Source organism: Scyliorhinus canicula, chromosome 2, assembly GCF_902713615.1.
Source record: "Scyliorhinus canicula chromosome 2, sScyCan1.1, whole genome shotgun sequence".
Classification (NCBI taxonomy): Eukaryota; Metazoa; Chordata; class Chondrichthyes; order Carcharhiniformes; family Scyliorhinidae; genus Scyliorhinus; species Scyliorhinus canicula.
The window spans coordinates 254,824,692-254,896,780 of NC_052147.1; positions in this window are offsets into that span (position 1 = coordinate 254,824,692).

The window sequence follows — 72,089 nt, forward strand, 5'->3', positions numbered from 1 at the left end:
ATCAATGAGAACATGTACCTGCTCACTCTGAGTGCCCCAGGCTGGATTTCTGCCCTCACTTAGGAGGGAGTCCTACCTGAGAAATCTGCTGGCCAGCAGTTCTCCAGTCCCCACAGCGACAACAACTGCGGTGTACTACAGGGAAATTGTATGGAGACGTCTGAGACTAACTCCGGGCACCAGAGGCAAAGGTCAGTTTAAGGGGTTCCGGTGGGGGGAAAGTAGGGAATGTCTGGGAGGCGGGGTGAAAAAGGTTATTCGAGGTCTTGGGGCAGAGGCTCGGGGGATGGGAGGGGGGGTGAGGAGAAGGATATCTGAAGGCCATGGACCACAAGGGGAGGAGGTGGCATCCGATTTCAGTAGAGGCCTTCTGATGGAGGCGCTCCCCCCACCCCCCCTACACACTTTCCCGCTGGATATCCATGTCTGTGAATTTTCAGGCTTCTCCCATACAAGGTCAATCATCCTGCCTAAAAATTAAGGCCGGACTGTAAACGGCCTTGCCACCTCAATCGGGGAAAGGGTGGGTTTCTCATCTGAGGCCTTGCCTGTCCCAGCGTGAGGTTGCTGTGTGGTCAGGGTGGGTTAGAAATCAAAGGGAATACTGTTTCTTTAATTTCATGCTGCCGTCCCCCCCCCCCCCCCCCCATCCAAAGATCCACCAATGGGGGAGCCGTAAATTCAGGCCCAAGTCTAATATATGCTGCTCTCTGGTTGGCTCCAGAACCTGCTTTTCTAAGAAACTATCCTGAAAACATTCTTCATCTATGCAACTTTACCCAACCTGATTTTTCTAATCCATATGTAAATGAAAATCCCTCATGATTTTCACTGCCTTTCTGACAAGCTCCCATTATCTATTCTTTTGTACTCTGTCCTACCGTGTAGCCACAGTTAGGGAGCCTGTACACCACTCCCACAAGTTATTTCTTGCCTTTTTCTTTTCCCTTCTCATTCCAAATCACCTCTACACTTGTGTTTCCTGAACTTATGTTGTCACTCGCCAACGTGCTCATACCATCACTAATTAACAGAGCCAACTCTCCACCTTTGACGAACATCCTGTCCCTCCTAATTGTCACACACCCTTCAATATTCAGGTTCCAACTCATGTCATCCTGTAGTTATGTCTCTGCAATAGGTATCAGATCATATTGATTTGTTACTTTTTGCACTGTCAGTTCATCTCCATTGTATCAAATGCTATGTGCATTCAGACACAGAGCGTTTAGTTTTGTGCATTTATTGTTTTTGTAACATCTAGCCTTATTTGCTGATTTGCTTTTAGATTTGTACTCTCTGTCTCTTCATGTCACAGTCTGTTTAACTTTTCCCATATTTCCCATCTTTCTCTCTTGTCTGGTCTCTATTCCTTGGTTTACAACATCTTCCTCAATGTGACCCCTTGCCTCCATTATTTAGTTTAAAACACTCTCTACTTCCCTGATTGTAAATAGGGAATTCCATCCAACATGTCAGTTTGGGGCATTCAAAACATCTTAAGATGGGTAAGGATCCTTCCCGTTTATTCCCTTATTTCACCTTTCTTTTATTTTGACGTTTTCATTGAATCCCTACAGTGTTGAAAGAGGCCATTTGGCCCATCAAGTCTGCACTGACCCTGTGAAAGAGCACTCCACCCAAGCACACTCACCCAAGCCCTCTCCCAATAATCCCTTAACCTAACCTACACATCTTTGGACGCCAAGGAGAATTTAACATGGCCAATCCACCTAACCTGCACATATTTGGACTGTGGAAGGAAACAGTAACAGTAGAGGAAACCCATGCAGACATGGGGAGAATGTGCAAACTCCACGCAAACAGTTACCCAAGGCTGGAATTCATAGATATCATAGAATTTACAGTGCAGAAGGAGGCCATTCGGCCCATCGAGTCTGCACCGGCTCTTGGAAAGAGCACCCTACCCAAGGTCAACACCTCCCCCTATCCCAATAACTCAGTAACCCCACCAAACACTAAGGGCGGGCAATTTTGGACACTAAGGGCAATTTATCATGGCCAATCCACCTAACCTGCACATCTTTGGACTGTGGGAGGAAACCGGAGCACCCGGAGGAAACCCACGCACACACGGGGAGGATGTGCAGACTCCGCACAGACAGTGACCCAAGCCGGAATCGAACCTGGGACCCATTGTGCTATCCACAATGCTACCATGCTGCCCTGGGGTCCCTCGCACTGTGAGGCAGCACTGTGCCACAATGCCGCCTGTGAGCTTGACTCATGGGTGATTAATGGACATGTATTTTTAGGTCAAGTAGCAAAGTGAATGAGGAATTCAGAAGTTACAGGAGAGAACACTCTACTAGTCTCACTAGTTTAAACAGGACCTTCAATCCTTTCAGCATCAGAGAGAGAGATGGGGTGGCACTTGGTTTGATTCATTGGTTGGTGGTCAATGAATTGGTCAAAAAGCCATACTCTGCCTGGTAACAGGTGGTGTTTGGATCCTATCCCAGTGTGATGGTTCTCAGAGACCTGAGGGAGCAGTTGAGCCCTCAGCACAGAAAGACAAAGGCCCGCTTTCTCTCCCTCTCCAGAAAGGCTGTGAGTGCTGTATTCCTGAAGCTGCAGAGAATCTGAATGAATGAATCTAGAGGGGAACTGTTACAGGCTACAAACAAAGACAAGAACCTGCTCTCTCTCTCTCTCTGTCTCTCGCCGGAAAGGCTTTGCGTGCTTTATGTCTGAAACTACAGAGACCTGAATGAATCTACAGGAAACCCTCAAACTGAAAGCAAAGTTTGAAGATAAGGAAGGTGCTGAAAACCACCATTTGAATTAAAGACTTGTTTTTTCTTTTTACTTATGCATTTTTTACCCAATTCTTCCTGTCTGTGATCGTCTGTCTTGTGTGTGTGTGTGTGTGTGTAGAGGGTTGGAGCAAGTTAAAGCAGGGATTAGGACTTAGATGATAGTTAACCAGTTGTATTTGCTGCATCTTTCATTATAGTTCTTGATATAATAAACAGTAAGTGTGTTTAAACTTACAGACCTAGTGACTGTAATTATTGGGCAACCAAGGGCCAAAGACTTTGGGTATTTTTTCAAAGAACTATTGGTTAATTCACTTGTGTTGTGATTCCAGTGGGTCTGCAATTGACCGCGTGCTGGCCAGGGTGCCTTAACATAATTTGGGGACTCAGATCTGGGATCTTTGGAAAGGTAGACAACAAGATTTGGGTTATAGTACCAACTTTTTAAACACGGCAACAGATTTGTTGCAAGATAACAGGATGGCTCTGGAAGATGCTAAAGGCGTTCTTCGTGTGGACAACTTGTCTCTGGTTTATTTAAAGAGCTTCAAAAATATAAGATAGTCGAATTGGCAGGGGAATTCAAAATAGAGGTAACAGTTATAGCTAGGAAAGTGGAGATAACAGATGGGATTGCTCAGTATTTACATTTGATAGAGATGCTCAGAACACTTGAGAACACATGAGCCGGGATTCTCCAATTCCGTGGCCAAGTTCTGTCGCCGGCTTGAAAAGTGGCGCGAGTCCCTCCGGCGCCAACGGGCCTCAAGTGGCAGGTATTCACCCCTTCCTTGGGGGCTATCACGGCATCGGAGTGGCGTCCGCAGCCCTGGTGCCCGAATGCCGGCGTGCCACGGCCTGCGCGAGTCCGCGCATGCGTGTGGCTTCCCATCTCTGCGCCGGCCCCCGAGCAATATGGTGGAGCCCTACAGGGAACAGCCCCCCATGGAACTAGCCCGCCCGCTGATCGGTATGCCCCGATCGCGGGTCAGGCCACCATAGAGGCCCCCCCCCCCCCCCCCGGGGTCAGATCCGCCCACCCCCCTTCCACCAGGACTGTCCTTGCAGCCAGAACTCCAAGGTTCCGCCGGGTGGGACCATACATTACCCACACCGGCGCGGCAGAGATCCCGCGGGCACCCGTGGATCAGCACCGGAGAATTGGCGGGCCAGCGACGGGTCGGCGTGGCGTGACTTTCGTGGCACACCAGCGATTCTCCGACTGGTCGCGGGGTCGGAGAATCCCGGCCAGGAAGTGGTGTAGCTGCAAGGACATTTTCTGGTGGGGAAATTGAGCTGGAGAGAATTCGGTTGCAGTTCGAGAATGAAAGGGAGTTAAAAAGGCTGGAAGAAGAAATGGAGGTGCAGCAAAAAGAAATGGAGATGAAGCAAAAATAAAAAGAAAAGAAATTGAGTTAAACAGAAAGAAATGCAGATGGAGGAGATTGGAATTAGAGAGGTGCTGTCAGAAATGAGAGGGGATCTTAATCGTAGGATGGAACCCAGTGGCAATGTGTTTACATTTATATGGGTCCTCCCAAAATCCGAAGAGAAGGAGGTAGAAAAGTTTTTTCAGGGCTTTTAAGAAAATAGCAACCCAAATGGAAAAGTAGACATTACCCATGCAGAGGAAATTGACAGGGTGGGCACAGGACATTTTTGCTTCCCTGTCAGATGGGTGTCTGATAATTATGATGAGGATTAAAAGGCTGCATGTGAATTATTTTCCGAAGCATATAAGCAAAAGTTTCAATATTTAAGGAGACAGCCAGGACAGATGCATACCAAATTCAAAAGGGTTAAGCAGAACAATTTTGATAGATGGGTAGGAGCATTGGAGTTGAAACTACCTGTGAGGCTCTGAGAGAGGTCATTCTCTTTGAGGAATTCAAGAATTCCCTACATTCTGTAATAAGAACCATGTTGTAGACCAGACGATGAAGACTGCTGGGCAGGCAGCAATTAGAGCTGATGATTATGATCTAATCCATAAGTTTAAAGCATGGTTCCGTCACCCACATAATTTTGTAAAGGATAGGAGGTGGGAGAGTGAAAGGAAGGCAAATAGTCAAGGTAAATAATGGATAACTGGGAATGCTGAGGTGTCTCCTCCTCAGACCAGGAAATAAGGTACTGAGAGTGGAGGTGAGACTCGGAAGTCTAGGTGTTACTATTGTAACAAGATGGGACACGTTTGTTCAGCATGTTCAAAGTTGCAAGGATAGCCAATGGGTCTGGTGGGAGTTCATGAGGAGGATTCTGAAAAGGGAACAAAAGTGGAGAATTCTCCAGGGCAGACTGAAGCTTTAGCATGACTTAAGAGACCTGAGGTAAACACTGCTGTGAGGAAGTGTGAGGAATGGGATAGGTGAGAGATATGCTGGGCTTGTGCCTAAGGGGAAGATCACCCCATTTTCATCAACTGATGTAGCAAAACCCATTACTATCTGAAGGGACACAAGTGCTACTCAAACTCTCTTACTGGAAGAAGTCTTACAACACCAGGTTAAAGTCCAACAGGTTTGTTTCAAACACGAGCTTTCGGAGCACTGCTCCTTCCTCGGGTGAATGAAGAGATATGTGTTTGAAACAAACCTGTTGGACTTTAACCTGGTGTTGTAAGACTTCTTACTGTGCTCACCCCAGTCCAACGCCGGCATCTCCACATCATCTCTTACTAGAGAAGGATTTAGTTTTCCCTCCAGAGAGCTCAATGAAAGGTATGGTATTAGTTAATGGGATAGGTGTAGATTATATCCTGGTTCTATTGTATAAAGTACAATTGAAGTGTGATTTAGTGTCAACTTCAGTACCAGTGGACGGAGTAGACAGAATTTTGGAGAATGATTTGGCAGGAGGGAAGGTTATAGCTTCACCCATGATTACATAGAGTCTGAGGGAAGTACTCCAGATCGCACATGATGTACAAACAGTGGGGCATATGGGAATTAGGAAACCTCATGGGACCTTATATGACTCAAAAAAAGGAATGTCGAAGACATTAATCACATAACAACTGGCAATGGTAGTCAATCCGATTCTGCTGATACCGATGAAAGTATCTGTACGATAATGATTCCACACAAAATCTAGTAGAGAACCAGGGGCTGGATTCTCCCCTACCCAGTGGGCGGGAGGGGGGTGTCCCGGGGGTACGGTGTGGCGTGAACCACTCCGGCGTCGGGCCACCCCAAAGTTGCGCCGGAGTGGTTGCCATCCCGCCGGCTGGCGTGGAAGGCCTTTGGCGCCATGCCAGCCAGGGCTGAAGGGACTTCGCCGGCCGGTAGAAGTCCGCGCATGCACGGGAGCGTCAGCGGCTGCTGACGTCATCCCCGCGCATGTGCAGGGGAGAGGGTCACTTCCGCGTCAGCCATCGCGGAGGCTATGGCCTACGCGGAAGGAAAAGAGTGCCACCCCGGCACAGGCCCGCCCGCGGATCGGTGGATCGGTGGGCCCCGATCGCGGGCCAGGCCACCGTGAGGGCACCCGCCGGGGCCAGACCGCCCCCCCCCCCCCCCCCCCAGGACCCCGGAGCCCGCCCGCACCGATAAGGGAGGTGATTTGATTCACACCGGCGGGACCGGAATTACAGCAGCGGGACTTTGGATTCCCGCCCCCACCGAATCTCCGGTGCCGGAGAATTTGGCGGCCCGCGGGGGCGAGATTCACGCCGCCCTCCATCAATTCTCCGACCTGGCGGGGGGTCGGAGAATCCAGCCCCAGATTCTGAGAAGTCCAAGACTGAAGGTGAAGGTTAAGGAAAGGAGCCCAAATCTAATAGTAATAAGTGATGAAGAGTCAAATGAGAGTTCTGAATCAGATTTTGGTTCTGATTATGAAGTAAGAATAAACAACTGCTGCCAAATAGACTTGTCACTAACTGATCTTGAACAGATGGCAAGTAATTCTTCCAAAGCTCGGAAATAAGTCAGTGAATTGGAAGAAGAAAGTGAATCGGATTTTTCCAGTAGCTTGTTACCGCTTCTTGCAGAAATTAGAGGGCCACTTGCAGCAAACTCATTGTCATTCACTTCAGGTGTAAATATTTCCCAGAGCATACCTGCTTTGAAGGAAAATATGCATGATAGCTTGGCATGAGTTATTCAGGACGAGCAGAGTAAAGACTGTGATGTGACACCAAGCAAATGGCTGATTAACCCATATCCTTGTAAAGGCTCACAGTGCCTCTGTTGCCCCTCGACAGGTATGGGCTAATAATGTTTTTTTTTAAATTTCCAATTAAGGGGCAATTTAGCGTGGCCAATCCATCTACCCTGCACATCTTTGGGCGGTGGGGGTGAGACGCACGCAGACACGGGGAGAACGTGCAGACGCCAGACAGACAGTGACCCGGGGCCGGGATCGAATACAGGTCCTTGGCGCTGTGAGGCAGCAATGCTAACCACTGTGCCACCGTGCCGACCAGGGCTAATGATGTTGACTATTATAATGACCCCATCTTTGGGATTTGGGAAGGGATTAGTTTTCAAACCAAGCAATGGTTTGAAATCTTATCCTAATATAGAAGCAAAATGCTGCAGATGCTGGAAATCTGAAATGAAAACAGGAAGTTCTGGAAAAACCCGGCCAGCCTGGCAGCATCTGTGGAGAGAGAAACAGAGTTAATGTTTCAAAGCCAATATGACCTATTCGGAAATTTTATCTGTGTCACAGGGAACAAAATCGGCAATTTTGGTTGTGACAAAAATTGCCGACTGTCATTCTGTGTGCACCCTACTCCTTCCACCCCAACCCAGTCACCCACATGATAAAAAAGTTTGCTAAACATTGAAAGAGTGACATTATCCTAAAGTCTAAAACTTATCTTGGAAAAAGCTTCACTGTCATTACAATAAAACGCCAACGCTGTTGAACCTCCACTACGATAATGCTCTGCCTGATTATCCTCCATTGTAATACCAGGCTTCTGAATGCACATTACAAAAGGAACAATTACCAGTTATTTTCAAATCAGAACAAAAATGTGGCACAAGTTGTCCTGAAACTCATGTGAAACCTCTTGAACCAGCACAGTTGCAAATACCAGAAAACAATAGAAGGTTAAGAGAATGCTAATGACATGTTAAACAATAGACAATTTTACAGCCTAGAAGTGACAAAGTGGGTTAGAAAATGATGGTTTGGTCTCTGACGCCTGTGCCTGAATCCAGCCCTGACAAATGAGTTGAGCATCTCCTTTGTTTGGCCCTTGTAAATTAATGGTGCTTAATTTCAATCCAGGACCTATAATTGGTTGTGTGTCTATGGCATGCAACTGTTCCTAATTTGACTGTACTTGTCAGGTAAAATATCGCCATTATTTGGCAGTGCTGAAAGCATAGCTGCTGAGAAATGTCACACCAATGCCATCGATCCAATATTGATTGGAGCGTGCGACTTGGTGGCAGTGAAGTCAAAGTCTTAGTCCACAGGCAATTTTTGCCTGGAGCCAGCCAGAGATAAATTGGGCATCAATGTGTACGTTTTTCAGGCGCAAAATAGGTGAAACAGGGCCCAAAGTTATTTCCTGCGCCTCACCCAAATTTGAATCAGGATGTCTGCCTGAAACAGCTGATTTGGTTATGCAAATCGGGGTCCTATAATGGTTGCCAGCAACCAGGTATTGCTTGGAATGCACGAACTCTGAATCATTCTCATGGATCTAGGTAGTGACATAACCTGTAATCCTAAACGGGATCATTGGAAGTTTCCTTGAAAAAAGACTCAAATTCGTTGTACATTTTTGTTCCTCTTCTCTCATTGACTGGACCTACTCGAGTTCTGCTGTTGGTGTCGCAACCCTGATGAAGCTGCTGTCATTGGTTCTGCTTCCAAATGCCTGATTGCAGCCTGTGGCTTATGGTTCCAACCGGAGATGGGGCCTCGTATACCAAATTTGGCTTGGGACTGAGCTTGAAACAGAGGCGTCTTATATCTATGATTTCTGCATTGGCTCACCGTACATTTTGGTTTTGTCCAATGTCCATTGAATCTGACACGAGGCAAAAACAATTAGTCCATTGCCCATTCCTTCACTTTGCGTGAAAACCAAAACAAAACTATGCTTGCTGCCGTCCCAGCATCCAACATGATTTTTTGCTTAGAATAATTTGACATAATTTGAATCCCCTCAAATATGTTACAACTTTGTAACACTTTCAGCTGTCTGTTATTCTGCGTATACCAGAGATCCCGATAATGAGGGTGGAGTTTTTAAATTAAATGCTGGTAATTTATGTCATTGATTTCACCAGTGCCTCATGTAGTGCCAGAATTGTGGTCATAATGATAGAACTCTTGCTATTTGCTGGATTACATAGAAGATAGGAGTTACTGACTTGAGCTACTGTGTTATTAATAAAATGGAAAGAACACAAGAGAGTGCTATTTGATAGGTATAACAGTTTTACAGTATGCTTAAGCTTTTAAAACTTTCAAACTTTCAGCTATAGGTAATAAAAGCTGCAATTAAATATCAAAACATATTTAAATAATAGAACATATTTGGCATAGTGGAAATTGGGTTCCATTTTTAAAAAATTAACTCACCGTGAGTACTTTTGACCGGTATACAATTCGCTTATTTTCTTGCAGAAAAGCCAAGACACTGGAGTTAATTTTTAAAAATCTTGCAAAAGTAAAAATTCTTTCTGAGCGTTGTTTTGATTTTCATTTTTGCCCAGTCATACATACGGGTGAGAGGAAAGAGGAGGCAGGATGGCAGCAGAAACATTTCGGGAGGGACTTAACGACCTTGACTTGATGTTACAACAAGGTTGATGAATGTCGTACACTCAGCGACACCAGTCTGGCGCCCTCTGTAGAGGCTACTGTGGCCGTGCACTTGGGCGGGCCGAATGATGCCCCGCCGGCGGGTGACGGCCGGTTGAGGTGGAGGGAGTATTGTGTTGGGTTGTTTGCGGGGTGGGGGGCTGGGTTGCAGGGGTGGTGGGGTGCAGGCTAGGGGCTGAGTTGCAGAGATGGTGTAGTGTAGGCACGCATATGGCTGGTGGCACTCTGCAGATTCAGGGGCCAAGGTGGGTGTTCAATGGGGTGCACAGCAAGATGGCCGCCTTGCAGGCCTCAGCAATGGCAGTTCATGTCTAGACACCATCAGTCCTGTGGGAGGTCACACTGGCTCCACAGCCCGTCCTCCCGTCACCCGCCCCCCAGCTCTGGAAGAAGCCCCCTCCCCTGCACCCAGCCCTGCCAGTGTCAAGACTGGCAGCCCACAGTCGTGTCTCTCCATAGAAGAACCACAGAATCATGACAGTGCAGTGGGAGGTCATTCATCCCATTGCGTCTGCACCGGCCCCCCGTAAAGAACACCCTACCCAGGCCCAAAACCCACGCTATCCCCATAACCCAATAACCCTACCTAACCTTTTGAACACTAAAGGGTAATTTATCAAGGCCAATCCACCTAACCTGCACATCTTTGGACTGTGGGAGGAAACTGGAGCACCCGGAGGAAACACACACAGACACGGGGAGAACGTACAAACGCCACATAGATAGTAACCCAAGGCGGGCATTGATCCCTGGTGCTGTGAGGCAGCAGTGCTAACCATTGTGCCACCGTGCCACCCCTGCCTCTCTCTCCCTTATCATCCACGGCACCTGTTTCTCAATTTTTAAAAGCACCAGTGAACCTCGCCGTTGGGAATTGCCCCCAGCTGAGGCGGTGAATTGCAGAGGCCCCAGAGAATACCAGGTCAGGCCCGCTGACGATATGTAAATGGCATTTACTGTATGTGCGGAGTCAAAAGCATTGATGCCACTGTCGAGGCACCAGGGAATTGCGATTTGGCGTGAAACCAGCACCTGTCACGATTTTGCCGTCAAAGCCGATTCTCCGCCCATTCACCTTTCCCGATTTCGGCGTCGGCCAACGGAGAATCCCACCCAGAATTTATTTTCATTGAATCCCACACGTTATTTTCTCAAAAAATGGAATCACATGCCTCTATATAATAATTTTTTATTGATCTACTAAAATTCAAAGTGTCAATTTTTACTTCTTTCGCTTGTTGAAAGTCAAGCTGGGACAAAACAGTTAAGACAGAACAGGAGCTTTACCCACTCATTCCTTGCTCCACTCTGGGCGACTGTGTTCCTAAATGGTGACTAGCAAGGAAACCTATCCAAGCCCGCAGTGTCCCCTTTAACTACACATCTGATATCATTAGGTTGCATGCTGCTATTTTAATCGGAGGCCTGAGTACGTGAGCATTGATGGTTTCCCCTCTAGGCTAAACCTTCCTGGAACAGAGTTAGTTTTCTAAATTTTGTTCCATTTCCCTTTGAGTTCGGAGGAACATGAGTTACATTTCAGACATCGCAAGGAAATGTTGGGTCCCCATGTTTCAGACGGCCACCTACCTTCCTCCAACAGGAATTCTGATCCTTATCATACTATATGCCGGGACCCCTAACACCCAACTTTAATGGCCAAGAAGCCTCCTCTTACTGAATACCCCAACATTGTGGTTGGCAAGTTAGCAATCCGAACGTTAATGAGGAGTGACTTGGCTGAACTTCCTTGTCACTTATCCTAGTCTGGACAGGAGGTTTCATGTTACTTGATTGAAGGCGTGTCCTTGGCCACCATCTCAGATATGTATGATTTAGTGCATCAGGTTTCAGAATTAGCAGAGTGTCTTAACACCATTGAATCCTTTTCTTCACTCTACATTCATGTTGTGTCACTGAGTCAGGCTGGAAAATCTCTGCAATAGACTGAAGGGAAAATTGGCACAATTCATGAGCACATTGTAGGGCAGAGAGGCTGGTGAATCTTGTGTTCATTCTCACTCCGAAACTAATCCAGTCTAACCATAGCTTCTCATTTCATTCTTCCAATTGCCCTTTGGGTTCTCTCTGATTTCGATCTGTGCCCTGAGGTAAATAACTCACATTTTCCATTGCTTCAAATTATCCTTCGTATTTTGAACAGAAGGACAGCATTGATCTTCCATTTCTGCCTGGGAGAAAGATGCCTGAAGCTTACGGGGTTAATTTCCTTAGGAATCAGGGTGGGAGGCAAAATAGTGCCAATCTTCTTCTAGTTCCCCATCTGGACATAATCTGTTCAGCATAGGTTAAGGGGGGGGGGGTTGTTGGGTTACGGGTATAGGGTGGATACGTGGGTTTGAGTAGGGTGATCATTGCTCGGCACAACATCGAGTGCCGAAGGGCCTGTTCTGTGCTGTACTGTTATATGTTCTATGTACAGGACGAGAGGTGACTGAGCCTCAAAAGCAGCAGTGATTTTGAAGGAACAGGTAAGTTTGAAGGATAATAATAATAATCTTTATTGTCACAAGTAGGCTTACATTAATACTGCAATGAAGTTACTGTGAAAAGCCCCAAGACGCCACACTCCATCGCCTGTTCTCAGACACAGAGGGAGAATTCAGAGTGTACAAATTACCTAACAGCATGTCTTTCGAGACTTGTGGGAGGAAACCGGAGCACCCGGAGGAAACCCAAGCAGACACGGGGCGAACGTGCAGACTCCACACAGACAGTAACCCAAGCCGGGAATCAAACCTGGGATCCTGGTGCTGTGAAGCAACAGTGTTAACCACTGTGCTACCCTGCCGGTAAATTTTAAAGTTATATGATGCCTGCCAAAAGTTAGAATCTGCACGTTGGTGATCATAAAGTATATTTAAAGGTTCCATTCTTGAAATGAAAATCGCTTATTGTCACAAGTAGGCTTCAAATGCAGTTACTGTGAAAAGCCCCTAGTCGCCACATTCCGGCGCCTGTTCGGGGAGGCTGATATGGGAATCGAACCGTGCTGCTGGCCTGCCTTGGTCTGCTTTCAAAGCCAGCAATTTAGCCCTGTGCGAAACAGCCCTTTTATGAATGAGATGGGGTGACAGCAACATCTTCAGTTGGACACTGGAGAACCCCCCCTGTCCATTTTCTTTATTTTTTCATGGGTGCAGCCATCACTGGCAAGGTCAGCATTAGTTGCCCATCCCAAATTGCCCATCAACTGTTATTTCAGAAAGCAGTTAAGAGTCAACCACATTGCTGTGGCTCTGAGTCACATGTAGGCCATCCCAGGTGAGAACGACAGATTTCCTTCCCTTAAAGAACATCAGTAAACCATATGTTTTTTTTCCCAATAATTGACTTTGGTTTCATGGTCACCATTACTGAGACTGGCTTTTAATTCCATTTTAGATTTATTGACCGAATTGAGCATCCACCAGCTGCCAATGATACATTTGAACCCATGTCCCCATATTATTAGCCTGAACCTCTGGATTACTAAGCCTGTGGCATTACTGCAACAACAGCCATGGCTCCTATAGTTTTATCAGAGGATGCTGGTAACAAGGCAGAACTGTGCTACCAAGCAGTAGATTAAGGAAAGCGGAAAACTAGAGTGGGTGTAAAGAATGTCGCTAGTTGGAGAGCACTGTTTTGACGGTGAGGCATTAAGTTTTCACCAAGGTGGGATGGTTCTGTTGATTGGTCAATGGGAAAGTTGGGATTCCTATTCTGCGATCGGAAAAGTGCTACCAGTGTCTCAGAAGTTGGCCCCAGTGACTGTCAAGGTCAAAGTGATTGATTCTGCACGGCAGTCTACAAATCAAAGAAGGATGGGTGGCATGGCGTTGAACAGCACCTCCCCAATACTATGAAAAACTAACTGCAATCCTCAACAAGCACTGACTCAGTAAAACAATTTTATTCAGAAAAATCATAAATAAAGGACTTCCTTGACAACACCATCTTGCTTCGTAAGACAGTGCCTAAATATTAGTTCAGGAAGCAGCAGTGCCAGGTTTCTGTGGGAGCAGCCTGCCCCTGATTTGCTCCCAATGTTATTCAAGATAGCTATGTTGCTAACACAAAAAGTATATTGGATTTGTTCTGTCAATCAATAGATGCATTTTGTTTTAAATGCCACATCTTTGCTAAATACCTCTTTAGTAAAGATGGCTGGGCTGTCATTGTTTTTATTCCACCAGAACTCCAGTTGGAGCTTAATCTTTTTTGAAACAAAGATTGCAATCAATTGCTGATGGCAGTGATACCATGGTTACACGTTATACGATAGAATATGTGTTAGTCAAAACTGATTGCAAGGCAAATGAAATTTTCTACTAAACCTGAGGTATCAATTCTACCAAATGATATCAGCTAATTTCATATGTATCAAAAATTAAATATACAAAACTAATCCAAGACCCGATTCACTAAATCAACGTTGTTCCATATGGTATTTGACATTCTAAAGTTCATCAGCTCGCTGTGCCTACACTAATGTCCTCATTATGACTCTAACCTATGATTCCTGTGGAGTTGTGCTTCAAATATTTATTATCTGGCAAACAAAACATTATCAGATGTATACTACGTGGAGAGAAATATACAATAGAAATGTTCGTGGAAGTAAACCATCAGGATTTACTTTCAGGAGAGCAAGCTGCTCAAAGTTAGGATGCCTGGATCACCCCAGCACAACCCTGCTATTATCTGATTGAGCACTTTTACATTTTCCTTCTGGAATGTCCAGAATAATACTTTTGTGATGGTATGATATTTGTCCATGCTAAAATATAAATACTCATGTTTGGGACTGATATGTGGCGGATCTATGGCTGAAGGAAAGGAGTCTGAAAAAACATAATGGGTGTCACACCCCAAGAATGACCCCAAACACTTTGCAATCAATATGCGCACAGCAAGGACTTACAAACAGAAAACAAACGAATGACAATCTGATCTTGGTGGTGGTGATCAGTGTGGTTGAATGTTGGCAAACACAACCTCTGGCGATATGGATGTATGGATGACAAATGCCAGATCATGAAAAAAAAAGATTAGGAAGGTGTCAAAATCTGGGTCAAAGGAGCATTTTCCAGGATGTTTTTAAAGATAAGGCAGTGAATCTGAAGTAGTCATCAGAGAGAGTGATTTGCAAAGGTGGAATGCAACTTTATGATGGAAAGAACTAGGAAATCTCAAATTCCACTCAGGGAAGCAGTGAATGACAACATCTCCGAAGGCACATAATTCAATGGATCGTGGCTGGAATTACAGACAATGGGCGGGATTCTCCGTTGCCCGACGCTGATATGGTTATCGGCAATCGGGCGGAGAATCCCTTCCGACCCCCAAATCGGTGGCGGGGGAGGGGGGGGGGGCGGGGGGCGGCGACAGTTGAGAACATACAGTGCAGAAAGAGGCCATTCTGCACCGACCCACTTAAACCCTCACTTCCACCCTATTCCCGTAACCCAATAACCCCACCTAAATTTTTTGGTCACTAAGGGCAATTTATCATGGCCAATCCACCTAACCTGCATGTCTTTGGAGTGTGGGAGGAAACCGGAGCACCCGGGGGAAACCCACTCAGACATAGGGAGAACGTGCAGACTTTGCACAGGCAGTGACCCAGCAAGGAATCGAACCTGGGACCCTGGTGCTATGAAGCCACAATGCTAGCCACTTGTGCTACCGTGCTGCCCACACGTGATGCCGGTTTTCGATTCTCCGCCCCCTTCGAAATGGCGTCATCGCGTCACACGTCACACGCTGTTGGAACGCCATTGGCACGTCATCGGAAGGCACTCCCCCAATGCTCTGCCCCCGATGGGCCGAGTTCCCAACCATGCAGGCGACGTGTAGTCTCAGCAGTCGGGACTGGCATGGCGGCTGCCCACTGTCCAGCGCAGCCACAGTTGGACGGGAGCCATACTGCTGGCCTGGGGGTGGTGGCTTCTGCGAGGGCTGGGGGGACTGATGGGGGTGGCCAGGGGGGCAGTATTTGACAGGTTGAGTCTGTGCATAGCAGGCGCCATGTTGTACGGCGTGATTGCAGCAAGTCGCTGCCGTGCGCATGTGCGGCCACGGACCCTGCCATTCTCTGGCCATTTGTGGCGCGGGAGCCGTGAGTTTTACCCGGTGTGGCTGCTAGCCCCTCACCGGTCCTGGAATCGGTGAGGGTTCAGCGCCAATTTTGGTACAGTAAAACATCACAGTTCCCATTCCGGCATCGGCACTTAACTGCAAAATCGGAGAATCTAGCCCAATGGCTTCAGTCTTTTCATAAAGAGCTGGAAGAAGAAAAAACTCGTCTGAGAAGCTATCAGGTGATTTTCCATTAATCCGTCTCAAAATGATAACATGAGTTGTTTCACATACACCTCGTTCATGACAAGTGCCTCAGCTTAGCATCTCATTCAAATTCTAGCACCTTTGATAATGCAGCATTCCCACAGCAACTCAATGAAGTGTCAGCTTAATCTATATGTTGACAAATTACCTTCTGGTTTTGAGGTGAGAATATTAGCAACTGAGCCAACCTAACCCACCATGAAGGTTTTTCTTAATTATAACAGAAGGAATAGGAGCTGACGTAGGCCATTTGACCCTTTGATTCTGTTCTGCCTGCCATTCAACAAGATCATGGCTTATCCTCTACTTCCCCCGCACTAATCCCTAATTTAAAAAAATTCCCATTGTGGCCAAAAACCGTTGACTTCTTTCTTGAATATACCCAATGACTGAGTGTCCACAACTCTTTGCAACTGAGGATTCCAAAGGCTCCAGCAACACATATATAGACAAAGTCAATGATGCAAGATGATACTTCGAATGCAAACCTGCCTTAGAGGTGCCCTAGAGAGGGGGACCCCCAGAGACCACCCATAAAAGAGACCCTGTTAGGAAGCCCCCCCCCCATAAAAGAGAAACCTGTCAGAAAGCCCCCCAGAGGACTATGAAGCGCTCGGACCACAATATTTACAAACATCAACCACTTCAAAGAGAGTTAAGTGCTGTCAATTTTCAGCTGATCAGTCAAGACTCGCATTCAAAGTATCGTCTTGCATCATTAACTTTGTCTTTACATGTGTTTCTGGAACCCACCTCTGCATTCACCTTAGGAAGGAGCTGCACTCCGAAAGCTAGTGATTCGAAACAAACCAGTTGGACTTTAACCTGGTGTTCTAAGATTCCTCAGGCAAGGAAAATATTTTCTCAGCCTCCATTCTGTTGAACTCCTTCAGCATTTTAGATTGTTTTGTTTGATCATCTTTTATTCTTCAAAAGTCTTGAGTGAACCTTCATTGCACACCCTCTGAAGAAATAATGAACGGAATTTAATGGCGCTGCCACGGCAAGGGGCTTGTCCAGAAAGTGTAGCAACTGTTCAAACCTCCATTGAATTTGATGAGTCTGGAAGGGAAGGGCCGCCAGCGGGAAGGACTGTAAAATTCCACCCCACCTCCTTGAGGAAAGGACCAAAACCACACATGCCTCTCCAAGTATTGCCTCACAAATGCCCCATATAATTACAATAAGGCATCTTTACTTTTATACTCCAATTGTTTTGTATCTAAAGCTAATTTCCATTTACCTTCCTAATTATTTGCAATAACTGCTTGTTTACTTCCTGTAATCATGTACAAGGACGCCCAAGTCTCTTTGCTGATGTTTCCCAGTCTCTCAACCTTAACTCAGTTTCCCCACTATACCAAATAAATTGATGAACTTGGATTGCGAACTATGCTCAGTCATAAATATTGGGTGAAATTCTCCGCCGCCGGTAGCGGGCTTCCTGATGCGGTGGAGAATCGGGCGTCCGGGATAAAAACGTTTGCGATGCTCTGCACACCCGCTGGATCGGGGTTCATGTCATACACCACTGGGAGGATGCAAATGGATGCAAGCGGGTCTTTATGACCCATTTTTATCCACATAGCGAGCCGGCACCATATTCTCTGGGCCCGCGTGATTCTCTGGTCCTCTGAGCCCTAAAAAGGGGAACCTGCAACAGAGACCCCCGAGATAGGGGGACCGCCACAGAGCCCCCAGAAAAGGGACCCCTGTTAGGAAGCCCCCTCAGAAAAGAGAACCTGTCAGAAAGCCCCCCACAGAACTATAATGTGCTCGGACCGCAATGTTTACAAACATCAACCACTTCAAAGAGAATTAAGTGCTGTCAATTTCCAGCCGATCAGTCAAGTGTGAAGGGGGAGGGGGTCATTGGAATGCATTTAACTCTCTTTGAAATGGTTGATGTTTGTAAACATTGTAAACAGAGTACTTCAGTGCTACTGAACTATGAAGGTAGATGAATGAAGCAAGGCTCACATCTGTGTACGTGTGCAGAAGCTGTCAATCACAGCTCACAAAGGGAAATGAATGAATGGCTTGCAGCTCAATGAGTGCTTCATCTGTCTGAGCCAGCAGGTGATTGATTGATTAATTGATTTTATTTATTGTCACGTGTGACGAGGTACAGTGAAAAGTACTGTTCTGCGTACAGCCCAGACAGATCGTTCCGCACATGGAAAAAACATAGGACATACATAAATACACAATGTAAATACATAGAAAGAGGCATCGGGAGAAGCATACAGAGTGTAATACTACTCAGTAGAGAAGATGCGTGAAGATATCAGCTCAGTCCATAAGAGGATCATTCAGGAGTCTGGTAACAGCGGGGAAGAAGCTGTTTTTGAACCTGATAGTACGAGTTTTCAGACTTTTGCATCTCTTGCCCGATGAAAGAGTTTGGAAGAGAGAATAGCCTGGATGAGAGGAGTTTTTGATTATGCAGCCTGCTTTCCCATGGCCCAGGTATTGCCCAGGTGAGTGTTATGACAGGGATTTTTTAATACTGCCTCTGTCTGGGCCTCTCTAGTTTCCTGACAGGGGTTTCTTTTCTGGGGAGTCTGTGGGGGTCCTACTATTTAAGGGGTCTCTGTGGGGAGGGGGTAGTGGTGGATCAGGTCACCCCTGTACTTGTGCGAAGTGGGGGACCCTGAACATCCAGGGGTGGGGGCCCTGTGGTGTGATGTGGGGGTGGGGGGGACCAGCCGCAGGACCTCGTTACTGGGCCGCCCACTCAAAAGGGTGGCCCGATAGCGGAATTCCCAAGGGAATCGCTCGAAATCTTCGCCAGACATAAATTTGCATGGCAAAGGGTAGTGAATTGCTTCCTGATTGGGCGCACATATCGGTTGCAATTCACCTTCGGTGGGAGAACATAGGCGGGGTTTTCTGTTCCCCGATGCCGATTTTGTCATCGGTGATCAGTCGGAGATTCCCCTTTGACACCGAAATCGGGGGCTGCGCTTGTTTGAGCCAGGTTTCGTATGCTCCGCTCCCTCCGAAATGGCATCATCGCGGTGCATGCCGCACGCCATTGGGATGAGCTCAACCCGTCACCTGAAGGCCCTCGCCCGATGCTTCGCCCTGAGAGGCCGAGTTCACAACTGTGCAGTTCCCTCATGGTCTAAGCCGTGTGGGAACCCGGCGTGGCGACTGCGGACGGTGTCCAGCGCCACCACAGTCGGGCGGGAGCCTTGCTGCTGGCCGTGGGGGCCTTCCGCGAGGGTTGGGGGCCTGGTGGGGGGTGGCCTGGGTGTGGCCAGGGGGTCCCTATCTGGCAGTTTGGGTCCGCGCACAGCTGGTGCCATGTTTTACGGTGCGGCCGCTGCAGGTCATCACTGTGCACATGAGCGGCCACGGACCCCGCCATTCTCCGACCGGTTGTTTCATGGAGTCCGGGAGTTTTACGTGGCGCGGCTGCTAGCCCCTCACCGGTTGGAGCATCGGTGAGAGGTGGCTGCCAATTATTTTCCATGTAAAACGCCACAGATCCTCTGCACTTCGCCACAGAATCGGACAACCTGGTCCTTAGTCTCTCATAGGGCGAATTTCACCCATTGCGTGAGGAACTATTGGACTCCAGGTGATATTTTCATATCCCGGTTATTCCAATTTGGATTTATTTGTGAAAATACAAGACAATATAGGCTTGCATGTGATGACTCCTTTAAGAATAGAAAATGGTCCATGGAGAAATCACTTTACCATTCCTTTTGTTATATGTTTCTCTAATTGTGCCTCTTATCTAGGCAAAATAAATTTTGATGCCTCCATCCTGTGAAGTAGCAGCTGCGAGGGAGCAACAAGCAGTTTTAGTTTCTTCAAGGTTTTAGTTTGAATTGCACTTTGTTGTTTGGTATCTGTCCAATTCATCTGATTTCTATGATGGTCGAGTGCTGATCTATCAGAGAAACTTGTTTTCATAATGCTGGAGGCAGGGGATATGTCCGAGACTTTCATTTATGTGGTGATCTGAGTGGCCTATCTTTATCCAGAATCTAATTCCCCAGTGTTCTGAGAGATAACCGGGACTGCTTTCCACTTCTCTGGTGGTCCAAGGAGCACCCCCCACACCCCCACTCCCCGTCTCGTTTCCCCCAGCAACGCTGCGCCCACCCCCCACCCTCCGCCTGAAAGTCTTGTGCACCAGTCATCACTTTGTCTTGCAGATTTGCAACAGATCCAAATCCAAATAAATCAAAGGATACTCCCCAGTGAAATTCGGTATTAACCATTAATATTATTCAATTACTCTGATGATCAATTATCAGCTTTGAGAATATCAATATTTGTTTTGCAAAAGTGAAATTAGTAGCAGCACAACCAAATGGATTTGGAAATGGTGCTCAATGAAAATGACACTGAAGTAGATGATGGTAAAACATGAGGAGCAGGCACTTGAATGTCATTGGCTTTCATGTATTTATTTCCTTGGTCACCGAGTGCTGCAGGTAACATTCATGTGTTACCGAGTTTCAAGTCTAAAACGGGTAAGCTTGAGAAACATAATGGATATTTAAAAAAAGACTTTGGCCGGGATTTCGGAGAAAGTGTTGACGCCGACGTAAACACCTGAGTGGTGTACACCAGTGTCAACGGGTCTCCTGGCCCAGCAATTCACCGCTCTTCAGGGGGCGAGCACGGCGCTGGGGTGCTGCCCGCTGCCCCGGCACCGGAAGGTGACCCTGCACGGCCGGAGTAGGTCCGCGCATGTACGTGACGGTTGTCTCCGCGCCGGCGCATGCACGTGGTGGCCGTCTGCGTGACGGTGCATGTGCGTGATTGCCGTCTGCGTGCCGACGCAGAGCGACATGTCGGAGACCTAACAGCAGGTCTACGCGGAAGGAGGTAGGCCCCCTCAAGATCTCGGCCGCCCGCCGATCGGAAGCCCCTGATCGCGGGCCTGGGCCCTGTGGAGGCCTCCCCCGGAGTCAGATCCTCCCGCCCCTCCACCAGGAAGTGCACCGCGACCGCGGGTCCGACCGCTCACCGGGTGATACCAGGTTGGAACGAAGGCGGCGGGACTCGGCGGGGGTTCATCCGGTTGCCCGCGGAGAATCGCCACGGGGGCCTCTTTCAGCGGCCCATGATCGACGCCGCGGCGTCGGAGCGGCATGGCGGGAAGTTCCCGCGTCCCTGCCAATTCTCCGACCCGGCACGGGCTCGGAGAATCCCGCCTTTTATTTGTTTTCATTTTTAACATGCTTCCGATATCAACTATAAATTCCTTTCTTTACTGTAGCCTTCTGTCAATTGTAAGTGTACATGATCATTGGGCAATGTGGCTCTTGCTAACGCTCTTATTCTAGATTGTGAACAAAAGTATATAAAATATACACTAAATACAGAGTATGTATACTGTGCTGTGCTGATGGGATACTTCATCATTGGTACACTACAGGCAAAGGCAACATGCAATCATTTTGGTGGTGCAATGTTTGAGAGCGTTCTATTTCTTGAATGATTTATGCAATTTGTGACTTCATGAGCCTGTATTCACCGGGAATTAATAATGCCTCCAGACCGACCACGAGGATCTGTGGCTGGATTCTCCATGCCCCAATGCCGAAAACGCGTTCAGCGACGTGGCGGAGAATCCGTTTTGGCGCCGAAATCGGGAGTGGCACGACATGGGCCGTCGCTGAAAGAGGCCCCCGCGGTGACCGGACGAACCCCCGCCGAGTCCCAGGCCATTGCCTGAGGCCCGCCCGTTGCCAACCAGCCGATTTCCCGACGGCGTAGCTTACGTGTGTTTACACTGTCCGGGATCCTCGCGTGGTGGTTGTGGACTCAGTCCAGGGCCGCCACAGTCGGGGGAGGACCGGTCAGTGTGCAGGGGCGGCTTCATTTGAGGCTGGTGGCAATGTGGGAGGGCGCTCCGGGGCGCACGAGTGGCCGATGCGGGGCACTACTTTGGCGGTCCAGGTCCGCGGGCTGAGTCCGCCATGGAGCACGGCACGGATGCTGCAGGCCACCGCCATGCGCATGCGTGGCCTCTGAACCGGAGGTGCGGGGGGCCATATCGGTAGCTCGGGCTGCGCGCTCTACGACGGCGCCCTGCTAGCCCCCAGCAAAATGGGGAATCGGTGGCCTTTTGATGCCCGTTTTCCTGGCATAAAAGAGCACAGTTTTCACGATGGCGTCAGCACTTAGTCTCAAAATCGGAGAATCCAGCCCCTGTTATGGTTGAGACTGGATCAGAAACAACTTCCTGCACCAGGAATGGCCCCAATTGCGGCTTCAGTACGGACAATCATTCAATAGTCACGTGCTATGGCATCACTAACTCTGTGTTAGTACAGTATGACATCATATTGCCGGCTGGCAGCATTTCCCGTGGAGATTATGGGCTGGTTTTGCTGGAATAGCAAAACCGAAGCTCATCGGCGGAATTCTCCCTTTCAGAAACTAATTGCTGACACCATGGGCCGGATTCTCCGACCCCCTGCCGGGTGGGAGAATCGCCCGGGGCCGGCGTCAATCCCGCCCCCGCCGTGTCCCGAATTCTCCGCTCCCTGAGATTCGGCGGGAGCGGGAATTGCGCCGCGCCGGTTGGCAGGTTCTCCGCGGCGGTCAGCGGGACCTCCGCGGCGGTTCTCCGGCCCACGATGGGCCGAAGTCCCGACGCTGACTAGCCTCTCCTGCCGGCGTGGATTAAACCATCTCTCTTACCGTCGGGATTGGCGGCGTGGGCGGGCGCCGGAGTCCTGGGGGCAATCTTTTTCTTCCGCCTTCGCCATGGTCTTCACCGTGACGGAGGTGGAAGAGACCCCCTCCCCTGCGCATGCGCCGCTATGATGTCAGACCACACCACTTCGATATGCCGGGCCCCCGCCCCGCCGGGTAGGGGAGAATCCCGGCCCGGGACTACATGGGCAGCGTTCTACAACTCCATAATTGACACTATTCCTACATCAATCCACCGAACGTTAAGGGGCTAGCACCGGCGCCACATGACCAATTCCAATGAAAAATGGTGTCTGATTCGCCGGATTCAGGATTGGCACTTGAAAGGCTGACAGTTTGCAGCTTCACATGCATTCCACTCCCCACACACACGCATCCCAGCCAACCAGATGACAGAAATACGAGCGGCACCACGATTCACTAAGGTGGAACTGGAGACCCTGTTAGACGCAGTGGAGGAGAGGCGGGCTACCCTATACCCTGGGGTGGGGAGGCGGTTGGCATTCGCCGCCGTGCACCAGGCCCGAGGGCAGGTGGCAGAGGTTGTGAGTGCCAGCAGTGCTTCAAAAACTTGCACAATCTCCTCAGGGCGGCCAGCGTGAGTAGGTAGCAGTGTGCCCTGGCACGAATCCCGGTCCTACCCACCCGTAACTCCACCCTCCCCCCACCCCCACCCCTCAAGCGGCGACCAAACCCCCACTCTGCACCATCTCCCAGCACCCATACTGGCCGCCATGGCTGGGCGTCCTGGCCATGAAGGCTACCAGCCACTCACTCCCTGTGCTGCCTGCGTCCAACTGTCTAACACTGTGTTTTCTGTATTCCACCACCCGCCCCAGGAGATGGCGGCGCACAACTGCGAGGAGGGGGAAAAAACAGGAGGGAGACCACCAGACCTGCGGCCCTTACCGCAGCAGAGCAGCGGACCCTGGACTTGATCAGCAGGCCTGGGGAGCGGGCAATCGCCGAGACGAAGGTTGGCATCGGGCCAGCAAGTGAGACCCCGTTGAGTAGCGGTTCCCCATGGTACATGTGACACCACCACCACACCACCTTTGCCCACATTGCTCCCTCCACCCCCACACCCCCCAAATTTCCCCTCCACCTCCCACTACCCCCACACCCCCAACCACACTGCCCCTCCACTCCCAACTCTCCCAAACACCCTGCCCCTCACCCACACTGCCCCCTCCACCCCACCATGCCGAAACCCCCACTACCCCCACACCCCCAACCACATTGCCCCTCCACCCCAACCCTCCCAAACACTCACACCCTCCTCCACACTGTCCTCCCCACCCCACCATGCCGAAACCCCCAAACACCCTGCCCCTCCACCCCACCCTCCCCACACTTCCCACACACCTCCACAACCCCCAACCCCACTGTCCTCTCCACCCCATCATCCCTAAACCCCCCAAAACACTGCCTCTCCCCCTCCCCTCACCACCCACACTGCCCCATCCACCTCCACCCGCCATCTTAACCCACGGTCCAATCACGCATTTTGTCTTGAGTCTTGCAGGATCACCTGGCAATGGGGAGGGCCCTTCTGGTGTCCCCCCGACCCCAACCACAATGTCAACCCCAGGAGGAGAGCAGCTAGGGGGAAAAGGACACGGACACAGACATGAACGGAAGCCCCGATGCGCAGCTGGAGGCACCCTGGAGCATCAGTACAGGGTCGACACTGACTTCCCATTACAGTTGTCTCCACCACTCTCCACCATCCCAGAGACGCCTCGGTTCGGCAATTTAGCGCAGAATCTCCTGGGACATTATCTGGTGCACACCACACTCGTGCTGCGGGACATCAGGTGGAGTTAGGGCCCCCAAGGGGTGAATGGTCGCAGGGTGCCCGGGCCCGAGATTAGGTGCCATCCAGACGGGTTTCAGACATTTGGCCTGGCTGATACACTTTCAATTATGTCGTTCATTCTTAAGTGCCTTTTGCAGACTATTCAGTTGTCTGAGAAATTAGGAATGAGAAAATATAGGATATGGCATCACACGCAGGCTGAACATGAAAACAAAATCATGTTGTAAGGGAACAATATTCATTTTAGTTGTGTTTTGTGAAAGGCTGAATGCAAATTGTGTCTTGTGCATTTGAAGACCACTCAGACTATTTTTTTGAAGGCACTGCGCAGGTAACATGATTCACAAAGTAACAAAGAATTTCAGAGACCAAAGGTCAGTTTTCAAGCTCAAAAAGTAGTTAAATGTATCCATTGTGTTGATAGTGCTTCTGCCAGGGTGTCACTCCAATGTTCTGCTGCACCCTCCGAGTGGACACCTCTGTTGAGTGTCTACAAACAGTGGTCTGATGATGAATTACCAAAATAAGGCTGGCATAATCGTTTATGATAGGGCCATGGCTGTCATCATGCAGTGGTCAACGTTGCCATTCCACTACACTCCTGGGTAGGACACTGGAGGTCCAAGTGTTAGTCTTACCGGCCACAGAATAAATACAAAGATGTTAAAACAGTGGGGCTATTTTGGAAAAATAATGATATGTGCACATATTAGAACCAGCTGCAAATATGACAAAAATGGTTTTCACACAGACATGTGACACAGGTAAGGTAACATTTTGATGTGTTATAACCGAGGTTGAAATAGCATTTTAATATGACAGTTGTCCACAAATTTGACAAACTGCAATATTGAGATTGATTCTATTGTGCAAGGAGTATCACACCTCCCAGGTAGCAGACAGGACTTTTGTTAAACAGGATCAATTGTTATTACATATGCTAGCAGTGCGTTGAAAGCCTGTTTGAGAAGCCACAATTAATTTTGAGTGGCGAAAGGGTTAATGGTCTCTGCAGTAACTCACAGATGATTACAACTAAGACTAAATTGTAAACAAGGAATACCTGGGAAAAGAACTGCCAAAATTGCTGGTCCTAATTTGCAAACAGATTAGTTGCTCTGTTTCTAGGCTGGCTCGTATTAGCAAGGCTTTGCATTCCACATCAGGGTTAGTTTAGCCAAGGAGCAGGACATGATTGGTCATGGGAGAATATAGGCAGAAAGTTACACATTTCCTATGATGTAAAAGTAAATTACACTGCAGTGTGAGTGATTACGCTGGAGAATGTGGGGCTACAGAGAATAATAAAAATCAGCCTGGACTAATTTCCTTTGAACAACTGTGCACATATAGGTCATTATTTCCTGTAATCCACAGGCTTTGGTGAACAGGTCTCTGTGCTGAGCCAAAAAAACACAGAAAAAAAAATAATGAAACAGCAGACTTCTGCGAGGCCAAAGGTCAACTTTCTATTTAAAGAACTTTGTGCACTTTTTTTCCCGCAATCAGGAGTACAGCAAAATAGCTCGGAATCAGAATTTAGATATGCCATTACAGAAAATGCGCGGCACTAAAAGACTGAAATGTCGTTGAAGTGTACAATGGGGTGACGTTCAATTCTTGCGGAGTGTAATTTGATAATTAGCCTTCGCATCTACTGTATGTATTACTACATGCAAATGGCTCCAGGGAAGTAGCTAATGAAAGAGTGCGGACAGGAGAGATCTTTATTCCAAAGCTACGCCTCCGCATAGGTCACTGGAATTCATTTGTCTACATCCTGGACAGCACGTAGGGAAAAAAAAAATAACTGCTGGGATCTTTGAATGGAATGCAAAGGGGCATGGGAATCACAGTGTCACGGTGGTCACCAGAACAATCTTGGCTGAGCTTACACTGAGACAGCACCGTCAGACCTCTTAAAGTACAGTAAATTGATGCCCATATCAGGCTACCTATCTGCTGCAATCGGCTGAGAAAAAGTGTGTGGGTTTGAGACAATGCCCGAGGCAGCGCAGGGCCACTCAGAGCAGCCGCATGCTTCTCTACTTCCACCGCTATTAAGTGACCTCAGCAACAATCAAGTGTACTGTTACAGTTCATTTCAATAATTAAACAGTTCAGGGATGTCAGTGCTTTACGCTGACTGTCAATAAGGCAACCCTAGGCCACAAATTATTCTCATACAAGATTTAGTAAGGTAGGTTAAATTCCTGAAAGCTAAATTACAGGCACATAAATGCACGGATTTGCTTGTTAAAGTGTTATTAAAGAAATTTTTATGTGCGTTTTTTCCCATTTAGCTGAGGCACTGTGAACTATAAGGATTATGGCTACTTCATGGAATCATAATTGACTGTACAACTTTGGTATTTTCCTACCCCCAAATATTAAAACAATGCCAGAGTTTACGATGTACCCAGGCCCCCCCCCCCCCCCCCCCCCCCCCTGCTCCCTATGCAAAACAATAGGGATTGAAGTAGACAGGGAAAATATGAATTCAGAAGCTCACTTGGCAAACTTGAAAACAAAATATAAATGATGATCCATTTGCATTCTGTGCGAATGATTAGCGATTCCACATGTGGGAACAGTGAGACTGACTCAAGCGATGGCGCTTAATTAGTGAAATCTAAGCCTCAATATTAATCTAACACCGTCAGCAAGAATGGGGAAGGTTTGATTCAGACTTCAGACTAATATCAGCCTATCTAAACGTGGCCTGTTCTTGCTGGCTGGTTTGGGGTTAAATTGGGGCTATGAACTCATGGTTTATTCTCCATGCAAAGAAGAATTTTTGCAGAGTTCTTCTCTCCTTGCCCCCCCCCCCCCCCCCCCCCCCCCCCCCCCACCCCCACCCCCTTCCCGGCCTCCTATATAATCAAAAGAAATTCTGGCGAAATGCTGTGAATTTTCATTTTTTTTATTTGGCTCGGCATCTTTCGAAACCCGTCTTTCTTCAGGTAAAGCTGCATCTGCAATTCAGAGAACCCCAATATAAATGCCAGCCTTTATGATGCTGTGACAACTGAAATCATCAAAAATGCTTTAATGGAATTTTTTGCCTCCATTTATTTTCTTGGCTGGAATTCTCCAGCGGTCACCATTCATTTTTACCGCTGGCAGCGGGAAATCCCATTGACAAGCGACAGGAGTATAGAATCCCACCACCAGCGAATGACATGCCCCCACTATGCACACGGCTGGGGGACAAAAGATTCCAGCCCTTTGTCTCTTCAGATCTTTAACATAGCATAATAATAAGATAGCATAATAAGACAGCTCATGCGCTTAAAGCTAAAAACATGGATCTTCCTGGCTTAACCCAGGCCAAGCCCCAACCAACCCAGGATCGAGTGTCTACTCAAAGCGGACCAAGCATTCTCCACTCTTTGAAATGCATCATTTGCACTGATTGGACTGGGTCAGGGAACATTGATTCTCTCCCGATGATTTTGGGACTAGGATTGCCTGCTGAGTTTGAACCAAGGTTCACGCTATTTAGCAGTTTAAATAAGCCCCAACAAGGCTGCACCGTAAAAGCTCAATTTGAGAATGTGCTGCATTGAGATGAGGAAAATCCCAGGTGGGATTCTCAGCCTGCCTGGGGTACCATTAAGCCTGATATACACACCCAGCCTCACGGCTTCTAGGTTAACAGAAAATAAACTATTCAATCAAGACTTTTGCATCTAATGATAGGTCAGTAATCCCCATTGTAAATAGTGCGAGAGGATCAGGCCACACTGTGATAAGTTCATGGTGGAGCTCCTGTGGGCACTCACTTTCTGCATCACATGCAAATAATGGTCATATAGATTGGGGGTAATGTGGGGGACATGGGGTTGGGATCTGGTAGCACAGTGGTTAGCTCTGCTGCCTCACAGCTCCGAGGACCTTGGTTCAATTCAGGTCTCGGGTAACTGTCTGTGTGGAGTTTGCACTTTCTCCCCGAGTCTGCCTGGCTTTCCTCTGGGTGCTCTGGTTTCCTCCCGCAGTCCAAAGATATGCAGGTTAGGTGGATTGACCATACTAAGTTGCCCCTTAGTGTCCAAGGATGTGTAGGTTAGGTGAGATTATGGGGATATGGCAGGAGATTGGGCCCAGGAAGGGTGTTCTTTCAGAGAGTCAGTGCATTGCTCCAAACACGCAGCTCACCAGATTGAAGAGCCTAGGGTTGGGCCTGGTGCTTGATGGGGATTGGGGGTGGGGTGTGCAGAGGTGGGGCAGGAGCAGAGAGTCTCCTCTCATGTTTAGAGAGTCTCTTCAGTTCCATCGCCCATGGAACTGGTCGTAATTTCCCCTATGATTCCAAGGCATAATTCTTTTTAGTACGTTGTAGGCTATTGAGTCCATTGAGTGCACACTCCTCATTTGGTCCCGCGACAAGTTTTTACAATTGCCTATCTGCCACCCATTGGCCTAATTGCCGAAAATACCTAAATCCTTCTGAATCTTGATTAATCGGTTAACAATTCCTTTGGGTACCAAGTGAAGTAATTTCATAAGTTTGTTGCTGGATATTTCCCCCATTCTGAATTTCAAGTGAACGTAAACGTATTCTTACCCCATTTATTGTCATTATGTGCCGTATCTCCTGTTTTGATAATGTTCACAAAATTGAACATCAACGTATACTATACTTTGAAAATAGCAGGAGACCTAACAATATCCCAGAAATTCTCTCTCCCTGATCTCTTTGGAAGCCAGGAATCTCCAATTTATGGCTAATCAGGCTAGATCTTGAGATTGTGCAAGACTATAAACAGGTGATGGATGTAAAATGGGCTGCCAATTTACTGACAGCATAAGAAATAAGAACAGGAGTACAACCTACGGCCCTTGGCACCCACTCTGGCTATCAATAAGATCGTGGCTGATCATTTGCATCAAATTCATATTCCTGTCCAAGCTCCCTGATTTTCCTCATGCTCCAAAATCTTCAATTTCAGTCGTGAACATACTCAGAAACTGAGCACCCGCTGCACTCTGGAGTAGGGACTCACATCATTTGATTTGAGAAATTTATCTTACTTTAGTCCTTGCCCTGAGATCATGACCCCTAATTCTGGACTCTCCAGACCCCAGGTACAGCCTCTCAGCATTTATTTACAATCAAGAGATTTAAAATGGGTCATTAACTCGCCAGCACCCATTTCACACTCACAGAAGGATGTACCCTCTTGTTTCCTGTTTTTAGCCAATTTTTGAGCTGTAATTCATTCTGTACGGCAATTTTATAGGATCATGGAATTTACAGTGCAGAAGGAGGCCATTCAGCCCATCGAGTCTGCACCGACCCTTGGAAAGAGCACCCCCCCCAAGCCCCGTCTCCACCTTCCCCGTAACCCAATAACCTCACCCAACCTGTTTTGAACACTTTATTAGGGCAATTTAGTGTGGCCAATCCACTTAACCTGCACATCTTTGGACTGTGGGAGGAAACCCACGCAGACACGGGGAGAATGTGCAGACTCCGCACAGTTAGTGACCCAACCCGGAAATCGAACCTGGGACCCTGGAGCTGTGAAGCAATTGTGCTAACCACTATGCTACCATGCTGTCCCATTTCAATGATTTTAGACAAACTATAAGTTTAAAATAACTTGAGTAATTATTTCACAATGATTAATGTAAAAGAATCTGGGGAAATGGCAGCAAAATGGGATTTAGCAGAGTTTCAGTTGAAAAGCCATTACTGGTAGAGACATGATAGGTTAAGGATCTCTGATCTGCTTGGTAAGTTCAATGACTCTTTTCTCCTACTCTATGGTTCCATGCCAAATGCTGGAAAGTGGGATTAGAACAGTTTGGTGGTTATTTTTGACTGGGACAGACATGATGGGCCGAAGATCCTTTGCTGTGCTGTAGACCTCAATGACTCTATGATCTCCAGCTTCAATCACTTATGCCCCAGTGTTCTGTACTACATTCTCAATTGTATTTTGTCTGTACACCATACGAGTCTTCAAACAGCTCCATCAGGTTTGTTAAATGCTACATTCATCAATTGTCCTGTAATAAATATAATGCTTATCAAAGCATTTACTCATAAGACAGCACTCCCCTTTTGGGAGAGAGATGAAGAAGAGTAGACCTGTGGGAGAAATGCAGGCTGCGAAGTGGATAAATAAAGCCTGAGGAGAAAAGCTAACAGCACTTATCAGCGAGAAGTCCAAGAGCGCTCTGAGTGCGAAAATTAAAGTGAAGATGTCAACACAAGAAAGTTGTAAGTAGTTTGGTTGATGGGTATTGCTGTTCTGGGACTGAATTTAAACAATTGGGAATTTAACAAACATGAAAAGTGCTAGTTAGATATAATAAGTAACAACTGAGTAGCTACGGAGTCTTATCTTCCATTTTTAAGTGATGTTTATCACCATTACGAAGGTGAATTAAGTGTTAGTAAGGTTTATCAGTATTATTAAGGATTATTAATGGCAGTAAGATTTATTAGTATTAGTAAAACTTAATTAGTATTGGTAAGGTTTATTACCAGTAGTACGGTTTATTATCAATGACAAGGCTATAAATTAATAAACAAATGAATGACATGGTTGCTCCAACCTCAGAAGTGCACATCCTGTGATATGTGGGAACTCCAGGATGCTTCTGGCGTCATGGATAGCCATCTACACAGGAAGTGTCATCAGTCACAGCAGCTTGAGTTCTGGGCGTCAAGCCTTGAGCAGCAGCTGGTGTCACCGCAGTGCATCGATGAGATTGAGAGCTTTGTAGATAGCACATTTGTTGATGTGGTTACCCCACAGCTCAAGAATAGGCAGGGAGAGAAGGGGTGGGTGACCACCAGACAGTCAAAAAGGAACACGCTGGTAATGTGGGAGTCTCCTGAGGGGATCCCACACTCCAACGAGTATTCAGTTCTGAATACTGATGAGAGTGATGGGTCATTTGGGGAGTTCAGCCAGAGCCAAGTCTACAGCACCATAGGTGGATCAGCTCTAAATTGGGGGGGAGCGGGGGATGGATTGTACATCAAAGACTGGAAGAACATTGGCAAAAGATGATTTGATAGGTATTTCTTTGGATGCAGATGTGAAAAGAGGATGGTGTGTTGCCAGGGTCAAGATAGTCACTGAGGAGTTTCATAGCACCCTGAGAAGGAAGGGTGAACAGCCAACAGTCATGGTCCACATTGGTACAAATGATAAGAAAGAGGGATGTCCTCCCACAGTCAGAATTTAGGGAGTTAGATCGAAGATTGGGAAAAAAGGTCCTCAAAAAAAAAAAGTAGTAATCACCAGATTACTTGGACATTGGGACTGGCTATGGAGAGATGGAATTTGTACAAGCCAGATTGGTTGCACCTAAATAGAGCCTGGACTGAATTCTGTGCGGGGCATTTTGCTTGTGCTATTAGAAAGGGTTCAAATTAACTTGGCAGCATGTTGTGAAAAGTTTTCTAAACACATTTCTCATTGCTCGGTGTCTGGAGTCCCATGGAGCCCACACCAGGTAAGAACAGCATATTTCCTTCCCTAAAGGATGTTAGTGAACCAGATGGGGTTTGTACAACAATTAATGATAGCTGCATGGTCACCATTACTGAGACTTGCTTTATATTCCAGATTTATTAATTGAATTCAAATTCCACCAGCTGATGTAGTGGGATTTGAAGCCATGTCCCCAGGGCATTAGCTTGGATCTCGGGGTCACTAGTTTAGTGACATTACCACTACGCTAGTGTCGCTTCCCATAAAGCACTTTGAAATATCTTTATCTACTTCCATTGTGCATTACATGGCCAAGTTTTTTTGTTATCTTTCTTCCACACTGTTGACTCCTTAAACCATGCAATGATTCAAATGGTTTGCACACATGTTGATGGACGTTATGAAGAAACAGAACAAAATTAAATACTCAGTTAAACTAATAATCAATAATTGTTCGCAATTAATCAGGTAGCACTCAATCACTAATTGTCAAAAGTCCTGGTATGATCATAGTACCCCTTACATACTTCAATAGCTCTCACCTATTAAGAGTTTCTCATTGCTAAGTCAATTTTTTTTATGATAATGAGCAATCATCTCAACAGAACCTAAGCTTTGATCCATATTAATTGTCTTGATCTTCAAAGACAAAGTCCCCACTTATTTTAGATGAATTTTACATTTTTTTAAAGAATAATATGGAAATTAGTGCGAGTAATTAATTTTTTATTATGCGTCTCAAGTTTTGATAAGTGCAAGTTGATAACTGCATCTAGAATTCATTTCCAAATTTAATTAGGGAAAGCAGTACAAGACAAAAATGTTCAGAGGCTATAGATTAAAGGCTATGACTTAAACCAAAACCTAATTTATACAGATAAACAGTAAGGTTTTAACATACCAACTCATAGAGTTGTCAGCCTCAAAGAGCTGAGTGCTAGATTAACAGAATATTTTTATTTAACCACATAAATGCTGGTCTGGAGCTTATTACTGTATTATACAAAGCCCGGGGCCTTGTATTCACCATCAACTCTGTTTCGCTGCTTGTAATGGTCAGATTTAAAAAAAAACTAATAACACCTGGTTCTTAAAATTTAATAAAAGTGACTGGATAAATGATTTGGCCCACAAACCATTTTGTTTGATTAATTGATTGGTTCATTTATTGTCTCATGTACCGAAGTTCAGTGAAAAATATTTTTTCTGCGGCCAAGGGTACACAGTACGTACACAGTGGATAAAAAGATTAATCGACAAAGTACATCGACAAATAAGTAATTGTTAACAGTCCAGAACAAGGGCCAAACAAAGCTAATACATGAGCAAAAGCAACATAGGGTGTCGTGAATAGTGTATTACAGGGAACAGATCAGTCAAAGGGAGACTCGTTGAGGAGTCTGGTAGCCGTGGGGAAGAAGCTGTTCCTATGTCTGGATGTGCGGGTCTTCAGACCTTTGTATATTCTGCCTGATGGAAAAGTCTGGAAGAGGGCAAAGCCTGGGTGGGAGGGGCCTCTGACAATGCTGTCTGCCTTCCCATGGCAGCAGGAGGTGCAGACAGAAACAATGGGAGGGTGGCAATGCCTTTTGGGCAGCACGGTAGCACAAGTGGATAGCATTGTGGCTTCACAGCGCCAGGGTCCCAGGCTCGATTCCCCACTGGGTCACTGTCTGTGCGGAGTCTGCACGTTCTCCCCGTGTCTGCGTGGGTTTCTTCCGGGTGCTCCGGTTTCCTCCCACAGTCCAAAGATGTGCAGGTTAGGTGGATTGGTCATGATAAATTGCCCTTAGTGATCGAAAAAGGTTAGGAGGGGTTATTGGGTTACGGGGATAGGGTGGAAGTGAGGGCTTAAGTGGGTCGGTGCAGATTCGATGGGCTGAATGGACTCCTTCTGCACTGTATGTTCTATGTTCTATGTTTTACTCACACATATGGATTAAAACCCAGAATCTCATTTTACTTTATGTCTTTTTTTGACCAGCACACCACTAATTTTCTCTTGCATGCAAATATACAGCATTATATCCCTTCCACTCTATTAAAACTTCTACCATTTAGGATGATCTTGCTTTTGAAGTTCTTTCCTTGTTATGTTCCCAGCTGATGTTACTACTGGCAAGTCAGCTCCCAGAAAGCTGGCTTAAAGGATCCTAATTTTTTTTAAAGAAACCGTAGAGGGACATTACTGAACAAATTCACACGAGTCTGCTGATGAACTTTTAACACAAAGATTAAAACATTTATAAAACTAGAAAAATGAACCATGGGCGGAATTCTCCCATTAACCCGTTGGCAGGTTCAATGGCAGACTGGGGCGAGGAATACGGCGGAGGCCCAAAAATCTGTTTGACGCCAGCATGAATTTCCCACTGAATCTTACACTGCTTCCCACTATGGTGGATCAGGAAGCCTCCTGCTCGTCGGCGTGAAACACATTTGCGTCCCACGCCTGATTCAACTGGAAAACACACTGGTGTGCAACATGTATGGAAAACGTGACGTGCAGATGTTGGGACTCACCTGAACAATGCCTGGGAAGCCTGGGGCTGTCTTCGGAGTTCAGGACGGAGGCCACCGGAAATCCTGAACCCGACAACACAACAGCACTGGGTGAGGAAAACATCTGCAGGTGGACCTTCGAGATTTGATCTCCTGGAGGGGAGTCCATCTTCCATCTTCAGAATGTTCCTGAACATCCATAGTCTTTCTCAGGAGGTCCGTCTTCCGGACTCAGTGTCTTCTGTGAGATCTATCTTCATTTTCAGGGGTTCCACCTTCTTCCTCAATGGTGGGTCAGTTATGTTGGGAACCTTTTCAATATAGCATTCAGATAGGATGGAAGAGTGTGTGCTATGAGGTCCACCTCGCTATGGAAAATGACGCAAAACACTTGGTTGCATAATTAAATGGGATTGGGGTCGGCGGAATTGGTGTCTTTTCCCTTCCTCAGCAGGAAGCACTCCACATTCCCACCCTGTCAAGGGATTTAGCCTCAGGATGGGAAAATTCCACCCGATATTACACCAGACACAAAGGTTGGAAAGATCCCAATTCAAATGGAAGAAAATGATTCAAATATTTACTAACCTTCACCCTAGATATATCTTTACAGACAAATGCAAATTCTGAAAGGTAATACAATTTACAATATCTATCTTATACTTTAACATTCAGGGTAAGTATGGAGTGCGTGTGAATTAACTGGCAAACTGTGTTTTGACACCTCAACTGTAAAATAAGTGACAAATGCCACCAAAAGAGATTCCATGATTTTCTCATCAAACCACCCAGATGCTTGTAACAATGTGAGAGAGCCAGTCTCACTGAAACTCTGTGGGCAGAATTCTCTCACCGGGCACTGGTTCCTGTGTCAGGAGCGGAGATAGGGAGGGTTTTCCGTCATGGAGGCTGACAGGAATTTGCTCTGTATGTGTGACCTTGGCTTTTAATTATGCAGTCGAGGGCTTCCCAGTGTTTCAAGTGGCAGGACAAGCTGGTTGGTGCACCTTTCAATCTGGGTGCCATATTTAAAAGGCAGCGTTGCAAAACTTACTAACTAGGCTGATCTAGATGGTAGGAAGGGGACAGGGACCACCAGAATAAATGTTTAGTGACTAATTCCTGGGTGACCACCTTGACCCTGGCAGAGGCCAAGAGGGGGCATCCTATACACAACTGATGGGTGGAAGAGGCAGAATAGGGAAACCACCCTACCATTGAGTGGGTCGCTATTGCAGTCAGCGTTCAAGGCCTCCAGTGCAGGTCAGTTCTCCAATGCTGGAAGAGATTGAATGGCCTCTTCTATGTCACCATCCAGCTGCTCACAATGAATGGTCCTGAGTGGCAATGCTAAAAGGTCATGCCTCATAGACCTGCTGCTGTCCATCCACTCTGCGGGTGAAGGGACCACTGTGCCTCCCTCATGTGGGAGCACAGTGGTTAGCACTGTTGCTTCATAACGGCAGGGACCCAGGTTCGATTCCCGGCTTGGGTCACTGCCTGTGTGGAGTCCGCAGTTCTCCCCATGACTGCTTGGGTTTCCTCCGGGTGCTCTGGTTTTGTCCCGAAAGACGTGCTTGTGAGGTGAATTGGCCATTCTGAATTCTCCCTCCGTGTACCCGAACAGGCGGGTGTGGTGATTAGGGGATTTTCGTAGTAACTTCATTGCAGTGTTAACGTAAGTCTACTTGTGACACTAATAAAGGTTATTGGATTATTATTAGATTCTACTCAGAGCTCACATGCTGTTAGAAGGGGAAATTGTGGAGAGGGGGGAATGGGCTCAGACATTGAGATCACCAGCAGGCTCTGAAAATGACATGCCTATCGAAGCACTATCTTTGTATGCGGAAGGGCTCAGTGGTCTGGAAGGCACTGTTGTCTTTCTGGACAACATGCAGTACGCCAATAACATGCCACACAATCCAACAGTGATTCTGTGAGAAAGGACAAGAAAGAAACGTGAAATTTCAATGTAAAACTTGCTTCTAAATATGATTCCTTTCAACCCCATTTTTCCTTGTTCTCTTTGAGCAGGAGAAGTTAAGGCATTGCCGGTGGGAAAGGAAGAAGACAGGAGGGAATCAGCGACACCTGAAGGAAATGATAGAGCGGGCAGGGGACATTTAGCAGGGGTGGAGCAGGACGAGGACATTAGACTGGATTTGGGCCTCCAACCAGTAATGATGCATGTATGTCATAGGAAACACAGTTACCTCCATGTTACAGGCAGCTCGTAATATCCCGACAGTGCAGAAAGAAGCCATTCAGCACATCGGGTCTGCGCTGACCTCTGAAAGAGCACCCTCAATCCTCCATCTTCCAACCCATTATAGGGGTCATTTAGCATGTCCAATCCATCTAACCTGCACATCTTTAGACTGTGGGAGGAAACTGGATCACCCAGAGCAAATCCATGCAGACACGGGGAGAATGTGTAAACTCCACACAGTCGCCCATGGTCGGAATCGAACCTGGGTCCCTGGCGCTGTGAGGCAGCAGTGCTCACCACTGTGCCACCGCTCATGCTCCCTTCTCTCTCATTTATAGGTGCCAGCAGGAAGAGGGTAGATACCAAGCCACAAGAACCCCTATCCAGATTCAAGACCCAAAAACACAAATAAACTCAAACTACGCATGTGCAGCCATTTCCTGGCCAGCACATGTGCAGAAGGCCCAAGTTCCACTGGGAATGTACTTCCTGGCCTCAGAACACCCAATCTCTGACTGACAATTAAGGTAAGTATTGGACTTCATCACATTCCCAAAAATATAATAACTGATATTTCTCTGTGCAGAACTGCGTCCTCTCTGTAGTGTTCAGTGGTTATCCTATCAATGTGCTTCTGCTGTTGTAATACGCCTTTAAGAGATATCAGCATGACATCACTTGAATGGAAATGTGTCATGTGATCCAGTCTTAGTTTCATTTTTGCTTTAAGTCGCAGAATTTCTTGAGCAAATTCTTTCTCCCAGACCTTCAACTCTCACCCACACCAATTTATTAAGAAATCACAAAACTAAAGTGGACAATTGAGACCGACTCTGAGTGCCCCTTTTAGTTGTTATGACAAGAGTATAGAATATGCATCTAAATCTAACAATTTCAATTTTAAATTACCAATGCAAATAGGGTTTTCTTTCTTCTAAGTCATTCCTGAGCTCAATTACTGTAAGCAAGCTTTGTTCAATAAAGTAACAAATGACTGGGGTGTATTTTCCATTCCATTAATCACATTTATTTTGATGTTTTAAGTTTCCTTTGTGATTCTATTTACTTTGGTGCAGTATCCCTTTAATAAACCGCAATTTTCATTCATCCCACAGTTTGCAGATTTAGTTTCTTTCGTTAATGAAAAGAAGCGCGCACTTATGTCTCCTAGCTATACAACTATGTAAAACTCTTCTCATGTGCCTAGTCTCAATAAATGTGTTTGCCCAATCCCTTCTGAGTGATTGGTGCCTTGTGCCTCATACAGCAAATAAGCTCAAGGATTTATATCATTATAAGAACATGACCCAGACAATCTTCTTCAGCTTGCTCTGCTCCCTAATTTGGCACTGTTGACAGATTCCAATATTACTTGGCAAATTATTTACACCAATAAACAATAGAATCACCACTTTGCATGACTAATTTCTCACAATTTAAAAGATATATTATTCTAACGATGATGTCTTAGGCATTTGTCACTTTATTGAACAAAGCTTGCTTACAGTCATTGAGCTCAGGAACTACTTAGAAGCAAGAAAACCCTATTTGCATTGGTAATTTAAAATTGAAATTGTTAGATTTAGATGCATATTCTATACTCCTGTCATAACAGCTAAAAGGGGCGCTCAAAGTCGATACTCACGGCCTCAATTGTCCACTTTAGTTTTGTGATTTCTTAACAAATTGGTGTGGGTGAGTGATGAAGGTCTGGGAGTAAGAATTTGCTCAAGAAATCATAATAACCTGAGGTGGCAATCGAGATTTATAATATTGACATGAAGTTTCTCAATGGGATTACCTAGCTCTGCTTGGGAAATCATTTTTCTGATGTGGACCAGTGATAATGGTAAACGGCTTGAGTGCATGTAATTATCCGTAGTTCCCCTTCACATTGTGGGAACTATGCCCTTATTAAAGCATAACCTCAGCTGTAGGAGCTCAACTGTAGTGAGGAGTTCAGGGAACAGCATTTATTGTCAGAACTGCATCTGGCTCAGTTCCCTCCATTGGCACAATTATTAAATACAATGTTCAATATCATTAAGGTAATACACTTTGCATGAAGCACATTTTTACTTCAACCAAACCCTTTAAGCTCCATTAAGTCAAGAGGATTGGATGTGTTTTACAGATGTGGTACACAGGCTGCAAAATGCTTCCAACAAATGTCCACATGACATTTGGGATTCAGAAACTCGGCTCAAAAGGTATAGGGTGGGATTTACTGGCTATTCAGGCAAGCAGGAAATTCTGTTTCCACGGCAGCGCACGGATTTTCCGGCGATAAGGGGTGCTGCCAATGGAAAATCCTGGTAGATCCCGCTAGCTGACCATCTTTCCCGCTGAAAAACATGAGGCAGGGTTGTCGGTAAATGCGGCCCATACTCCTTACAAAATGTACAGCCTTATGAATGAGCGCCTAAATTAGATGGGTCAAATTTTCAGCTTCAAACCACAATTATGTTACCTCGGCTGGAGTTGCCATCAGAATGTCACCCAGCTCCCGAGGTTTTTGTTTTTGTTTCAGTGCCTCCCCATTTTCGTTCCGAGGGCCTTTTTTAGGAGGGTGAACAGCAGCATTCTGGGATTTGTTTGGGCGCACGGGACTCTGAGGGTAAGGAGGGTCTTTTTGGAGCGGGGCAGTGATAGAGGGGGGCCGGCGCTGCCCAACCTCACTGGGTACTATTGGGCGGCTAACGTCTCAATGGTACGTAAGTGGGTAATGGATGGGGAGGAGGCAGCATGGAAACGGATGGAGATGGCGTCCTGTGGAGGCACGAGCCTGAAGGCACTGGTAACGGCGCCGCTGCCTCTCCCTCCAAAGAGGTACACTACGAGCCCGGTGGTGGTGGCTACCTTCAAAATTTGGGGGCAGTGGAGGCGACACAGGGGGGAAGTGGGGGGCTCGGTGGAGGCCCCGCTGCGGGGGAACCACCGGTTTGTCCCAGGGAACATGGATGGCGGGTTCCTGGGGTGGCACAGGGCGGGCATTAGGAAGTTGGGAGACCTGTTTATTGACGGGAGGATCGCGAGCCTTGGTGAACTGGAGGAGAAGTTTGAGCTCCCCCCGGGGAATATGTTCAGGTACCTTCAGGTCAAGGCATTTGCTAGGCGACAGGTGGAGGGGGTTCCCTTTGCTGCCCCCGCGGGGGGTAAGGGATAGGGTGCTTTCGGGGATGTGGGTCAGGGATGGGAAGGTGTCTGACATCTACCAGGTAATGCAGGAGGTGGGGGAGGCGTCGGTTGAGGAGCTGAAGGCTAAGTGGGAGGTGGAGCTGGGGGAGCAGATTGAGGAGGGGACATGGGCGGACTCCTCTTCATGTGCGAGGCTTAGTCTCATCCAGTTCAAGGTGCTGCACCGGGCCCACATGTCCGGATCTAGGATGAGCAGGTTCTTTGGGGGCGAAGACAGGTGCGTCAGGTGTTCGGGGAGTCCAGCGAACCATGCCCATATGTTCTGGGCATGCCCGGCACTGGAGGAGTTCTGGAAGGGGGTGGCGGGGACGGTGTCGAGGGTGGTGGGATCCAGGGTCAAGCCGGGATGGGGACTCACGATATTTGGGGTTGGGGTGGAGCCGGGAGTGCAGGAGGTGAAAGAGGCCGATGTCTTGGCCTTTGCGTCCCTAGTAGCCCGGCGGAGGATCTTGCTGCAGTGGAAAGATGCGAGACCTCCGAGTGTAGAGACCTGGATTAATGACATGGCGGGATTCATTAAGTTGGAGAGGGTCAAGTTCGCCCTGAGGGGGTCGGTACAAGGGTTCTTTAGGAGGTGGCAGCCTTTCCTCGACTTTCTGGCTCAACGATAAGGTACTAGGTCAGCAGCAGCAGCAACCCGGGGGGGAGGGGGGGAAAGGGGGGGGGGGCGTTTTTAGGGGGATAGTGTTTAAGTTAATTTGCTTATTGTTAATTTATTTTGTTGTTTATGGGGGATGGGGGGGTTGTTATATGCGTTGTTACGGGTGCCGGGGGGGTGTTTATTATTATTGTTATTATTGTTTTGTTGATATATATTTTTCAAAAAATTCCAATAAAAATTATTTTTAAAAAAAAGAATGTCACATAGAATGACTCAGAATTTCTCTTTCTGATGCTCATCCAGTAGCAGTGACTGGAAAATATTTGTCTGTGACTTGTTGGGCAAAAACAGGGATTTGCCGGAGCAGCCATATTTGAATGGCTGACTGGCACTTGGGTTTATAAGTGGTCACTTGCTTGAAGTTCTGGAGGGTGACCCCTGCCTTTGGAACCAGGCCCCTGTATGTTGTCAGTCCTTCAGAGAAGATGGGGGGGGGGGGGGGGGGGAATGAAGAGAAAATCAATCAGAAAATTTCAGTGTTTGACTGAATGTTCTTCTTGCCTAGTAAATCAGTTGTATTCCTGAACAAGAGTACTGGAAATTAAAGTACAGATAATGCTGTCTCGCTGACTCACTCCACTATTTCTGTGCAGTGTATATAATTTGTCCCACTGCGTATTTTAATCAACCTATTTAATCTCCTGAGATAGGTCAAGTTTGGGAACAGCAAAGATTGGAGTCTGAATCTGGGTTGATATTTTCAGACAGTATCATAGAACACAGAATCCCTACAGTGCAGGGGGAGGCCATTCGCCCCATCAAGTCTGCACCAACACTTTGAATAAGTACTTTAACCCTATAATCCCATAACCTAACCTGCACATCCCTGGACACAAAGGGGCAATTTAGCATGGCAATCCACCTAACCTGCACATCTTTGGACTGTGGAAGGAACTGGAGCACCTGGAGGAAACCCACGCATACCAAACATGATTACTTTTCAACTGTACTCCACAATGTAACATGGAACCAACGTGTTCCAGCAGAGTATTTAATGATCAATACCTGTACTCATCCCGCGAACCTACAATTCTACTTTCACTCAGGTGAGCACCAAACTCTATAAAACAAAGGTGTTACCAAACATAGCATAAACCGCTGTTGATAAGCTTCATTCAAAGTATGTACTACCGGAGAGTATGTACCACTCTCTCTTTAGGCTTGTTCATTTTATACTTATGGATGGTCGTGAGGCGATCAGAGTTTTAGTTAAATAGCAAAGTAAAATATTCAGCTGCTATTTAGCTCTTAGCTATTTCCTGCCAGCAAAAGGACCTGGTATGTACCAATCTAAATATTCCTCCCATGATACTCAAGTTATTATTTTCACTCAACCACCAGTGCTGTTAAAACCAACACAGATATACGAGAACCGTAGCGTTTCTGTTCCCTTCCCGCAATGTATGGAAGGAATGAGAAAAAACCAGAATCAAATCAAATGTGAACTGTTGTGTAAATCCCCAAAGAGGACACATTGTCCAATTTCCAGCTCTCAGACCATTAAAAAAACATTTTGAATTCTCCTCACCTCCAGAGACTCATATGACACAAACATCAGCCTAGTTTGGTTTCGATTTTGCATACCCATATTAAATGTTGACTCTACCACACTCAGCGTGGGTTTCTCATAAGAGATTCCATATGGTTACTTTAAGCTAAATGAACCATTATGCAGGGGTGCCCGTAGAAAAACTCTCCTGATATTCTCAGTCGCTGCCACTTCCAACTCTGTACTAAGCCAATAACTGGGGCCTTCAAAGTTTATTCTGTTCTCACGCTGATTAGACAAAAAAGAGCCATCAGTTCATTTTTCAGCATTCTGGTTTTCATACTGTTGCCAATTCTACACGTTAGCTCCAACATTATGCTATTATTTTCATTGTATTTTTGTATCTTTTATTCATGTTTTCTCCTCATTACCTCTTTAGACTTACCTATGCCACATACATTCCTTGGGCCAGAAGGCATTTTGAGAAAAGACCAGGGGCGGGATTCTCCATCCAGTGACACTGGAATCGCGAAACGAAATCGGGCTGAGAATCACGTGTGAGCTGAAAATTGTAGCCGGCGCTAGGCGCCAGGTGCCCAATGGAATGCCTGCTCCGGTGCCTCGACTGTGCCATTAATGCATTCTACCCCGTGCATTCGGTAAACGACGTTGGCATATCATTAACGGGCCCGACTTGGTATTCTCGTGGGGCTCCCACGAGGCTCTGCCTCTGCCAGGAGGAATTACCGATGGTGAGGTTCACCAGCGGTGGCTGCTGAGGGAGTGCGAAGAGATAGGACATGTTCCCAGAGGTGCGACTGTAGGCTGCCAATACTGCCACTGGTAGGGTTGGCTGGGAGGGGCATCTGCCAAGGCTGGGGAGCGGGGGGGGGGGGGGGGGGGGGGTATTGGGCGATGATCAGGGGATGGAACATGGGGTCGGGACCAGGGTGTCCAGGCACAGACCACCATTGCCATGGCTGGCACGGCAGCCATCCAGCTGCACATTCTACTGACTGCCCACCATGGCCAACTGTATGGGTGCACCTATCCCACCACCCCTGCACTCTACTCACACCTCCACCTCACCAACTCACCACCCCTCCCCTCCACCAGCAACCGGGCGCCACCCACAAGCAGGGCATCACACGGCCCACCCTACAGGAGGCACTGGACAAGGATCGCAGAGCGTACCTCTGGCATAGGTAGGGCCAACTACACGTACCCCTGCCGCAGGGACAGGTTCCGGGCCAGAGGCCTCCCCTGTGCTGGGCACCGATGGGCCAGCGGTGCAGAGGGCAGAGTGCCAGGAGTAATTGAGGCAGGGTGGGGAAGGGGCAGGAGGGGGATAGGGGCTGCAGTCCAGGCTGGGGCCACAGCATAGCCCGTTGGACTCGGTTGGGCATGGGGATACGTGCCACACGACCATGACTGCCTTTCATCCCTTGAAGACAGTGGACTTTGAAATCCAACCAGGTATTGTGGCCTTCATCCTAGCCGCCGCAACCAAGGGGATGCAGTGAGGTTGTACGAGCTGGTGCTGCTAGGGGAGGGCCCTGCAGCAGCAGAACTTGCCCCAAAGGAACAGTAGCCAGCTGGTGAGTTTGGAGAGCTGGCTGACCAACAGGCCAGGGAGGAGATGGGAAGGAGGTGCGGCATCAAGCTTCATGAGTACCTGCAGTGCCTGACATTCGAGGACCTGCCGGACCAGGAATGCCGTCGAAGACTCCGGCTGAGCAGGGAGACTGTGCGACATCTCTGCCGGATCATGGAGAACCTGGAACCGTGGGTCTATGGGGGAGAACACTTGTTCCCGGTGGCCATCAAGGTAACGTTCATCCAGAATGTTTACGGCACGATGATCTTTCAGGCACTGAGTGAGGACCTGTCCGGAATCTCACAGGCCTCGGTGCACAGGTGCATCCGCACCGTCACGGAAGCACAATCTACCCGGTCGACACAATATGTCAAATTCAATGTGGACCAAGCCCATCAGAATGCCCAGGCAGCAGGGTTCAATGCCATCGCCGGAATGCCCCAGATCCAGGGGGTGACCGATGGGATGCATGCGCCCTACGAGCACCGGCCCATGACAGGCCGGCCTTCACAAACCGAAAGGGATTCCAGTCGGTGAACATGCAGCTGGTGTGTGACCATGAGCTGCACACTGTGCACATCTGTACTTGATACCTGGGCAGTGTGCACAATGCCTTCATGCTGGCACTCCCGATGGTTCCTGATACCTTCGAGACGCACACCCGGGTGAGGGGTTGGCTCCTGGGTGAGGGGTTATCCATTGCGATCGTGGCTGTTGATGCCTGAACAGAAACCAAAGACCTTGGTGGAGACCCACCGCAACAACACCCGTGCTGCGATCAAGAGTGTGATCTAGCGGTGCTTCGATATGCTGAAGGTGCAGTTCAGGTGCCTTGACCGCTCTGGAGGGGCCCTCTAGTATAGCGCTAGGAGAGTCTCCCACATTTTAGGGCCTTCTGTGTCCTCCACAACATCATGCAGCAGAAGGGTGACGTGCTGGATGATGAAGTGAATGCCAGCCCTCATCCGATGAGTAGCATGTGGTGGAGGGCAAGGATGGTCAGGGCAGGAGGCCTGGGAAGTCACAGGCGGCCGCACAATGCATGCGCCAGGGCTGGCATGCAGCGTATGCTCTAATCAACTCCAGGTTCACCAACCCAGGAGGCTGGATGATGGCACGAACAGCGCATCCCACCCTCAACTCCCTCGGCTGACCACTCCCTCCCATGAAAACTTCTCCTGCACAACCCCACCCCTGTCCACCCCCTCACGCTGGCCTCATTAGGGGTATGGGCCCTGGGTCGGCAGTAACAGCGGCGCTGGTCCATGGGATGGAGGATGGTGATGACCTGCTTTGCGATGAGCTCTGGTTCTCCGCATCATTTGACAACATCTGACCCTGCCCATAGTCGTACTTTCCATCGTCCAGCTGGGTGACCCCTGCATGCGACCTGGCCATTCCATCACACAATCCCACTGAACCCTATAGGTGACGAAGGTTATGTGTGACTACAGCTTGTCAGCCTCTCAAGTAGCAATCCCGATCCTAGCGAATCAGACACAATTTTTTATTGAAATCGATCGAGTCTCACGTGGCACCTGTGTTAACCCATTAATGGATCATGAATTGCTCCGGGACCAGCGCCGATTTAGTGGCCATAGAAGTTCACCAATTCAGTCCCGGCATCAACACTTTCTGAAATGGTGAATCCCGCCTCGGGATATTTGGAAAAATAATTCACTTTTTTTCTTTTTTTTAAACTACTCAATGCTCTTTTTTCCAATTAAGGGACTGTGGTGAATGTAACTTAGTAATTCACACTGTATTTACCAATATCATTGTAAGCGCAGTAGTGTTATCTGACCACTAGGGAGAGTAGCTCTGGGAATGCTCAGGAGTTTGTACAGGGCTCCACCCTTGGCTCCGCCCACGACTCCTCCCCCTGGACTACTGTATAAATACCCTTGTCCAGAGCCAGCCTGCAGTTCATCGAGAGTTCAATGGGCAACAGGCTGGCTCTGTAGTAAGTAGATTAAAACCACTGTTCATATCTTAAAACACGTGTCTAGTGAATTGATGGTTCCATCAATTTAATCTACTTAAGAACAGCCAGGATCGATCATGGAATCAGCCCTCAAGCCTGGACGCCTGGAACTCGACCCGCAGGATGCAGAGGCAAAAGAAATCTTCTCCCACTGGCTGCGGTGCTTTAAGGCCTACCTGGCAGAAGCGAGCACAGCCGAAACAACAGAGGAACAGAAGTTAAGTCTACTGCACGTGAGGGTGAGCCACAGAATCTCTACGCAACTAAACTCGGCCGGTTCATATACTGCAGCGCTAGCGGTACTCGATAAGATGTATGTAAGGCCCATCAATGAAGTTTACGCACGCCATGTGTTCACGACTCGCCGCCAGCAGCCTACAGAATCACTCACCGGATTTGTAAGAGAGCTCAATAATCTATCAAATGACTGTAACTATCAAGTGGTTACCGCGGCTGAACAGAGAGAACTTGCTGTACGCGATGTTTTTGTAGCGGCCCTCAGGTCTAATTATGTGCGCCAACGACTGCTGGAAAAGGGGGCCCAAGAATTAGAAACAACTGCGGAAATTGCTACCACGATGGAGGTCTCCTTCCACAGCCTCACCACGTTCCCCGCGGACCCAGCGACCCAATCATGGGCCCCCGACCAGCGACTCTCCCAGGCCTGTGCCACGCGGACGCCCAGCCACCAGACTGCTCCAGCCAGCCATTTCTGCAGCCAGAATCAGCAGCCGCGGCAGCACTGCCCGGCCCGCAACGCGACCTGCAGCAGCTGCGGGCGGAAAGGCCACAACGCAAGAGTGTGCCTCGCTAAAAAGGCCCCAGCTTCCAACTCCCCAGCGGCACGAAGTAATCGTTCCCCACACCCGCAGGCCCGCGGGGCCCGAAACGCTGCAACCTATGCCCCGACCCCGCCCCCTCCTGCCACGTGCGATCCATGGAGGCCGCCATCTTGGCAAACCTCCACCACGCGGCCGGCCACGTGCGACTCATGGGGGCCGCCATCTTGGAAGCCATCTTCCTTGCCGCCTGCCACGTGCGATCCACGGGCCCGACCTGCATCTCCACGCTCGGACATCTCATCGGAAGAGTACGACCTCCCCGGGCGCTCGTCACGCGGCCCGCAACTCGGCGCAGTCACCCTGGATCAATCACGCCCGAAGCATCTGCGAAATTCGATGGCAGAGGTCCAAATCAATGGGTACAACACGCCATGCCTTTTCGACTCCAGGAGCACTGAGAGCTTCATACACCCAGACCTGGTAAGACGCTGTTCGCTCCCCATTTTCCCCGTGCGGTAAACTACCTCGCTCGCTTCAGGCTCCCATTCTGTCCAGATCCAGGGGCGCACTGCCACGACACTCACAATCCGAGGCTTTAGCTACTCAAAATTTCAACTCTACGTTTTGCCCGACCTCTGCGCGCCACTCTTATTGGGCCTAGATTTTCAGTGTAACCTGAAGGGCCTCACCCTCAGCTTCGGCGGGCCCCTGCCCCCACTCACTATCTGCAGCCTCGCTACGCTGCGAATCTCCCCCCCTCCTCTCTTCGCCAATCTCACAAAGGACTGTAAACCCGTAGCCACTCGTAGCAGGCGATACAGCCTGCAGGATAGGGTATTTATCAGACAAGAGGTCCGAAGGCTTCTCAGTGAGGGGATTATCGAGGCCAGCAATAGTCCCTGGAGAGCTCAGGTGGTGGTCGTTAAGACCGGGGAAAAATTCCGCATGGTTGTCGACTATAGTCAGACCATAAATAGATTTATGCTCCTCGACGCGTATCCCCTCCCCAGGATTGCAGACATGATAAATCAGATCGCCCAGTATCGGCTCTTTTCCACGGTGGATCTGAAGTCTGCAGACCACCAGCTCCCAATCTGCCCGGAGGACCGCCACTACACGGCATTCGAGGCCGATGGCCGCCTCTTCCATTTCCTCCAGGTCCCCTTCGGCGTCACTAATGGGGTCTCGGTGTTCCAACGAGCAATGGACCGAATGGTGGACCAGTACGGGCTGCGGGCCATGTTTCCGTACTTGGACAATGTCACCATCTGCGGCTATGACCAGCAGGACCACGACGCCAACCTCCACCGATTTTTCCAGACGGCACAGAAATTAAACATCACCTACAACAAAGAGAAATGCGTTTTCCGCACAAACAGACTGGCCATCCTCGGCTACGTCGTGGAAAACGGAGTCCTGGGCCCAGACCCGGTATGCGCCCCCTCTTAGAACTCCCCCTCCCCCATTGCCCCAAGGCCCTCAAACGGTGCTTGGGCTTCTTCTCCTACTACGCCCAGTGGGTCCCTCAATATGCGGACAAAGCCCGCCCACTCTTTAAAGCCACACGATTTCCCCTGTCAGCTGAGGCACGCCAGGTCTTCAACTGCATCAAGGAGGACATCGCCAAAGCGGTCATGCGGGCGGTGGATAAATCCACACCATTCCAGGTAGAGAGCGACGCCTCAGAGGTAGCTCTAGCAGCCACACTAAATCAGGCAGGGAAACCAGTCGCATTTTTCTCCCGTACCCTCTCCGCTTCAGAACTCCGACACTCCTCAGTCGAGAAAGAAGCACAAGCCATTGTGGAGGCTATTCATTACTGGAGGCACTACCTCGCAGGTAGGAGGTTCACCCTCATCACCGCCCAAAGATCGGTTGCCTTTATGTTTGATAACTCGCAAAGGGGTAAAATAAAAAATGATAAAATTCTTTGGTGGAGGATCGAACTCTCCACCTATAGCTACGATATTAAGTATCGACCCGGGAAGCTCAACGAGCCTCCGGATGCCCTATCCCGAGGGACATGCGCCAGCGCGCAGATTGACCGACTGAAAATCATCTACAACGACCTCTGCCACCTGGGGGTCACCCGGCTTGCCCACTACATCAGAGCCCGAAACCTGCCTTTCTCCAACGAGGAGGTAAAAGCGGTCACCAGGGACTGCCCGATCTGTGCGGAGTGCAAACCGCACTTCTATAGACCAGACAGGGCCCACCTGGTCAAGGCTTCTAGGCCCTTTGAACGTCTCGCAATTGATTTCAAAGGGCCACTCCCCTCAACTAACAAGAACGTTTAATTTCTAAACGATGTAGATGAGTTCTCCCGTTTCCCATTTGCTATCCCGTGCCCCAACATGACCTTCCACACAGTCATTAGGGCCCTGCATAGCATCTTCACCCTGTTTGGTTTCCCCAGCTACGTGCACAGCGACCGGGTTTCATCCTTCATGAGCGACGAGCTGCGTCAGTACCTGCTCGACAAGGGCATTGCCTCGAGCAGGACTACCAGCTACAACCCCAGGGGGAATGGGCAGGTGGAGAGGGAGAACGGGACGGTCTGGAAGACCGTCCTACTGACCCTCCGGTCTAGTAAGCTCCAAGTCTCCCAGTGGCAGGAAGTCCTCCCAGACGCGCTCCACGCTATTAGGTCCCTCTTATGCCCAGCGACCAATCAGACCCCTCACGAGAGGCTCTTCATTTTTTCCAGGGGCACTACCGCGGGGGTCTCACTTCCGGCATGGCTGAGGACACCGGGCCCGGTACTCCTGAGGAAACACGTCAGGGCACACAAAACCGGCCCCCTTGTTGAGAAGGTTCGCCTGCTCCACTCCAACCCCCAGTACGCCTTTGTCGAGTTCCCTGACGGCCGTCAGGACACAGTATCCCTCCGGGATCTGGCACCCGCCGGATCCAGCACCCCCTCTACCTCCACAGAAGGACCCCTCACCCTACACCCCATGCTGCCGTCCCCTCGTGCTCCCGAGCCCACGAGCTCGCTCCACCAGTTCCGTGCACCCGCGCCGGCCAGCCCCCAGCGCCCCCAGTCCCCGGTCGAACCAGAAGAGTATGAAGCTCGGACACAACCCTCCCTGGAGTCCGCCATCGTACCCCAGCACACAACACCCATCCAGCCACCGCAAGAGGCTGCAACCCCAGTGCTCCGCAGATCACAGCGGACAGTTCGACCACTGGACAGACTTACTTTGTAGACCACCACCCGCGCCGGACTTGATTTTTTTGAGGGGGTGAATGTGGTGAATGTAACCTAGTAATTCACACTGAATTTACCAATACCATTGTAAGCGCAGTAGTGTTATCCGACCACTAGGGGGAGTAGCTCTGGGAATGCTCAGGAGTTTGTACAGGGCTCCATCCTTGGCTCCGCCCTTGACTCCTCCCCCTGGACTATTGTTTAAATACCCTTGTCGAGAGCCAGCCTGCAGTTCATCGAGAGTTCAACGGGTAACAGGCTGGCTCTGTAATAAGTAGATTAAAACCTCTGTTCATATCTTAAAGCACGGGTCTCGTGAATTGATGGTTCCATCAGGGACAATTTAGCATGGCCAATCCACCTACCCTGCACATCTTTGGGTTTGTGGGGGGGGGGGCAGATGAGGGGGGGGGGGCAATGAGACCCACGCAGACAGGGGGACAATGTGCAAATTCCTTAAAGACAGTGACCCCGGGCTGGGATCAAACCCGGGTCCTCGGTGCCGTGAGGCAGCAACAATTTACTTTCATACGCGCCCTTAACATGAAAAAAAGGCCAAGTCCAAAGTCCAATGGAATAAGGAGGAAAATGGATGTCACACTAAAAGGAGAAATTCAGCGAATTAGTCAAATGCTTGACCAAATAGCTGCGCTTTAATGAGTGTCTTAAAGGAGCAGAGGGAAGTTGGGTGACACAGTGTGGTTTAGAGTCAATCTCAAACAGTACAACCTAGATGGTTGCAAGTACAACGATAAGTGGTAGGATGTAGGGAGGGATTTTTTTCAAGAATCCAGAGTTTGATTATGTTCCCCGAACCTGCACATGCAGAAGCCTGCACAGGCCCGCTCTCTGCATTGAAACTCCTTCGACACTGTTGCTGCAAAAAAAATGATTTTTCAAAAGAGTAAGAGAATTCATTTCTTTCTCCTCCATGCATCACTGGTTTGCTTAGATTCCTTTATTTGCTGCATCCAGAAAAGCCCCCAAAGTTTGTCGTCCTCCATATCAGATCCTCAAGACATCTCAAACATGGCATGAGGGATTCTCCTTCCTCTCGCACTCGTTTCCCGATGTGATCCCCCCCCCCACCCGGCAGCGGGATTTCCTCTTTTTGCCATCGGGAAATCCGCGGACGTGAATGCGCTGCCAGCGAAATGGAGGATCCCGCCGGCGGAGATCCAGCCCGTCAATCAAACTACTTAATATAAGCTTCTGCTAAAAGTGAATGAACTGTTGGGCCAGTTATCTTTAGCATTACACCGATTTTACTGCTGTGACCCTGTGACAATTATAAATACATTGCAATGTAAGGAAGAGCATCGTCATCAAGGTTATTCTTTGGTACTGCATTTTGAAGTTGTTCGAGCATTCTGCTGTTGCAAAAGTTCTGCAAAAAAGTGTATTAGAATTTTCTTCTCTAAGTATCTTGGACAGGATTTCATAACATTGGAGGTGAGGGATAACAAAAATAACAAAGCTAAGACAATTAGCTTGTCTTCTTCAGAACATGTAATAGCAACACAATGAAAAATAACGGAGAGAATACTGTGGGAACTCAACAAAAGCATTTAATAGGATCTACGCCATCTATGTGAGCAAAAACATTACTAATATCAGTTCTTTGTGATACTGTTACCCAAGACAAATCTCAAAAATGCTACAATGGGACTCAGGGTGCAAATTCTTAAATCCTCAGTGTACAACACTTCCTCACCTTTGTACAGTATAAAACATAATGTTACAAAGACATTTTTGGTCATTTCAAATATTCTTGACAGATAGATACTTTTTATAAAAGACAGGAACCTTTGCTCACACAGTATAGATGTAAAAATCCATTACTGGAGAAAATAAAATGTTCAGTCTTCCATTCAACGGTGTTATTACAAACTCTCCACAGATTTCATTATTGATTTTTCTCCAACCTTAAAAAAAATCAAAGGAGGTGATAGTAGTACTAAAAAAGCTAGTTGTCCCTGTCGTAAAATAATGTTTTATATCATTAAAATAAAACATGAGCTTCATGCAAAATAATTGTCGGGATTTCTGAAAACATACGTTATTTTTGATCTTTTGACTGATCCATATTTGGAAACTAATAACCTGTCAGTAAAAGTGAAGGTGCAATGTTTAGCACAATCAATAGAGTTTTAAGACATCAGTCAAGTAAAATATATCTATGAACAGATATTTTAAAAAATCCTGCTGGGCTGATTAGAATGAAGCCCAACATATTGCTATGGCACTGAGCAATTGTATTGCATACTGCAATGTCTTCAATCAGGTGACTTCACTGCTATCATCAATCTGTGTCTAAATGATATAACCAAGGTATTAATGATCCATTTGAGAGCTAGTAACCATTTAACCATTGCCAGCCAACCAATTAAACATCTCGCCAGATATCAAGTGGTTCAATGTTCTGGAACCATAGGAACCAATCACTAAAGATGAACCCCTGCTGCAGAAAATATGCATTGGTATGGCATCAGAATGTTCACAAGCATGTTCTTTGTCTAATGCAATGGATGAGCACAGCAAACAGGAAATCCAGCATGGAGAATGATAATATAATTTTATTAGGGCATTACCAACCCAGCAAGTCTTATTAATAGTCTTCACTTCTTTTGGGCAGGTAATAACAACCTTAACTCTGATGATGGTTATGTTGTGTGCAAACACGATATTAATACTGCATTGAATCAACGGCTTTTATGCTTTTCTTTATATATTCAGACTATAGACACTACCTAACTACTGTATTATTATACCATCATATTTCTCAACCAACTCTCATTGTTGAACTGATCATTATAAATTCATACTAAATGAAATGTACTACTTAAATTTTAAAAACATTACAGAGAAGATACATCGAATTGAACAATGGGATACACAATTTATCACACACATCTGAAAGGTCACATGGGCATGATAGTGACTTAATAACTGATGGATTATGAAGAGCTTACCAACATAAACGGATAGCACTATCCTCCATATGAATGCTCCATTATCATTATTCAGCAGACTAACACAAATAGTGAAAACCATAAGATGTAGGAACAGAAGTAGACCACTCGGCCCATCAAATCTGCTCTACCTTTCGGTGAGATAATGGCTGATCTGATATGATCCTCAACCCCACTTTCCCGCCTTATTCCCATAACACTTGTTTCCCATGCTGGTTAAATAACTATCTGTCCCAGCCTCGGACATACTGAATGACCCAGCTTCGGCAGCCCTCTGGGATGAAGAATTCCACAGATTCATTACCCTCTGAGAGAAGAAATTCCTCCTCGCCTCTGTCTTAAATGGGCGACCCCTTATTCTGATGTTATGCCCTCTAGTCCTAGACTCTCCTACAAGAGGGAACATCTTCTCAGCATCTACCCTGTCAAGATCCCCTGAGAATCCTATATGTCTCAATAAATAGGTTTGGGGCATCTGGTAGTTTATATAGATGCAAGTCTTTCCTTTTAAAAATATAAAAGCCTTTTCCTTCACGGTGTTGGCTACTATGTACTTCCATTGGATTCGTCCATGATTATGCTTAGCAAAATACCGTCATTGCCTTCTGCAGTATGCCTGATCAACAAACTCTCCTACTCTTTACTGTCTGTGACCATACATCTTGGAAGCTGATAATCAACCTGTCTGGTCAAATTTTTCACTCATTTTCCACAGCCATCAAGTCTTGAAGTGGAATTTCAACTCAGAACCTCTGGCCTACAGATAGGAACACTATCATTAGCTGGGATTCTCCCCTACCCAGCGGGGCAGGGGGTCCCGGCGTGTCGGAGTGGCGTGAACCACTTCGGCGTTGGGCCGCCCCAAAGGTGCGGAATTCTCCGCACTTTTAGGGGCCAAGCCCTCACATTGAGGGGCTAGGCCCGCGCCGGAGTGGTTTCCACTCCGCTGGCCAGCTTGAACGGCCTTTGGCGCCATGCCATCTGGGACTGAAAGGACATCGCCGGCAGGCGTAAGTCCGCGCATGCGCCGGAGCGTCAGTGGTTGCTGACGCCATACCGGCGCATGCGCAGGGGAGGGGGTCTATTCCACCTCTGCCATGGTGAAGACCATAGCGAAGGCGGAAGAAAAAGAGTGCCACGGCACAGGCCCGCCCGCCGATGGCTGGGACCCGATCACGGGCCAGGCCATCGTGGGGGCAGCCCCTGGGGTCAGATCGCCCCGCGTCCCCCCCAGGACCCCGTAGCCCGCCCACGCCGCCAATCCCGCCGGTCAGGTATGTGGTTTAAACCACGCCGGCAGGAGAGGCCTGTCAGCTGCGGGACTTCGGCCCATTGCGGGTCGGAGAATCGCCGCGGGGGACCCGCCGACCGGCGCGGCACGATTCCCGCCCCCGCCGAATCTTGGGGGGGGGGAAATTCGGGACACGGCGGGGTCCGGATTGACGCTGGCCTCGGGCAATTCTCCGACCCCACGGGAGGTCGGAAAATTCCGCCCATTGTACCACAAGATCTCTTTAAAAATGGAAGCAGGAATTTAAAATAACTAAATGTCAATGAGGTTTTGGGTGCAACCACAGGGAATAACATCAGAAAGGAAATCTTTCAAAGGAGCATTACAATTATAATGTTGACAAGATTGCCATGTGACCTGCTCTGACGTCTGTCTGCAAATCGGCCTTGGTTAAGGGGCTGCTAAAGATTAAATGAAGGCCCAGGTTATTTTGCTGGCAAGAAAGTGTAAGATGTTCACACTTGGAGGCAATGGCAGCAGCATCTGTGTTTACAATTGATAGACTGGTAGTCTCCAACGTCCCAGGAATATAAGATTGTAAACAGTTATGTTTTAAACTATCCATTTGGTTTTAAGAAAATAAGGCCCATATGATTTATATTGCCATGGAAAGGGTTGGAGGGAGAAGGGTTCCAAAGGTATACTTTGAAATTCACAGACGCAGTTACTGTGTCATGTTACGGGAGAAAGAAAACAGCTATAGCCCAAAAATCTCTATGGTCACTGTACATGAATGCAGGTGGGATCTCACACTCAGACTCAAAAGGCCAAGTTGTGATGTTCTCTATTTTCTTTGTCGGGATGTCTTAAATGCATAGTGTTTAATAAAGAACATCAAGCTATATAAATTAACAAAGCTGATACATTAACACAATTTAAACTAGATTCAAACGTATTCCTAAGTATCACAGACTCATAGAATCTACAGTGCGGAAGGAGGTCATTTGGCCCATCGAGTCTTCACCAGCCTTTGGAAAGAGCACCCTACCTAAGCCCATACTTCCACCCTATCCCCACACCTCCACCCTAACCCTGTAACTCCACCTCACCATTTTTGGACACTAAGGGCATTTTAGCATAGCCACCTAACCTGCACATCTTTGGACTGTGGGAGGAAACCAGAGCACCTGGAGGAACCCCACGCAAACACAGGGAGAACGTGCAGACTCCACATAGACAGTGACCCAAGCTGGGAATTGAACCTGGCACCCTGGAGCTGTGAAGCAACTGTGCCATTACCGTACAATGGTTGCTAAACTAAAGTACATCTACAGAACTCTCAAATACACAACTACTCTCTCTAGCGCTTAAACGCCTTCTCCCCGAATCCAGAATTGTCACGTGATATATATGTGATGGCGCTTGATCACCATCTGGTGGTGAGATGAAATTGTTAACCCTTCATCTCCCTTACAATATTCATATTGTTTCACAAATTAGTGAAGAATTAGAATGAGGTTGGAAGATTTGCCTAGCCTTACCTAGTTAGGTGTAGTTACCACTACGCAATGGCATAGTGGTATTCTCACAAGTAATTCAAAGACCGAGGGTAATGCTCTGGGAACCCGGGTTCAAATCCCATCGTGACAGATGCATGAATTCAATCAAAAATCTGGAATTAAAAATCTAATGATGCCCATGGTACCATTGTTGATTGTCATAATGTGGTTCACGAATGTCTTTTCGGGAAGGAAATCTGTCTTCATTATCTGGTCTGGCCTATATGTGACTCCAGAGCCACATCAATGTGGTTGACAAGTATCCTCAGGGATAGGCAATAAACACAGGCGCGGCCAGTGACACCCCCATCCCATGAACGAATAAGAAAAAAATCTCAAGGGAAAACCCTCACCACAAAGGACAGTTCTGGGGGGTAAACATTGCCAGAGTGAGAATATAAAAGAATTAAAGGAAATATTGGGAGTTTTGGTCTGGGTTTAGAAAAAATGTATGTCTACTTAAAGGACAGTGTTACTAACAACTTTGATGAAGATACTGGATGTATGGTTTCTACATTTTCAGGTGCCACAAAGATAGGTAGGGGAGTAAATTGTGAAGATGACATAAGAAATCTGCAGCAGGATATAGAATAGTTAAGTGAGTGGGAAGAAGATTTGCAGATTGAGTATAATGGAGGAAAATGGGAAACTGTCTACTTTGGCAGGAAGAGCAGAATGGTGATATATCATTTAATTCTTTTAATTCTCGAATGATTTCTACTGATTGGAGGTTGGTGAATGTAACCCCTCTATTGAAAAAGGGAAGTAGAGAGAAATCAGGGAACTATAGACCAGTGAGCCTAATGTCAGTCGGAGGGAAGCCGCTGGAGTCAATTATGAAGGATTCCATAGCGCATCATTTGGAAAGCAGCATTGTGATCAGGCAAAATCAGCATGGATTTACGAAAGGAAAATCATGCTTGACAAATCAATTAGAATTCTTTGAAGATGTAACTAGTAGAATTGACCAGGGAGAACCGGTGGATATGGTTTATTTAGACTTTCAGAAGGTTTTTGCCCAGGTCTCACATAGCAGATTAATATGTAAAGTTAAAGCGCATGGGATTATGGATAGTGTCTTGAGATGGATAGTAAGCTGATTTGCATACAGGAAGCAAAAAGTTGGAATAAATTGGTCTTTTTCTGATTGGCAGGCAGTGACTAGTAGGGTATCGCAGGGATCTGTGTTAGGACCCCAACTGTTCACATTATATATTAATGATTTGGACAAGGAACTAAATGTATTATCTCCACGTGTGCAGGTGGTACAAAGTTGCGTGGAAGGGTGAGCTGTGAGGAGGATGCAGTGATGCTTCATCGGGATTTGGAAAAGCTGAGTGAGTGGGCACATGCATGGCAGATGCAGTATCATGTGGATAAATGTGAGGTTATCCACTTTGGTAGCAAAAATAGGGAGGCTGATTATTATTTGAATGGATGTAAATTGAGAGAGGTGGACACTCAGTGAGACCTCGGTGTCTTCATGCATCAGTTGCTGAAAGTAAGTGCACTGGCAGTAAAAAGGCAAATGGCATGTTGGCCTTCAAAGTGAGAGGTTTTGAGTATAGGAATCGAGATGTTTCACGGCAATTGTTTTGGGCATTGGTGAGGCCACACCTGGAGTATTGTGGCAGTTTTGGTGTCCTGATCTGAGGAAGGATGTCCTTGCTATGGGGGGGGGGGGGGGGGGGGGAGTGCAGCCAAGGTTTAACAGACTGATTCTTGGAATGGCAGGACTGTCATATCTGAGAAGAAACTAAATCGGCCAGGATTATATTCATGGAGTTTAGAAGGGTGAGAGGGGATCTCATAGAAACTTACAAAATTCTAAAAGGATTAGACAGAGATTCAGACAGAATTCAGACAGAATGTTCCTGATGGGGGGGGGGGGGGGGGGGGGGGGGGAGTCCAGAACTAGGGGTCATCTCAGGAGTAAACATTTTAGGACTGAGTTGAGGAGAAATTTTGTCGCCTAGAGAGTGGTGAATCTGTGGAATTCACTACTATGGAAAGTAGTTGAGGCCAAAACATTGTGTGATTTCAAGAAGGAATTAGATATAGCTCTTGAGGCTAAAGGGATATGGGGGGAAGGCGGGATCAGGGTTTTGAACTTGATAATCAGCTATGATCATAATGAATGGCGGACCAAGCTCGAAGGGCTGAATGGCCTCCTCCTGCTTCTATTTTCTAAGTTTCTAAAGAGAACTCGATAGCGCAGAGGTATCTGAGTCCTGGTACATGAATCGCAAAAAGCTTAGTGTCCAGGCATAGCAAGTGATGAGGAATTGTGCATGAGTCACAGAAAACTAGCATGCAGGTAATAAGGAGAGCAAATTAAATGTTGGCATTTATAGCTAAAGGAATGGTGTATAAAGGTAAGAAAGTGTTGTTGCAACTATACAAGGCATCGGTGAGACTGCACCTGGAATATTGTGCACAGTTTTGGTCCCCTTATTTGAGGAAAGATGTAGTGGCATTGGAGGGAGTCCAGAGGAGATTCATTAGATTGATTCCAGAGATGATGGAGGTCACAATCTGAGACTAAGGTAGCAAATTTAAAACAGATTTTAGGAGAAACTACTTCTCCCAAAGGGTTGTGAATCTGTGGAATTTGCTACCCCAAAGTGCGGTAGATGCAGGAACAGTGAGTATATTTATGGAAGAGTTAGACAGATTTTTAATGGATTGAAGGATTATGGAGAACAGGCAGGACAGTGGAGTTGAGGCCAGGATGGGATCAGCCATGATCACATTGAAAGTGTTTAGGCCCGGGAGGCTAAATTGCCTACTCCTGCATTCTAAGGTCATGTGTTCTAAGGCGGAGATGCTCTGGCTGATTTTGCAATCCAGCTCTTGGTCTTTAGCATTGTAGGTAACAGATGAGGAACGTATCAACCGTGATACAATGGCAGAGCAGACTTGATGGGACAAATGACCTAATTCTGCTCCTATATTTCTTGTAAGGAAAGCAAATGGAATGTGGTTGTTTATTGTAAGGGGAATGGAATATAAAAGTAGGGAGGTTTTAGGGCATTGGTAAGACCGTTCCTGAAGTACTGTGTAAAGTTTTTGGTCTCTTTATTTAAGAAAGCATATGATAGTATAGGAATAGAAGGTTCACACGACTGATTCCCAGGGTGAAGATGAGTTCATAGATTTGGGGTAATTTCTTAAAGCAGTCTATCCTAGTGCCAACCAAGAAGCAGGCTATTTTAGTCTTGCTAATGTGCAACGAGACAGGATGAATTGATAACCTTATAATAAAGGAGCCTCTAGAAACAGTGATCATAACATGATGAGTTTCATACTAAGTTTGAGGGTGAGAATTATAGACCAAAGATTAGTGTCTTAAGCTTAAATAAAGGCAATTACAAGGCTATGGGGACAGAGTTTGCAAAAGTGAACTTGGAAAATATGCTGCCCCAAATATATGCTGTGAACTCATCCTTAGGACTACCTTTGTCAATTTGATTCATCCAATCTATATGAAGATTAAAATCAATCATGATTATATTAGTATCCTTCTCACATGCCCTCATTATTTCCTCCTGTATACTCTGACCTACAATGTAGCTGCTGTTTGTGACCAATAAACTGCTCCTAAAAGTGACTTCTTACATTTGCTATTTCTTATCTCCACCCAAACTGAGTCCACATCTTGATCTTCTGAATGAAGGTAATCTCTCACAGCTGTAGTAATGTCATCTGCAATTAACTGAGCCAAACCACCACTTTTCTCAGCGTCCTGTCCTTTGAAATGTCAAATAGTATTGAATATTTGGGATACAGTCTTGGTCATCTCAAACACGTCACTGAAATATCTTTCAGGTTATACATATTTATTTCTATTTATCCTATCAATTCATCAATTTTGTTATTCATGCTAGATGGATTCATAGACAGGGCCTTTAATTCTGACTTTTTAACATTCTTACAAACTCTGGCCTTATCTGCTGATGTCCTTTGAGTTTATATGTTATGTCCCTTCCTGTTCTCGATATAATTACCCATGTTGCTACACAGCTTATTTGCCTTGTCTTTTCTCCTACTTTTACCACATCTCCCCTCTGTTGTTCCCTCGTCCCTCACTATTTTGTTTAAATCCTGCTCTACTGCCCTTGTCATAGGATACTCCAGAACTCCGGCTCCATCATGGTTTCAGTGACGACCACACCACTGGCACAGTTCCCACTTTCTCTAGTACTGGTGCTCGTGCTCCATGAATCAAATCCCATTTTCCCCACACATTCAACTCCCTAACTGCATTTACCCTATGTCAACTTACTCATGGCTCATGTAATAATACAGATATGATTATCTTTGAAGTTCTGCATTTTAACTTAGCCCCTAGCTGCTCACATTGCCTAAGCAGAATCTCTTTCCTAGTCCTATCTACATCTTGGGTACCTACGAGGACTGCAAGAACTGAACCCTTCCTCCCCAGCCCAGAGCAGATGACTGGAACTCTGGCAATGGGCAGGCAAAATAATTTTCTACACTCATGCTCTCAGCTACATGGAACTGTGTTTGATTAGACTGCCCCCTACCACTATTACATTTCTATTTGTTTTCCCACTTGGAGGGCTCCCTGAACCCTGTTGCCATCGTCAGTTCACCCATTAACCTTGCAGCCTGAGCTCTTGGGCACACAGGCTGCAAGATCTTCGAACCTGTTCGACAATTGCAAGAGCTGAGGTTCCCCTATTTCTACTACCTCGATTCCCATACCTGCCTCATGCATAGTTAAGTTCTCCCGTCCTTAGCCACAGACCAAACCAGAAGACCACAGCCTTCTGAAATAAGGACAGGACAGGTGATGTGTTGCAGCTGTAGTATGTCGGGAGTTGATAGATGCCAGTGTGATTCGCAGGGACTGCAGTACGTGTTGGTGGCTTGACGAATTCCAGATCAAAATGCATGAGCTGAAGCCAAGCTTTGGACGCTGCAATATATCAGGGAAGGGGACATGTTAGCTCCGAATATTTGCTCCCGCGTCAGAAGTGCATTGGTGAGACAATTTCCAGCTCTGCAAACCAGACCCGGAAGAATGTAAGAATTTGCCACGGAAGGTCAGATTTTCAGGCCAGGGTGGGGGGGTGTGTAAAAATGGGAGTTGTGGCAGGTGACACTAGAAATAGTGTGGGGGCTTCTGAGTGCAGAAGCAGGCTAGGTAGAAAGTTTGGCGCGGTATACTGGCATTGTGTCAAAGGTTTTATAAAACACATTGAAATATAAAACAGTCCTCTCCTCTCACACCCCTTCATACCCCACACACCATCAAGTCCCACCCATGTGAACCCATGCCAGATCAGGCCCCCACCCACACCCCATTGCCCATCATAAACTCCATGTTAACCAATGTCTGCCGACCTAACCCCTGTGACACTTTTATAGCCCCAATGCCAATTTAGTTGCAACCTATGGCCCTCCCCACCCATCACCCTTCCATCTACCTTACCAACTCACTGAGTATCCACAATGGGAACAGTCAAGCCCCACAAAGTTATTCAGTGCCTATTGAAGAATTCACTATTTAACAAACACTCTCATTCATAAAAGACCATTCACTTCTTGTAATTCCATATAAAAACATTGGAATTCCTGGGGCTGGATTCTCCCAAAATGGGACTGTGTCCCCACGCCGGCATAAAATGCTGGTGTTTTACTCTGGACATTCCTGTGAAAAAATGGAGCTGATCAATGACTTTCAGGGGGCAAGCAGGAATCCAGAGTAATTCACGCAGCTTTAGCTGCGGATACGGGTCCCCGCACTTCCGGTTTTGAGTGCACGCATGCAATGGCGGCGGCCTCCAACGGGCGCACCAAGCGCCATGACGGACCCAGACAGTGCAGCCACATCGAGAAAGGAGATCTCTCCGATCGACCGCGTGTCCGAAGATCTGACCGCGCGGCTCTGTCCCCCAGCTGCCTATAAGGCACCCCCCCCCCACACCCCACGGAGTCCAATCCCCCCCCCACCAGGGCGGCCACGGACTGAGTCTGCAGCTGCCAAGCGAGCATCACGACCGGCAATAGCAGGTCAGTTCCACGCCGTCGGGAACTCGGCCGGTTGGGAGCGGAGGGTCACTGGGCTGGCCTCTGTCAATGGGCTCCCAGCCTTGCGGCGGTCTCCGCGATCACGCCGATTCTCGGGTCCCGGAGAATCGCCAGATTCCCACACCAGCCTCCCCAAACAGGTGCCAGAATGTGGCGACTAGGGGCTTTTCACAGTAACTTCATTGAAGCCTACTTGCGACAATAAGTGATTTTCATTTCATTTTCATTTCATTTCAGGTAGGTCTCCTGGTGAGCCCTGGAAAGATCCTGAGCCATAGAAGTTGAGAGCAACAGTTATCTTCACAGGGCATAGGGGTTGTTGGATTGTGGCTCAAGCTGCAGTTGGACAATGTGACATATGTCTGGGATATTGAGCTAGGATATCCTAGGTCTGTTCACCCTTCCCACAGGACCTACTTGTCCTGCCTCTCCTTCTCCTCCTACCTGGCACATGTGCCACAGCTTCTTCCTCCTGATCTTTTTCCCTCACTCTGGCCTCAGACTACTCACAATGATTCACTTTTATGCCCTCTATGTGCGAGGTTGTCAAGTTGATAGTCTATATTCCTTCACCTCAAGCACTATTCTCCCTTCTCCAGCACAAGGTTCTAGTTGTGATCTGGGTGCACTAGTCAGTAGGGGCAAAAATAAGTACCATGTGAGACCAGCAGCCCCACCCTCCTACTGCTTTGGGTCAAGGGAAAACAGTTGGAATTGATTTTAAGCCACTTCTGGGGCCAGTGAATAAAGGATTAAAGAAAATTCCAGAGGGGTGCATACCCTAACCATCCAAACAAATGCACCGAGTTCAGACCTGCTCTTACCAGGTCGGCTGTGCAAACTTTGGGTTTTACACTCCTTGGCTTCCTAAAGCAGACTGGAGTAGAGGGAGCTATTGACTTAAATGGCCAGCAGCTTCTGTAAAACATGCATATGTGAAATGTGCTCCATCCTATTTTCACCCATATGAAAACGGAAAGTTCTGTGTTTAGGGGTAGGGCTTATGATTTTCAGCATGTCATCCATTTTTACCAAGATGGAGAGGCTGTCCATCAGGGGAACAACCTGGAGCTCAACTTATGTATCACTCAGGTGTCGTCCCCTCTCTCTGCATCCCCTTTCGTTTGCTTATGACAGTAAAAGCCTTAAAATCTGAAATGTTGTTATGTCGTCGTTTAGCTATTAGCTGGAAGTTCAATTTTTTTTTAAAGTTAATGGTCTCTGAGGAAGTAATAACAGATAACAGATTCTGAAACTAACTCCAAAAGTAAATAATTGGCTATCACAAATATTCAATGAATAAGCTGAAATATAACTGAGTGAAGGTTGTGATTTGGTTACATTGCGATAATCAGTGTGTTCCATGGATTAAATAACCGTCATTTTTCTTTCTTACAATAGTTTCAAATGGTCCAGTGAGGGCATTAATTGGAAACCTTGTATTGATGTGTTGGCCAGACTTGGTGGAAATGATGGACTTCCTGAAGAGCATGAATAAATCACTTGGGTTTTCACAAAAAACCAACAGGTTTCATTGTAGATTTTTCCTTGTGGCAACTGAGAATTATCGGATTTATTGAATTCAATTTTGTAATTTGCCATGGGACTTGAACTCAATACCTGCAGGTTCCCAGTCAGTACCAAAATCACTGTATTAATAATTTCTCAAAAAAAAGAACAGATATCAGTCACATAACACCATTATGACTGAAATCATTATTAGCCTTTTTATAAAAATGTAAATGAAAGTACCTATAAGGTAGTGAAACAGAATTAACCCACTAACTACCATACTAATGAGGCTGCACATTCAGTTGAACCACAACATGAATTTCAAAGACTTGCTTACTGATTTGAATGGGGAAAATGCCGGAAAGCGAGAACATCCAGCTTGGATCCGTACAGCCAAATTTCAGAAGCCATTTGCTTCTTCACAGAGAGTGACTTGGGCGGTATCGTAGGACAGTGGTTAGCACCGTTGCTGCACAGTGCCAGGGATCCGGGTTGATTCCAGGCTTCGGTCACTGCCTGCGCGGAATCTGTACGTTCTCCCCATGTGTGCGTGGGTTTCCTCCAGGTGCTTCAGTTTTCTCCCACAAGTCCCGAAAGACGTGCTTGTTAGGTGAATGTGACATTCCGAATTCTCCCTCTGTGTACCCGAACAGGGGCCGGAATGTGGCGATGAGGGGATTTTCACAGTAACTTCATTGCAGCATTAATGTAAGCCTACCTATGACACTAATAAAGATTATTTTTCAGATGGAGACACTCCTGCATTTCTTTTTGAACTTGGTTGAAGACTGAAGATTTTCAATGCCTGAGAGAAAATTGGTTGGGATTCGATGGGACCTGCCACAGGAGATTCAGCAGCCCCGTCTAAAGTCCATTGACATTCAGCGGGGCCTTGCCATTATGTCTTTTTACCATTTTTGGCAGGGAAGAAGATCAGGAAATAAATGTCAAATTGTGCCAATTTGTGAAACTATACACTGAAAAAAGATTCTATATGATTGAGACCTAGCCAGATCGCACAGCAATGTTTGTATATCTCCATTAATGTCAATTGATAACCAAATCATTGTTCTTTCCACCACCTTGATTCTTAAAAATGGAAAAATCTCTGTGCATTTTTTGTCTATTATTATCTTACCGGCTGAACCTTTACCCTATTTGTTTACTGAAGGTTAGTGCAGTAATCTGCACGGGACACACGGGGCAAGCTTGCTAATATTCCCCGTGTGGCTCGAGGAGTATGAACTCCCCTGCTAATTTTGGGGCTGAGCTACATTGTTTATAAAGTCAGCCAGAATGTCATGGGCGATGGAGAGAAAGGAACGGTAACTTTCAACCGGGTTCCTTGTGTACAGACTGCTGTGTTAATAAATAGGTATGTCTTTGTTACGTGACTGATTCCTGTTTGCTCTTACTAAAGTTAGTTATCCCCAGCAGGAACCTGGACAGCAAGACCTCTTTGAGAGGAATTTGTCATGGTCACACTGTTTTAAACAAGGCTTTGATGGTTAAGCCAGGTTGTCGCTAGATAATCTTTTTGGCCTCAAGGAGGGCTGTTTGAGGTTGCAGAAATTCTTCCCATTAAAAAAGAGCCAAATTTAATAACAATGATAATCTTTATTGTCACAAGTTGGCTTCCATTAACACCGCAATGAAGTTACTGCGAAAAGCCCCTAGTCGCCACAGTCCAGCGCCTGTTCGGGTACACAGAGGGAGAATTTGGAATGTCAAATTCACCTAACAAGCATGTCTTTCGGGACTAATGGGAGGAAACCGGAGCACCCGGAGGAAACCCATGCAGACACGGCGAGAATGTGCTGACTCCGCACAGACAGTGACACAAGCCGGGAATCGAACCTGGGGCCCTGACGATGTGAAGCAACATGGCTAGCCACTGTGCTACCATGCTGCCCAAAGCCACAACCAATTCAAAATCACCGGAATAATAAACTAAAAGCCTACCTCAGTTCTAAAACTCAAGAGCCAAATAAACGCACAAATAAGATCCAAGTTTCCATTTCATCTTTGAAAGAATAAATCATCTTGTGCAAGTGTGGCACTGCTCAATTCTATTAAATCACTGGTTCAGATACATTTATTCACTAAGCTCAAACTTTCACTCATCCCTAAAGAGGGCATAAAAAACAATTCTGACACATTAATGCAGTGATGTCTAAAGGTTCTGCACTGTTACACAGACACTAAACATAACATAAGCTGGGAAACGCCTGGTCTACTGCAGCTTATAGCAGAAAACAATAAAGAGTTAAACCAAGGCAATATGCTTGAAACAGCTCAGAAGAAGGCTAAGCTGCTCGATAGCTTAAATGTCACAGTGTTTTAATTTTTTTGTACTATATTTAAGTGCAATTTCCTACATTTATATTCTGATAAAAGAGAGATATTATTGAGTGTCTAAGATATCTATCTGGACAAAGTTTCACATGTACACAAGGCTCCCAGGATTAACAAAATCAAAGCTCTCCATAATAGATTTTATCAGTGTAGCCTACTACAATCTGTGGTTGGCCTCTCACAATTACCGGTAATTCACTACTTTAGAGCTCGCTCCTAGGGTCATTGTGATTAGGTTAGAAATCTGCTGCATTTGATGTGTGCTAAAGGGGAAAACTTGATCATTTTGTAAAATGCACATAATAAGTCGCGCGACAGCCCTGAATGGCAAATTATGCTGTTGGCTGGATTAATAGTAAACTCAAAAACTATTCAAAATAATGAAAAAAAGAAATGCGAAAACCATCTTGCGTGGGATTGTAATTCGATCGTAGTTGCTGCTCTTTTAAACTGTACAGAGTTTCCTCTGTAACTTGTGAGATATGCATGCAACTTTCATTGTTGGTTTCCAAGAATAATACTGAGTCATGTTGTAGTGTTAGAAATTATTAAAGCGAGAGAGCCTTGTGTTAACCCTTGGAATATAAAATGTCCAGAGTATTTTTAAAATACGAATGGGTCACTTTCTCCATCAGCATGCCCTGGGAATGCTTTCCTGCATTAAAGTTCTTCAAAGTTATTCCTTTGGCTGTAAAATGCTTTGGGAGGTCCTCCGGTCAGTTAAGGGGCGTGCGAGGATACAGGAAACTAGGCTGGAGACCAAGTGAGTAATGAATTAGGTTCACGTGGGAATTCGGTGCACAGGGAAAAGAGGTGTGGCATACGTAGGAATTATTCTAAGTTAATTAAGTAAGTAAGTAAATTAAGCTCACCATATAACATACATTTTTTTTAAAGAATTGGGAACTCTAAATTTATTTATTTGTAAATTTAGAGTACCCAATTCATTTTTTCCGATTAAGGGGCAATTTAGCGCTGCCAATCCACCTGGCCTGCACATCTTTGGGTTGTGGGGCGAATGTCCCATTTAGAATGTCCAAATTACCTAACAGCACATCTTTCGGGACTTATGGGAGGAAACCGGCGCACCCGGAGGAAACCCACGCAGACACAGGGAGAACGTGCAGACTCCGCACAGACAGTGTCCCAAGCCAGTGATTGAGGACCCTGGAGCTGTGAAGCAAGTGCTAACCACTGTGCCACCGTGCCGCCCATTGAGAGATATATGACAGTCAAGAAGAATAGGAAAGAAGGTAAAGGTGGAGGGGTAGCACTGTTGATCAAGAGTGGCATTTGTGCAATAGTTTTGGATGACATTGGATCATGAGATCAGGATTTAGAACTGGTTTGGGTTTGTTTCAGAACACTGAGAATAAGTGTAGTCCTACAATAAAGAAAACTTCTAAAGGGAGTAAAGATGCACAAAGAGGAGTAGTAGGTCAGGTGATTGGTCAGAACATAAAGAACAGCAGATAATGACTAAAAGATAAATCATGAGAAATAAATGAGGACAAGAGGAAACGATCTAGGAATGTAAACATGGATAGAAAGAGTTTCTACAGGTATTTAAACAGGAAAAGTAAGTAAACTGAGCGTTGGTTCTCTAGATAGCTAGAATATGGAGTTAATATAGGAAAATAAGGAAATGATCGTTGAAATAAACAAGTATTTTGCTTCTGTTTTCATGATAGAGGACACAAGGAACAATCTAGTAATAGCTATGAATCAGGAAGTGAAAGGGAGAGAGAAACTTGATGAATTTACAATCACTAGGGAAGCTGTACTGAGCAAACCGATGGAGCTGTATGGCTGACAAGTCTCCGGGTCCAGATGGATTTTATCCTAGGGTCTTAAAAGAGGTGGCTAATGAGGTAGAAGATGTGTTTGTGTTAGTTTTCCAAAATTCGCTAGATTCTGGAAAGGTTCAATCAGATTAGAAAATAGCAAACATAACCCCTCTATTCAAGAAGGAAGGGAGTCAGGAAGCAGGAAACCATTGTGGGGAAAGTGTTAGAATTGATCATTAGGAAGGTTATAGCTAGACACTTACAGAAATGCAAGGTAATTAGGAAGAGTCAGCATGGCATCGTGAAAGGGAAATAATGTTTAACCAATTTATAAAAGCTTTTTGAAAGAATAACATGTGCTATGGATAGATGGGAACCTGTAGCTTACTGTACTTGGGTTTTATTTGTATTTGATGAGGTGCCACATCAAACATTATTGCGGAAAATAAAGGCTAATGGTGTGGAGGTAACATAGGAGCATGGATAGAAAATTGGCTGGCTGGTAGAAAACAGAGGGCTGGATTCTCTGCCCCTTGATTCTGGCAACGCTGATCACAATTGGGTGGAGAATTGGGCGTCCGGCCAAAATCGAGGTCCATACCCCGCACCAGCGGCAGGATCCTAATCCTCCTCCCACTTAACATCCCCAGCACCAAATTCTCTGATACTTCCGTGATTCTCTGGTCCTCTGGACTGGGAATCACGTGGGTGGATATTGCTACAGGCATCACCAAATGTGAACCTGACATGGTAATCCTCGCAGTCGGCCAAGGGGGTAACTCCTGAAGGGAGTTGCCCACAAAGTCCATGTGAGGGCCAACCTCACTCACCCCCCCAAAATGCTTTACCTGTCCACTCCTCCCCTACCAGATCCACTCCCTACAGAAACCCTCGAAAATGGGAGGCCCTCCAAGGGACTTAACTAAAGGAAAATGCCCGGGAAAAAAAATTCTGTCTGTATCTTTTTATAAACCACTCCCTTAAGCAAATCTTTCTTTATTTATCGTTGTGTGCCTGATTTGACTCAGTTTGACCCTTCTTCCCTTTCCATCATTCTTCTGTCTTTAAATCACATTGTTTAAGGTGATCCGTATGCAATTCCCTACCATTCCGGATCCTGTACCAGCCACACTCCCAGCAAACTGTGGCACAAGCATATTTTGAGCTGGATATTGCAGGAGAACTTTTCTCTCTCAAAGTATTGTGAGGCTCCAGAGCTCTCTTCCTCAAAAAGACAGTGGAAGCAGAGTCTTTGGATATTTTTAAGGCAGAGCTAGCTGGATTCTTGATTAACAATGAGGTGAAAGGTGGCCGGCAGCTATCAGAGCCACAGAGGCTTGAGAGCTCCAGCTGCTTCTAACTCATATATTCGTAGGGCAAAATTGAACTAATGGTCCACATCCACATTAAATTGCATATTCCATGTAGGTGTCCATCCCACCAAACTCTACGTTCTCCTTGCTGATTGCCTTGCCTCCTCCTCTTGTGTCACTAGTAAATAGACTTTAAATACATTTAGAGTATCCAACTAATTTTTTCTAATTAAGGGGCAATTCAGCGTGGCCACATCTTTGGGTTGTGGGGGCGAAACACACAATGGGAGAATGTACAAACTTCACATGGACAGTGACCCAGAGCCGGGATCGAACCCGGGACCTCGGCAGCGTGACAGGAGTGCTAACCACTGCAAAACCATGCTGCCCCTATGTCACTAGTAAATTCACTTTAACAAGGTTCAAATCTTTCAAAAAAAGAAAAAACAAATGTGGACCTAGTGTTGACCTCTGGGATATACCACATGCAACCCACCTCTTCATTGTGCCAAATCAACTTTGATGAGCATAGCTTGCCATTAATAAACCCATGTAGCCTGTCCTTGATGTCTCTTGATTCGGCATTTCTAAGTTTCACAACCGTCTGAGTGAGACAATTTCTCCTCACCTAAGTCCAAAACTATCGGCCCCTTATCCTGAGACTGTACCCTGTGTGCTAGATTCCCTGACTAACTGAAACAATCTCTCAGCTTCAACCCTATCAAACCCCGTCAGTGTTTTGTAGGTTCCAATGAGATCACCTCTTATTCTTCTAAACTTTATAGAATATAAGCCCAATTCACTTAGCCCCTCACCATAGGACAAGCCCCTCATCCCAAGGACCAATTCAGTGAACCTTCGCTGTACAGCCTCCAATGCAAGTCTATCCTTTCCTGAGTGTGAAGACCAAACTTGCACTCAGTATTCTGAATGTGGTCTCACCACAACCCAGTCAAGTATAATAAGACCTGTTTATTCTTCTACTCCAATCCTCTCGCAATAAAGGCCCACATGCCATTTGTCTCCCTAATTTCTTGCTGCATCTGTATGCTGACTTGCTGTGTTCCATGCACAGGTACATCAAAGTCTCCTTGAACATCAACATTTGCAAGTCTCTCATCTTTTTAAAGATATCCTGCTTTTCCAGCCTTATGAACAAAACTCTTCTCCACATTATTCTTCATCTGCCATCCTGTTGCCCACTCATTCAACCATATTTCTTTGCAGTCTCTCCATGTCTTCCCCTGAGCTGAGCTTCCCATCTAGCTTTGTCTCATCAGCAAGCTTTGATACATTACTCTCTGTCTCCTCATCTAAATAATTCATTTGAATTTAAAATTGACATTCAAAAGAAGCAAATGTGATGTGAGGAAAAATACATTTACATGACGAGTAATTTGTGCCTGGATTGCACTGGAAGTGTGGTGGAGGTGGGTTCAATCAGGGCATTCAAGAGGACATTTGATGATTATTTAAATAGAAATAATGTAGGGGAGAAAGGCAGGGAATGGTATTCAGTCATGGTGTCCATTTCGAGAGCTGGCATTGATCCTTGTGGCACTCAACAATTCACATCTTCCCAAATTGAAAAAGCTCCGTCTATGCTCGCTTGCTCCTTTCTATCCATTTATTAATCCTCTCGCCATGCTAAAAATTGATCTCAATTCCATGAACCCTTAACTAGCCTATTAACCTTTTGTGTGGCAACTTATCTAATGCCTTCTGGAACCAAAAGGGCAGGATTCTCCGCCCGCATCCGTCCGGCGACAGGAGAATCCCGGCCGCGGTCAAAGGCGTTCTTATGGCGGGTGGTGCGGGAGAATCCGGCCCTACATTTGTGATTCACCCAGACCCTCCTGCTGGCGACTTCTAGATCTCGCCCGAAAATGGCGAGAATATAATTAATCATTATTATTTGTATGCATTTCAATCTCGTGAACGAAATTGAAGTCGAATGCAGAGGCCTGTCGTGAATTACCCGACACCCCAGTGGGAAGTCACGTGGGTGTCGTTTAGTGCTCCTTTTCAAAAATGTGAAGCTGGCACAATGGGTAGTGAGAGGAAGTGAGGAGATGAGTAACCATTTCCATTTTCCAGCATGCAGCTCAAGGGCACTGGAGATGCTGCCCTAGTGCTGGGAGGTGAGTAGTCGGTGGAGGGGGGGTTGGGCTTGGTTGGATGCTGAAACTGCCCTGGGTCAGGTGGTGAGGAGCTTTGCATCAGTGAGGCATTCAAACCATTTTTAAATATTGCGGAAATCCATAACAGGGACAACCACATCTGCAGCCTACCTACCCTACTGAGCTCACCCATGGAAGAACCCTGCTGCAGCTTCTCTCCTGAAAGTCATTTCACCCCCTGTGACTGTGAGCAGACTCTAGATTCAGAGCTGAAGACTGTTTTAAATGAGGAATTAGCCTTGTTAGTTGTGAGAGCACTTCACAGCGGCAGGTTGTGTTTGCTGCTTGCTCCTGCTGGTGGCTGCAAATGACTGGAGGCTGCTGTTGCTGTTTGCTTTCTTTTCTGTAGCTGGAAAGAAGTACCATTTTTTCTAAGATTGTTGATCCCTCTCTTTCTCCAATTCATTTCAGATCAAAAAATGTTTGCTCGTGTCGTTCCCGCGGAAGATGTCTTTGCATTAGTGGTGGCAGCCAAGGCAGACAGGTGCAGGTGAAAACAACAGCAACAATGTAGGCTGGAGGTGGAACCCCATGTGCAGGGGGCAACCCCACACCCTGAAGACCCGGCCGCCCATCAGGCTGAGGAGAGAGCCAGAGAGGGAGACCTGCTGTTGCTGAGTGATTGTGGTCAGCTGCGTCCTCCACAATCTGGCGCAACAGCGGGGCAACATGCTGGAGGAGGAGGAGAAGACGGAGGGATGTATGACTTTGTCTGAGAAGATGGAGGGATGTGAGGCATTGTCTGGGCATCAACCTCTTTCACGCCTATGGTCGTGACTATGTGCTCATCATCGATTACTTCTCTAACTACCCAGAGGTTGTGAAGCTCTCGGACCTCACGTCGAGGACCGTCATCAAGGCCTGTAAGGAGACGTTCTCCAGGCATGGTATTCCCCTCACTGTCATGAGTGGCAATGGTCCTTGCTTCAGTAGCCAGGAATGGTCGAGATTTGGACGGGGAGGAGGCAGACCAGGAGGGGCTGGAGGATGAGCCCGAGAAGGAGCTGGAGGATGGATTCTAGGCTGTGGCAAGGGTCCGACATGCGAGGAGGACCATGGAAGCTCTCATCGCCTCCAGATTCTCTTATTACATTGCTGTGTCCCTCAACTCAATACCCCACACCCCTATTTCCTTCCCCCGCAATCTCCCTACCCCCTTCACTCTCCCAATCTCCCTTTCCCTTTGCCCCCACAATCTCTCTGCCCCCTATTTACCTCCCCCTCCTCTCCCATCCCCCCTTAACAATCCCCCTCCTCCCCGACCACCTGTTACCCCCCCCCCCCCCCAACAAGACATCACCCCCGGGTGATGGGCCTGCGTCGGCACTGTCAGCCGGTCAACATACAATAATAATAATCACTTATTGTCACAAGTAGACTTTAATGAAGTTACTGTGAAAAGCCCCTAGTCACCACATTCCGGCGCCTGTTCAGGGTGGCTGGTACAGGAATTGAACCCGCGCTGCTGGCATTGTTCTGCATTGCAAACCAGCTGTTTAGACCACTGTGCTAAACTAACAAGGCAGGAGCATGGTGATAACTGCTGTGAGGAAAGCTGTGGTGCTCCTCAGTTTCTGCTAAAGGGCTTTTGATCTTGGACC